The sequence below is a fragment of the Enhydra lutris genome, unplaced genomic scaffold (genome assembly GCF_002288905.1).
Source record: "Enhydra lutris kenyoni isolate GAN:26980312 unplaced genomic scaffold, ASM228890v2 scaffoldscaffold45, whole genome shotgun sequence".
Taxonomy (NCBI): Eukaryota; Metazoa; Chordata; class Mammalia; order Carnivora; family Mustelidae; genus Enhydra; species Enhydra lutris.
The window spans coordinates 995,518-1,067,606 of NW_019154129.1; the positions used below are offsets into that span (position 1 = coordinate 995,518).

The window sequence follows — 72,089 nt, forward strand, 5'->3', positions numbered from 1 at the left end:
TGTACTATAGACATCAAACTTGTGACCATACTAATAAAATCATTAAAAGGAGCACTAAGGGAAAACTGTGTACCAAGCATCATGTCCTGAGACATAAGGAATTTAGGGAGGCTGCTCCCTGCAATCCAGGGACCAGTGGCAACAGCCCCCTGTGAGCCAAAGGAAATGGTAGGTAAGTCTTGATACCAGTGCAAGGATTGTTTATGGTATCCTGAAATAACTACAAACCACTAGGGGCAGGGTTATGCTCGTTGGGGCAACTCCAGGGCAGATGACAGTGGAACTATAAGGAACATCCAAGAACACCTAGGCTTATCCTCCTTTTAGAAATAAGAAAACCAAAACCTGTGGAAGGAAAAGGTCTTCAGAAATGACACACCTGGTGACATAGCACAGGCTGACCTCATAAAACTGAAATCTGTTTGCCAGGAACTTCAGTGTTTTAACATACATCATCCCGAATCCCAGAAAACCTTACAGAGGTATTATTCCCTTTTTATGAATGAGGAAACCAAGGCATTGAAAACTTAAAGTCACTTACCCAAGTTCTCAGAGTCCTTGGTGCAAAGGAGATTCAAATCCAAGCCAGTTTAACTCCAGGGCCCTTGCTCTTAACCATTTGCCCTGTCTGCCTTTATAATGTAGAGCCCTTAATTCCGAGCTCTGTGCTCTTTTCCACATAAGCTTCCTGGGGTCTCACTGTGAACTTAAGTAGCAATATCTAAAATGAAATTGAGTCAGGGCATCTGGGTGGCTCAGTTGGTTAAGCACCTGACTCTTAATTTCAGCCCAGGTTATAATCTCAGGGTGGGGAGGTGGAGCCCCGCATCAGGCTCCGTGCTGGACATGTAGCCTGCTTAAGATTCTCTCTCTCCCTCTGCCCCACCTGCTCGCACATGCATTCTCTCTCTTTAAAAAAAAAAAAGAAAGAAAATGGAATTTGAGTCTTCAGAAAGTTGGGAAGCCATCTGTCTCCTATAGCTGACCCTGCTCCCACCTTTCAGCCCCATCTACACCCTGGCCCACAGGCTCTCAACTTGGGCATGACGTCCCTCCTAAGCCCCAGTGGGTCACCAGCCTCCCACTTGAAGCCACCGGACCACCAGTCCACATGGCTTGATGGCAGACATGCAGGCTGAGTTTCGCTACAGTTGGCATTGGCAAGGGCATGATGGATGGGGCTTGGGACATTTGCCATCAACATTTACAAAGAAGTTTTCTTGAATCTAAAAATTAACAACAGGACAAAGATTTATTCAATGAACAGAACAAATACCTAAGCTGTGCGTACTTCCATACCACACCACGACTAGAACAGCAAGAGGAGGAGGGGAGCCCAAAGACCAAACGATTCTGCAGACTGAACCCCACGTTGGCAAGTGCACTGCACAGCAGACAAAGGATTCTCACCAGGGCAGTACAGAGTTAACACCCCTTCTGTTGTGGGAAGACCCCCTGAGAGCCAGGAGTTCTGTTGCTTGACCTTTGTCCCAAATCCATTTTGCCCTTGACCCAGGCCCAGTGAAGGATTGAGTTCCAGTGCTAAGATGTTGGGTCCTTGAAGAATGGAGAATTTGGATGAAGAAAGAAGGTGTTAGTACTTCTATTAGGCACTTGGAAGGCTTAATATAGGGATTAAAAATGGGATTTGAGATCAGGGAAAACTAAATCCGATTTTACAGTCAGCAATTTAATAGCTCTATGACCTTGGACAAGTTCCTTACTTGAGCTGTAAAATAGGGGCAGTATTTTTTTTTTTTTTTAAGAGTTTTCTTTATTTTTGAGAGACAGCACGAGGGGAGGGGAGGGACAGAGGGAAAAGCAAAAGCAGACTCCCTGCTGACTCGGGGCTCAATCCAGGAACCTGGGATCGTGACCTGAGCCGAAGGCAGACGCTTAAATTGAGCCACCCAGGCACCCAAAATAGGGGCAGTATTGGTACTGCCCTAGGGGTGGCTAATTAAATGACAAAGTGCATGTAAAAGGCATGTAAAATGTTATTAACATTTATGGACTCCCTGACATATACTAGACACTTTCAAATGCTTTCCATGTGTTTGCAACAACACTGTGAGGTTATACCATCATAATCCCACTCTATTTTTTAAAAAAAGACTTATTTGAGAGTGTGGGGGAGGGAGGGCATTGCACAGAGGGAGAGAGAGAATCTCCAGCCTTCTCTGTGCTGAGCACAGAGCCCGACACAGTGCTCAGTCTCACCACCCTACGATCATGACTTGAGCGGAAACCAAGAGTCCAATGCTTAACAGACTGTACCACCCAGGTGCCCCACAATCCCACTTTATAGTGAAGGACACCAAAGCACAGGGAAGTTAAATAACTTGCCTAAAGTCACACACCAGTAACAGCATAAGGATTTGGTCCAGGTGATGTAATTCCAGAGCTCATACCCTAAACCCCTGCCTATCCTTGTATCCAGCCCATAGCAAGGACTCACTAATGAGAAAAAACTTGATCATTCCCAACACCTATTATGGTGCCTGTCACATGGTAGATGCTCAATAAATGTTTGTTGAAGGACTGAATTATGGGATAGCCAACTAGAAACTTATCAAGAAAACTAGAGGTACAGACCTAGTTCAAGTGGGAGTTATAGATAAATGATTCAGGATTCAGCAGCATCAAGGGGTCATCCCAAGAAACTCAATACAGATGAAAATTGTCCCCTCTGCCATGGGACCATGACCTGAGCCAAAGGCAGACGCTTAACCAACTAAGCCACCCAGGCATCCCAAAGAAGACATTTTTTTTTTTTAAAGATTTTATTTATTTGGCAGAGAGAGACACCGCGAGAGAGGGAACACAAGCAGGGCGAGTGGGAGAAGGAGAAGCAGGCTTGCCTTAGAGCAGGGAGCCTGATGTGGGGCTCGATCCCAGAACCCTGGGATCAGAACCTGAGCCAAAGGCAGATGCTTAATGACTGAGCCACCCAGGTGCCCCAAGAAGACAGGACAGAGTCTTAAGCAGACTCCGTGCTGAGCACAGAACCCAGCACAGAGCTCAACCTCACGACCTCCAGATCATGACCTGAGCTAAAACCAAGAGGTGAACACCCAACCAACAGAGCCACCCAGGCGCCCCTCCCTAACGCAATATTCTAAGCTCCCTATTTGCAAGTTCAGGTGGCTTTTATGGTCAGGCATTTTGGGAAGAAGTACAGCACTCCCCCCTCATCCCTGGGTGGATGCCTTAAGTCCTGGATGGTACCGAACCTTATACATACTATGAGTTTTCCCAGCACACACACCTATGGTAAAGTTTACCTTAGAAATCAGACCCAGTAAGACAATAACAGTAACAATATACTGCAAAACAAGTTAGATGAATGTAATCTCTCTCCAAACATTGTCCCGTACTCACCCTTCTTCTTATGATTGAAGGAGATAAAATGCCTGTGTGAGGAGATGAAGCGAGGTGAGGGACGTAGGTGCTGTGACATAGCCTTAGGCTACTACTGACCTCCTGACGACTGGGCAGAAGGAGAATCATCTGCTTCCTGGCTGCAGACCATGGGTCTGTGGAGGCCGAGAAAAATCAAGGCCATCCCACCTCAGGTTTAGCCTTAGCATAGGTACAGCCATCTTAGCTCCGGCAGCCATCTCAGACCCCTGTGCCCAAGGGCTGAACTTTCCCCCACCCTGCTTTAGTAAGCCCCACCCTGCTTTGGTCCCAGGAATCCCCACCCTGCTTTAGTAACAGGAACCCATAAATACCCCTGCCTTAACTAAGCTTGGGGTCCAAGTCCCTACTCCGCTGTGTCGGGTATACTTGGGCGCAAGCTTAAGCTTGTCGAATAAACCCTCGTGTGATTGCATCGGTGTTGGCTCCTTGGTGGTCTCTCCGACGCAAAAACTGGGGCATAACAGGGTCATGGAAACTTGAAAAAGCGAAACCATGCAAAGGTATTCTAGATCCTGGCTCACTAGTTCTCAGCCCCGGTTTTCCACGGAAACCATTTGGGGACCCTTAAAGAAAAAGTACAGGCACCTGATTTGGTTGGTTTAGACTGGGGCCTGGGCCTGGCTGTTGGTGGTCAGCAGCTCCTGTGATTCTGAGTGCAGCCGGCACTGAGGACCCTGATGCCTAATGGGGCCCTGAGAGGACTGGGAGCATTGACCCCTGTTAGAAAGCTGAACTATATTGACCCAAAATTCATATGCTGGAAATCTGAACCCAATACCTCAAAATGTAATCATATTTGGATATATGGCCTTTAATTAGGTGACTAAGTTATATTAAAGCCATTAGGGTGGGACCTAATCCAGTGTGCCCATTGACCTTATAAGGAGAGGAAATTTGAAAACATAAAGGTACATGCAAAAAAAAAGCAAAAAGTAAAAGAATTACATGCAGAGGCCACCTGCAAGCCCAGGAGGCATCAGAAGGAAATGAAAACTGTGGACACTGACAGGACCATGACCTTGGACATCTCCACCTCCAGGAATGTGGAAAAATAAATTTGTTGTTTAAGCCAGCCCTTCTGTGGGATTTGGTTACAGCAGCCCTAGCAAGCCAATATAGTCCCTATCTCAAGCTTAAGGTTGTTCTTTTTTTAAATTTTTTTTAAAGATTTTATTTATTTATTTGACAGAGATCACAAGCAGGAAGGCAGAGAGAAAGGGAAGCAGGCTCCCCCTGAGCAGAGAGCCTGATGACTCGATCTCAAGACCCTGGGATCATAACCTGAGCCGAAGGCAGAGGCTTAACCCACTGAGCCACCGAGGTGCTCCCTTTTTAAAAATTTTTTTTAAATATGTTATTCATTTATTTGAGAGAGAAAGCATGAGAGGGAGGAAGAGCAGAGGGAGAGGGAGAGGCAGACTCCCTGCTGAGCAGGGAGCCCAACATGGTGCTCAATCCCAGGACCCTGGGATCCGGACCTGAGCTGAAGGCAGACACTTAACCAACTGAGCCACCCAGGCACCCCTCGAGTCCAAGTTTTAAAGTATCCTTGCATCCAAATGTTTGTGATACCTACAGACTAGATCTTTCTCCTTTCCTGATACTTCCAGGAGAAGTAGGAGTTGACACAAGCCATGGAAGCAAACAGAGCAGCATTCCAGATATAATCCCTTAGCATATGGTGAATAGGCAAAAATGCTACTTTCAGAGGGAGTTCTTATTTTAGTGGAGAAGCCAAAGCAGCACAAAGCAGCATTAAGATGACGCAGAGGGGGGGAAAAGTCACTTCAGACATCAATTCAGTGGGCTGCCTTCACTGACCTCACCAACAAGTTGTCTCCTGTAGTCCCCTGGGCTTCTCCTTCACAGCACCTATCACAATCACAACTACTTACTATTTATTAGTTAACTGTCTAAATTAATCTGCTAGGGATGCCTGGGTGGCTCAGTTGGTTGAGCGTCTGCCTTCAGCTCAGGTTAAGATCCCAGGGATTCTGTTTCTCTCTTTCCCTCTACCCCCCTCCCAACTCATGTTCTCTCTGCTCTCTCTCTCTCAAGTAAATAATCTTTTTAAAAAAGGAAATAGGGACGCCTGGGTGGCTCAGTTGGTTAAGCGGCTGCCTTCGGTTCAGGTCATGATCCCAGACTGGGATCGAGTCCCGAGTCGGGCTCCTTGCTCAGCGGGAGCCTGCTTCTCCGAGGCCTCTGCCTGCCACTCTGTCTGCCTGTGCTTACTCTCTCTCTCTCTCTCTCTCTCTCTCTCTCTCTCTCTCTGACAAATAAATAAAAACAAAAATCTTTAAAAAAAAATAAAAATAAAAATAAAAAAGGAAATAAATTAATCTGCTAGGCAATAAGCGCAGGAGGGCACCGACAGTGTCTTGAGTTGTTCACCATCTTGTTCACAACTACTTGGCACGTATTTGTTGAATGAATGAATGAGCACAGCTAGCAACCACTAGCAGGCGTATGACCCCCAAAATTAACCAGCTCATGAAAGGAGTTAACGAAGAAGTACGTGAACGAAACGTCAATCCATGACTGAGCATTGACTAGATGCTTGTGTTTCAAACGCATGTTAAATGTTTTCAAAATTCAGTGCCAGTTACATTTCATGGTGGTGATTACTCAAGAAGGGACTTCTCACCTGAATTATTTGGTGATTTCTACCTTTCTGCTGGATGCTTCAGTTCTAAGTACAGTCACACACCTTGTGAATCATTTAGCAAATATGCAAAAGAAACTATATGTTGGGGCACCTGGCTGGCTTAGTCGGAAGAGTGTGCCACTCTTGATTTCAGGGTCGTGAGTTCAAGGCCCATGCTGGGTGTAGAGATTACTTCAATAAATAAAAATTTATTATTTATTACTTAAATAAATAAAAATATTAAAAAGAATGCTATATACATATGTGTGTGTGTATATACACACACACGTACATATATATTCATTCCACACACACATATACATACATATGTTTCACATCACCACTGGTTTCATGTTTGATTCAACGTAAGACTTTGATGCTGACTCATGTGTCAACCTCACAGGGGTAGAGTCCCAATCCACACCCACACCAACCCCAAAGACTTGATATTCAATAAAGGTTTTAGATAAGATCTCTTGTTGTATTTCACCTTTGGGTAACATGGGGTGGGATATTTGTAGTTCAAAGTCATGAACAAATGTAGGTTCCCAAATTTAGAGGCCTCACATCCCTGATTGAGGATCCCATTTTTATTCAGGCTGGACTATTTGAGCACTGGTTTCCAAACCTTTGCCTGGGCTGGGAGGAGAGATTTCTAAGGACCAATAATTCATATACACATCTCTTAAGGACTGAATACATAATTCCCAGGTTCTCTCTTCCAGGTCTTTATGAACCAGTTTAAATGTTACAATAGTCTTTATTTTAAAAGTCCAAATATTTTATCTTGGAAAATCAGCAATCCAGGTATTAAAAAAAAAAAAACCCAGCAGGGATGGCCAAATTTGCATCAGTATATACAATGTGGCCAGTTTCCTGTCCTGGATAATGGCTTGAATTCCCCTCCTGAAGCTCAGAAAGGCCCGGGTGTCATGGAAGAAGTAGTTCCATCTTTGTCTTTTCATTTGATGCGTGTCTGACTGCCGCAACAAACATCACGCCTCTGGATTCTCTTCTTGAACTGATCGCCTTAATCGCAGGTCTATGGACAGAGAAAAGAGGAATGAGCACCGATGCACCACTGCCTTGTGTCTCCAAGGGAAAGACCAAATTCAAGATCCTCCTGCCTTCTTCTATTAAGTTTCTGCAATTCTCCCCTTGAACTCCCACCATTAGGTGCCATCAGTAAATGCTATCCCAAAAAAGATGGATGGGTTTGTTGTTTCCTCCCTAAAATTCATTCCCCTCTGGCCTCAACTCCTGACTTCCTTTGGGAAGTCAACCCTTCCCCATTCTCAGTCCCTAGGGTCTGTTTGGTTGTACCACCTCTACCTACAGATGTCTGATCTGGCCAATGAATCATCACATTATCATGGCCACAGCAATTGGCTCATGGATGCACACATCACCCAGTCAGATACAATGAAATACATTGAGAATTCTGGGTCTCTCCTTCTTTCCCACTAGACTTGAATCTGAGAAGGTATGAGAGGCTGATAAATTGTGAGCAAGAGCCTGTTGGAGAAAAGAGCTAACATGGAAAAAAACGGTATAGAAAGAAACCAGGTTCTGGTGACATATTCTGAGTCTCAGCTTCTGGCCATGCTTCAGGCAAGAATTATTCTTGGATTTTTGCTAAAGCCAGTTTGGGTCAGTTCTTTTAATTGAAAGGCTGATGCATGAGCAGCTCTGACCCTCTCTTATTTGGTTAAATTGGGTCTCCTTCAGGGCCAGTCTGGTTACTCACCACGAGGAGCAGCATCTTGTTCCCTGACATGCAAAGGGTCCGGTTGCTGAAAGGGAATGAAACAGGTGGCCTCATCACTGGAAGAGAATGCAGACTCGGGTCCTGTTGCATAGCTGATGGGATCTGGGAGCCCCCGCCATTTCAAAATTAAGATGTGGCAGATGGAAACCAGGGCTCAGTCACAGACAAAGCAAACATGTTTTGTTTGGTCTTTTAAGGGAAAGTGATTCTATTAATTTATTCATTCATCTCTTAGATATTTACTGAGCATCTACAATATGCCAGGTAATATATCAGTGCCCGGGGCTGTAAGGGTACAGACAGCATCTCTGCCTGCATAGGATTTAGAGTCAGGCCTCTAGAGGCTGTATCTACATCATGCTAATGGTATTAATTTGCACAGATAGTAAATGGCATGGCAGTCTCTTCCGACAAGATCCTAGCTTCCAAAAACCAGTGGCATTTGAATTAAAATGGATTTACTGTTTATCCATATCTTCTGGGACACCAAGGAAACTAACAAGGGTTTTGGACTTAGAGCAGGATTTCAAATACCTCTTAAACCCTCTTGGTAAGCATAAAATTGGTAAAATCTTCTTAAGAGTATGATATGGTAAAATCTATTAACATTATCACAGGCATGCCCTATGGCAAAAATACTCACGTAAAAATAGTTTAAAATGTTTCATTACACACTGTTTTTAGTATTAGAAACAAAAAACCTGGAAACAACCCAAATATCCAAGTATGCACAGACTGAAACGTTGTCAGAAATTTAGTATTAAGTGATGAGGGATGGAGTTATGATACCATGTGTACAGTATAGCCCCACTTTTCTAATAAATTAATAAATTTGTATATGTAGATGCATATACATGTATATTTAGAGATGCCTAGGGAAGAAGATCCAGAAGAGTATACACTGAACCATTATCACCATGGGATGAGATTTCAAGGTACTTTCCTTCTCAGTGGAAATACTTCTGGATGACTGGATTATACAAGGGATGCACCCAAGCCCCATAAGGGCCTTCATCATGGTAACCCCAGCACCAAGAACAAGGATCAGCTTGGATAGGGTTGAAAGGACATTATTTGTTAAATAAAAAATACAGAAATGTTTAAACATAGAAAGTGAAGTGCCCTTGTGTTATCCTAGTTTCCTGACGCACATTTTACAAGGAGGCAAGTCTGTGTCATGAGCGAGGACCCCAAGGCGAACTCCCGTCTTACCTCTACATCTCTCCTTTCCGGGATGAATGAGCTGGTGTTTGCTCTCTTCTCCACATCCTGCAGCTTGATCAACTTTTCTATCAGGAACATTTTATCTTTGCCCTCCTGCCAAGAAGGAAAACAAAAATAAGAACAAAAATATGGAGGATGGTGTGAGGTTAAGAAGAAAATGATGGAAAGAAGGGTGTTTTTTTTTTTTTGTTTGTTTGTTTGTTTTTTTTAGGCAGGTAGGGTCCCAGACACAGGATAGAGACTGTCACCATGTTTTCTCTCTCTCTCTCTCTCTCTCTTCTTTTTAAGATTCACTTATGTATTTGAAGGGAGGAGGGGGCGGGAGAGGGCAGAGGGAGAGAGTCTTTTTTTTTTTTTTAATATTTCATTTATTTATTTGACAGGCAGAGAGAGACAGTGAGGGAAGGAATACAAGCAGGGGGAGTGGGAGAGGGAGAAGCAGGCTTCCCGCTGAGCATGGAGCCTGATGCGGGGCTCGATCCCAAGACCCTGGGATCATGACCTGAGCGGAAGGCAGATGCTTAACATCTGAGCCACCCAGGCACCCCGCCCTTTTTTCTCATTAAACTTTCACCCACAAATTTGAGTATCTAACAAATAGTTATCATTATCATTTAGCATCCAACAGTTTTTGCTGTGGTATTTGCTTCATAATAATTTTCTTTTTTTTAAGGTTTTATTTATTTATTTGACACAGGGAGAGAGAGTACAAGCAGGGGAAGAGGGAGAAGCAGGCTCTCCACTGAGCAAGGAGCCCAGTGTAGGGCTCAATCCTAGGATCCCCAGATCACAACCTGAGATGAAGGCAGACGCCCAACTGACTGAGCCACCCAGGCACCCCTCATAATAATTTTCTATTTCCCTCATTCCTTCTACATTTATTCACTGGAATTCCACAAGGAAGAGCTGTCCTTGGGAATTGGCATTTTAAACAAGTCTGCTAGCTGTCTTGGATATAGCCAACTGGTTTGGAAAGTGCTGGTCTCTAACAGCCATTTCCATACTCTAGTGCCAATTAGAATTACCTGGAGAGCTTGCAAAAATGAAAACTCCTAGGATTTATCCAAATGATCTTAACTCAGGGAGGCAAAGCTGCATGGTAGTTAAGAGTATAAACTTTGGCCTTTCCCAATTCAAATCCCACCACTTACTAGCCCTGAGACTTTGGGCAGGTCATTTCACTATGTAAGCCTTAGTTTCCTTAATTTTAAAATAGGGATTAAAGATGTATGTGCCCCAGAGAGAGTAATAAAAATTAAATCAGATTTTTTGTTCATTAGCCCATGCCAGGCATCGTGTAAATGCTCAACAAATGTTATCTGTTGCCATTACTTGTTGGAGGAGATCAGGGTAATAGGAATTTGCATTTTTAATAAGCATTCAAGAATTTCAGTGAAGGTGATCATACTTTGAGAAGGATTGTTACTGAGCCTATTTCCAGCCTCTTAGTTTGGGTTCTTTTGGAGACAATGAGCCTATCTTTGTGGTCCACCCTCTGAGCCAGACTCCCAAGGATGCAGACCTATGGAGATGCTTCTGGTGCCTCCCTGAAATGATGCCATCTAAATTCCTCCCTAGTTTACTTGGCACTGCCCTTACAACAGAATGTTTTAAAATCAAATTCCTCCCCAGTTAAAATCTACTAAAGACCTGCCCAAAATATTCTACATGCTGCATCAGAAAAATACAGGTGATGTTTGTGGGGACAGGCAAGGGAAAGAACATAATTAATCCATGCCCTTTCTTTATACCATATAAAGGACCAATCCAAGTGATCTGAAACCCCAAAGATTCAAGTAGATAGTACCCTAGGGAATCCTGCTTCTTTCCCATGTTCTTAGATGTAAGTGTTCATGTCATAATTATGTTGGTATTTAGAAGAAAAGGGAACCAGCCCAACAGCCATGAGCAACCTTATTCCCAGACTGTGGTCTCCAAATACCATTTCACCAAGACTCCTTGAAAAAATTATTCATGTTCTGGGACACGTAATGAACAAGAAGAGCCTGGAACATCTTGTCCTTCCACAGAGCAAGTAACCTATCAGAGATTTCTAGGGTCATAATGGGCACCTGGGTGGCTCAGCTGGTAGTGGCTGCCTTTGGCTTGGGTCATGATCCTAAGGTCCTGGGATCGAGCCCTGCGTGGGGCTCCCTGCTTCTTCCTCTCCCTCTGCAGCTATCCATGCTTGTGCTCACTCTCTCTCTTTGTCAAGTAAACAAAATGTGTTAAAAAAAAAAACAAAAAAACAAAAAAAACCGACTTCTAGAGTCATGTCAAAAGAGCCTAGGAGCTAATTCAAAAGGATTTCCATTAGCAAAGGATGAGACTGTTTAAGCACAAATAAATTATTATAATTGAAAGATGCCCAAGTATACTTAAATCTATGAATCCATAAGGATAATTTTAAAATCCTCACTGGCCACATTGGGAGGTTGCTAGGTATAGCGGGTCGAACAGTATCTCCCTTCTGAAAAGATATGTCCAAGTTATCCTGACCCCAGTACCTGTGACTATGGCCTTGTTTGGAAATGAAGTCTTTGTAGACGTAATTAAAGAATCTGAGATGAGATCCTTCCGGATGAAGATGAACCCTAAATTCAATGACAAGTCCTTAGAAGAGAAGGAGAAACAGAAACACAGGGAAGAGGAACTTGCAAAGATGGAGGCAGAGAGAGCAGTTAGGAAGCCCTGAGCAAACGAACAGCAAGGTGAGCCAGTGGTCCCCAAAAGAAGCTACGAGAACCATGGAACAGATTCTCTCTCACAGCATTGGAAGGTACCAACCCTGCTGACACCTTGATTTTGGACTTCTGGCATCAAGAACTGTGAGAGAATAAACTTGTTATTTTAAGCCACCAAGTTTGTGGTTATTTGCTATGGCAGGTCCAAGAAACTAATACAGGAGGGTACCAACCCATCATTTCAAAAACTGGTAAATAAAAGGGAAAAAATGCATCTATGTTGCCTTTCCTTTATAAATTGCATTACAACATAATCAAATAGTTGGTGAGCAAAAATTCCTTTTTTCATAGAGGAATTCTAGCTAATTAATGCAGAAGAATTTCTAGGAGTAGAGTACCACTATTTTGTCATTTCTAACAAAATCAGTAGGTCTTCTAGGCAATATTAATCAAAGCTTGCAAAATCCATCAGGTGAAAGGCAGATGGGGAGCCTTACAATGGATGGGTCTGGCTAACTAAGCATGGACCCACTGATTGCTTTTAACATCACAAAAATAGACAACTGGACATTTTACATCTCAAGGTGACACCATAAGCAGCTCCTAGCATCATCTCTGAAGTATTCTGGCTAAAACACTGAATCTGAATTTAATCAGGTTTTCAAATCTCACCAGCAGGGTACAGGAAACATAAAGAAAAAAGAAACATGGTGAACACCACGACAAGGTTGCAAATCAGATATATCCAGAATGTAACAACTACCACAAGACAAATGATCTGGTTTCATCAACAATAAATGGCAAGAGAAGAAAGGAGGTGTGAACAATTATAGATAAAAAGAAACAAGGGGTGCCTGGATGGCTCAGTTGGTTAAGTGACTGCCTTTGGCTCAGGTCATGATCCCAAGATCCTGGGATCAAGCCCCACATTGGGCTCCCTGCTCAGTGGGGAGTCTACTTCTCCCTCTCCCTCTGCTGCTCTGCCTGCTTGTGTTCTCTCACTCTCTCTACCAAATAAATAAATAAAAACCTAAAAAAGGAAAGAAAGAAGCAAGAAACATATCAACAAATGCTACCTACGGCACTTTCTCAGATCCTGATTTGAACAACCCTAGTGTAAAAAGACACTTCATAGAGGTGCCTAGATGGCTCAGATGGTTAAACCTCTGCCTTTGGCTTAGGTCATGGTCTCTGGTTCTGGGATCAAGCCCCAAGTCAGGCTTCCAGCTCAATGGGGAGTCTGCTTCTCCCTCTCTCTCTGCCTCTCCCCCTGTTTATGCTTTCTGTATCTCTCTCTCTCTCAAGCAATCAATAAAATCTTTTAAAAAAAATTTAAAAAGAACACTTCAGAGGACAATCAGGAAAATCTGACCATTAATTGCAAATGAGATGACAGTAAAGAATTATTACCCTTTCTTTTAGGTGTGATGATGGTATTGTGGTTCTATTTTTTAAAAGCCTGTATCTCCATCGTGCTCCCTGCTCAGTGGGGAGCGTGTTTTCCCTCTCTTCCAGGCTTCTGCTCTCTCTCACTATCTCTGTCTCTCTCTCGTAGGTAAATAAATAAAATCTTAAAAAAAAAAAATCTGTTTCTCTAGGCACATATAAGTTTTTACAGATAAAATGATATAAGTCTAGATTTGCTTTAAAATAATCCAGAGAGGGTACCTGGGTGGCTCAGTGAGTTAAAGCCTCTGCCTTCAGCTCAGGTCATGATCCCAGGGTCCTGGGATCAAGTTCCGCATCCAGCTCTCTGCTCAGTGGGGAGCCTGCTTCCTCCTCTCTCTGCCTGCCTCTCTGCCTACTTGTGATCTCTGTCTCTCAAGTAAATAAATAAAATCTTTAATTAAAAAAAAAATATCCAGAGAGGGCACCTGGGTGGCTCAGTGGGTTAAGCCTCTGCCTTCGGCTCAGGTCATGATCTCAGGGTCCTGGGATCCAGCCCCGCATCAGGCTCTCTGCTCGGCAGGGATCCTGCGTCCCCCTCTCTCTCTGCCTGTCTCTCTGCCTACTTGTGATCTCTCTCTCCCTCTGTCGAATAAATAAATAAAATCTTTTAAAAAAAATAAATTAGGGGCGCCTGGGTGGCTCAGTGGGTTAAGCCACTGCCTTCGGCTCAGGTCATGATCTCAGGGTCCTGGGATCGAGTACCACATCGGGCTCTCTGCTCAGAGGGGAGCCTGCTTCCCTCTCTCTCTCTCTCTGCCTGCCTCTCTGCCTACTTGTGATCTCTCTCTGTCAAATAAATAAATAAAATCTTTAAGAAAAAAATAAATAAATAAAAATTAAAAAATAAATTAACTAAATAAAATAAAATAATCCATAGATGATGAGCACTGGGTGTTATATGTAACAACAATAAAATAAAATAATCCAGAGATTTATGTGAGGGTTAATAAAATAACAGTATCCAGGGGCGCCTGGGTGGCTCAGTGGGTTAAGCCGCTGCCTTCGGCTCGGGTCATGATCTCAGGGTCCTGGGATCGAGTCCCGCATCGGGCTCTCTGCTCAGCAGGGATCCTGCTTCCCTCTCTCTCTCTCTCTCTCTCTCTCTCTGCCTGCCTCTCTGTCTACTTGTGATCTCTCTCTGTCAAATAAATAAATATCTTTAAAAAAAAATTAAAAAAAAAAAACAGTATCCAAATGTTGACAGTAGTTCGTACTGAGTGGTGGGCAAATGTGGGTTCAATAAACTATTCTATTCAGAGTATGTCTGGAAATTCCCCTTATAAAAAGTAAAAAAAAAAAAAAGTGGGAGGAGGATAACAGAGGATAACAGAGGATAAAAAAAAAAGTGGGAGGAGGATATAACAGATAACAGTGAGGGAACTTACATTAATGATCTGTTCATGGAGCAGTCTGATCATTATCTTCCTTCCCTCTGTGATCTGCCAGTAAAGGTAGGTGATGATTCTAGAAGAGAAGAAAAGAAAGAATGACAGACACTTTTGCCAATGTTTTGCAGGCCCCAAATTCCAAAAGGATGCAAAGAAACAGAGATATGTACTTGCAAGTGGATTTTGGCCCTACAGTGTTCCTGAAAAGTTGTATCTGGGTGAGTTACACGTTAAATACATCAGAGCAATGGCTCTAGGGGTGCCTGGGTGGCTCAGTCAGTCAAGCATCTGCCTTCGGCTGGGGTTGGTCATGACCTCAGAGTCCTGGGATCAAGCCCCATGTTGGGCTCCCTCTCAACACAGAGTCTGCTTCCCCTTCTCCCTCTGAGCCTGCCCCCACCCTGCTTGTGCTCTCTGTCTCAAGTAAATTAAAAAAAAAAAAAAAAAAAAAAAGCAACAGTTCTCAACCTGGCTGCACACGGAATCATGAGAGATGGAAAAAAAATTCATTCCATGGCCTCTTTTCAGATCAATTAACTGAGCTTCTCTGGGCAGAGGGCCAGATGACAGTATTTTTAGAAATTACACATGATTCTCATGTGTAGCCAGTTTGTGAGTCTGGACACTGCTATTCCAACTTCAATGTGACGTAAATTTCCTGGGGAGCTTGTCAAAATGCAGATTCTGGGGTTCTGTAGATCTGGGGTAGGGCCCAAGATTCTGGATCTCTAATAAGCTACCCAGTGAATTAGAAGTAAGATGCAACAAGGCCCTAGGAAAGCTCAGCATTTTATAGAGGTCGGTGACAACCTAGTGTAGGGAAGGGAGGGCACGACCCGGAGCAAGGACACCCTGGTTCTAAGTCCTGTGTCACTCACAGACTGTGCAGCCCAGAACCTATCTCTGCAAGCCAGCCCATCTCTGTCTCATCACTTCTACCTATAAAACTGAGAGGCTGCTCTGTAAGCACCATCCACTGCTTCCACTAGCCTGTGCTTTTGAGTTTCGTCTCTCTCGAGGAGGGGTTGCAGTCTCCAACGCCACCAGGACTAGGCTTCTAGATAGGGACAGCTATTAGCCAACCAACTGTTCCCACAAGAAGATGACCCCAGCCTTGGCAGATCTATTTTTTCACAAGTCAGAAATCAATTGTTTTTATCTGCAAATGGAAGAACGCTATCCTACCTACTAACAACGCCCGACCCATTTCAATGTAATCAGAATCTCAGAAAGAATCACACACATAATTTTCCCAAGCAGTCTCAAATCCAAATTTTCATTTTGTGTTCATGTTATTTCTTTTTTTTTATTTTTTTTTTTATTTGACAGACAGAGATCACAAGTAGGCAGAGAGGCAGGCAGAGAGAGAGAGAGAGGAAGAAGCAGGCTCCCCGCGGAGCAGAGAGCCCGATGCGGGGCTCGATCCCAGGACCCTGGGATCATGACCTGAGCCGAAGGCAGAGGTTTTAACCCACTGAGCCACCCAGGCACCCCGTGTTCATGTTATTTCTTAAGAGGGGGCATCACAGGCATTGCTTCCTTCATAAAACAGGCAAAAAAAGAAAAAAAAAAAAAAAAGGAAAACCTAGGACAAGATAATAATAAGTAACTTTTTTAAAAATTCAAGGGCAAAGTCAGGAGCATTCAGAACACTGAGCTACACTGTAGCTCTTTGCTCTCCCAGCAAACTTCCCCCTGACTACCCAGGACAGAGTTAAGGGTATGTTTCCCCCTCCAGATTCCCCAGGTGCTCCACTTACAACACAATGAGAGTGAGGATGAAAAAGAAATGCACACTTCCGATGAGGTTCTGGTAGATCCAAACAACCCACAGGTAGCTGGGCCTTTTACTCAGGGTGTCGATCCAGCCGTAGATGGAGTTAATGAAGAACGGCAGACCTCGGAAGGGGCCACAGTCAGCGGAAGGTTTCAGTCTGGTAAAACAAGGAACAGAAAGACATCTCTAGCACCGCACTTGGGTATAGCTTTTTCTGGAATCAAACTGTCCTTTCTGGGCTCTGCCCCTGGAAGCAGCAATTCTTGCCTGCTGAACACAGACCCTCCTTCCAAACAAAACCCTCTCCCTTGAGGCCTCAGCTAGTATGTTTTATACATGTGACTTGTACTCCAAGGACCTACTCCCAGACAGGCTTCTCACCAGATCTACTTGTTGCCCATCCAAAGAGCAGACAGTGATATCCTGGCTTGAAGAACTGAACTGGGTGGTCAGATTCTTTTTCTGGGGAACTTGAACTAAGAAATATGAAGAGGGGACCCTGTGATTTGTGGAAGCTGAACCTGAACTGTAAATTGTGAATTATGAATTGTGAAGCTGGACCTGAATTGTGGCAACAACGGTGGCCACATGTAGTCAGTTGTTACAAACCAACAGAAACTAGAGGGAAACTAGGAACTGGTTAGAGAGAGAGAGAAAAGGGAGATGCAAAGACATCATTAAACTGAGGAGCCTGTCCTGAAGCCACTTGAGTTCCTTATGGTTCCAGTTCTGCTTACATCCTAAAAGTCAACTCCTCTGTTCTTTCATTCATTCATTCATTTACTCATTCATTCATTCAATAAAAGTTTACTGCACCTGTACCTGGCATAGTGCTAGATACTAACCCTTGGGGATTCCATAGTAAACAAGACAGATGTGGACTGTGCCCTCTTGGGTTTACACTTTAGTAAGAAAGATGGACCACTAGGGATGCCTGGGTGGCTCAGTCAGTTAAGCATCTGCCTTCAGCTCAGGTTATGATCCCAGGTTCCTGGGATGGAGTCCGCATCTGGCTGGCGGCTCAGTGGGGAGTCGGTTTCTCCCTCTCCCTCTGCCCCTCCCCCCATTTATGCACCCTCCCTCTCTCTTTCAAATAAAATCTTTTTTTAATTAAAAAATAAACTATGAAAAAAAAAAAGAAAAATGAACAACTAATGGGTAATGATTAAACAAAAGTTCAAATGAAGGCATTTCTGACCATGAATGATGGAATGAAGAAAGGAAACTGCCCTGAGAGAGAGAAGAGGTGGAACTGACATAGATAAGCAGGGTCAGGAGGGTCACCTCTTGAAGATGACTTCTGAGCCAAGAAACAGAGGGTGGACAGAAGGTCACCAAGAAAGGGGAGTGGGGAGAACACCTCAAACAGAGGACTCCACCCTGTGTCAGGAGAGGCTCACAGGGTCCCAGGCATGGAGCAAGAGCCACGAGGATGAAGGAAAGTGGAGCCAAAGTGGGTTGAGGTCAGAGAGCTAGGAGGGAACCAGCTCAAGCAGGGCATTTTGGTTCACTTGGCTGAAGTCCTGTCCCTGTTCTGGGAAGCAGCTGTACTTTGAGAAGCGAGGAAACTGTGCCAAGTCACCTGCTGGGTGGTGACCAAACCAAGATCTCCTCCTTCCCTTGGTTGTTGTGTCTGCTGATTTCCAAGGGAACTTGGGCTAAACAATGTATCAAGCTTATTAAGCATGTCTTCTCACTCTGATGTTTTGACATCCAGGGTCTTACTGACCCTGGAGAGACAGCCCTTGGTCCAGAGCCCTTATCCCACCCTCCATCTACTCTATCAGGCTCTCACACTCAGGGTCACTATCCCCATGCCCTGATTACCCCAGGCCCCAGGTACCAGACAACTCCAGTCAGCCCCTATACCTCAAAGCCCACTGAAATTTTTCCAACTAGCCAATCCTAAACCTGCCTACCCTGCTTCGACCTTTCCTTCCCATAGAAACCACCATAAAGGTTCTTGCTCACATTTTCTCCTCACTCCCTCTGCAACCTGACCAACCCTGGGGCTTCCACACGTGGCCCTCCGTGGTGTGGTATTCCCATCCCCCACCACCACTTCTACTGCGGTCTGAGAATAACAAATCACCTTTTCAACAGCATTCACCTTCTGATCTGCTGGCCTCACCATACCTTAATCATAATAAAGCCGATATGTTAAAACACTCACCCACCCCATCTCTAAGACCTCACCATAAGGCTCCTATCTCCTACCTCCAGATGGTGATGGCCAGGGTGCACAGGACCCCGGTGAAGGATGGGAAAAAGAGCAAGAAGATGAAGAACGTCATCATCTGTGAGGCTCGCCAGGCTTTGCTTGGAGGCTGGAAATTCATCAGGCTGATCTGGAGAGAGAGAAACAGCCAGCTCCCATCTGCGGCCAGAGAAGCAGGCCAGAGGGACCCCACCTGGGCACTGGCTTCCTGATACTCTTTTCAGCACCAACCCCTACCATCCCCAATGCAATTTCAACCACCACAGGGTCACATGGGACTGAGAGAGGCTAATTGATTCCAACTTCAGACTGACTCACATTTTTGACGTAAAACATGATGAAAAGAGTAATCATTTGGATAAAGGGCAGCAGAGGGCAGAAGAAGGTTCCAATCCTATGAGGGAAAAAGAGTGTCAGAGGTCAGGGGGAGACACACAGAGTGGGGAGTAGGGGGAGATACAGGGGTTTGAAGGGAAGGGAAAGAGGGGGTTACGGGTTGAACTGTGTTTCTCCAAAATGCATATGTTGGAGTCCTAACTCCCAGTACCTGGAATGTGTTATATTTGGAAATAGGGTCTTTAAAGAGGTAATTAAGGTAAAATGAGGTCACTAGGGTGGGCCCTAATGCAATCTGCCTAGTCCTTAAAAGAAGAGATTAGGACACAGATACACCCAGAGGAACCATGGGTCACTGCAAGAAGGTGCCATCTACAGACCAAGAACGGAGGTCTCAGAAGAAACCAACCCTATGAACACCTTGATCTTGGACCTCCAGCCTCTAGAATCGTGTTACTTAAGCCACCCCTCCTGTGGTACTTTGTCTATGGCATTCCTAACAAAAGGGGGAGACTGTTCTGTCACTGCAAACCAGGAACACCCCCACCTTACCCAGGATCCTCACTTGTTCTCTTCCCAGCTTTGGGAAAGAGATTTTGGCAGAAAACACCACCCACATACCACCAAATGGCCTTCAGCAAGCCCTAACCTAGGTGTCGCAAATGGGGGACATGTCCCTCTCCCTTCATGGCATTTAAGACAGTCTGAGGTCCTGCAGGGACAGTCATTAAATTGCACTGAATGGGGTGCCTGGGTGGCTCAGTTGGTTGAGCGATTGCCTTCGGCTCAGGTCATTATCCTGGAGTCCCAGGACTGAGTCCCACATCAGGCTCCCTGCTCAGCAGGGAGTATGCTTTTCCCTCTGACCTCTCCCCTCTCATGCTCCTTCTCTCTCATTCTCTCTCTCTCTCTCTCTCACATAAATAAATAAAATAAAGTAAAATAAAAAAATCTTTAAACTGCACTGAGTTACACATGAGAAGGGCATTCCCCCTCAATTTTCCCTAATGTTCCTAAGTGCCAAGAGAAGAAAATCATGCTCTGTTGGCCCTAACACATGCCCACATCCCTTTTTTTCCCTGAAAGAAAGGGGTGGGGCAGGAAGATTTAAACTAAGAGCCTTGGCAGATAGCAACACCTAGCTAGAATTTAATGACTGTGTTGGCTTGGTTTTATTTTATTTTTTTTAAAGTGACTGACAATTTTCTTTAAGTAATCTCTGCACCAGAAATGGGGCTCAAACTCACGACCCTGAGATCAAGAGTCGGATGCTCTACCAACTGAGCCAGACAGGTGCCCTGGTTTGATTTACTTTTCAAGTTACTTGAAGTTTCTCTCAAATGACACTAGTTTTCCATTTATGGTTGAAAAATAAAGATGTCTTTAACAATGTAAGTAGGGGCACCTGGGTGGCTCAGTCGGTTAAGCATTTGCCTTCAGCTCGGGTCATGATCCCAGAATCCTGGGATCGAGCCCCACAATGGCTCCCTGCTCAGTGGGCAGTCTGCTTCTCCATCTCCTGCTCCCCCTGCTTGTGCTCCCTCTCTCGCGGTCAAATAAACATACACCAAAAAATAGGCTGGTGTGCAAAAGCCTAAAGTTTGGGAATCACCTCACCTCACCTCACCTCTATCATCATCCCTAACATACACTCCCTTTCTGTTGTCTTCTTTTTTTAGAAAGAAAGAGAGTGAGAAAGGGAGGGGCAGAGAGAGAATGCCAAGCAGGCTCCACATCCAGCATGGAGCAGATGAGGGCTCGAACTCACAACCCTGAGATCATGACCTGAGCTGAAACCAAGAGCCGGATGGTCTACAGCTGAGCCACCCAGGCACCTTTCTGTTATCTTCTTTTATTTTAATTATCTAAATTCAATTAGCCAACATATAGTACATCATTAGTTTTTGTTGTAATGTTCAATGATTCATTAGTTGCGTATAACACCCAGCGCTCATCAGATCATATGCCTTCCTTAATGCCCATCACCCACTTACCCCTTCCCTCCACCCCTCTCCTTTCCACAACCCTCCATTTGTTTTCAGGAGTCTACAGTCTTTCATGGTTTGTCTCCTCTCTGATTTCTTCCCATTCCGTTTTCCCTCCCTTCCCTATAATCCTCCATGCTATTCCTTATATTCCACGTATGAGTGAAACCATATGATAATTATCTTTCTCTGACTGACTTATTTCACTAAGTGAAATAGTTTCATCTTTCAAAGCTCATCAGCAAAGGCAATATTCTCCTAAAATGCACAGAGGTTAAATCTATAACTGCCATGGAGAAAGGAAAAGATACATGTGTTTTCAATTGTGCTTATTTACAATTTATTAATGCAAACCGTAAAGGCCCAGAAGTAATGATGGTCACCTCTGACTGTAACTTTTCCCCCACCTCATGGCTACTGGAACCTCCTTCAAGTGGTCAGTAGTATGAGGTCTTGGTTTCTAGGATTCAAAAACCCAACCAGAGGCGCCTGGGTGGCTCAGTGGGTTAAAGCCTCTGCCTTCAGCTCGGGTCATGATCCCAGGGTCCTTGGATTGAGCCCCATGTTGAGCTCTCTGCTCCCCGGAAAGCCTGCTTCCTCCTCTCTCTCTCTCTCCCTGCCTGCCTCTCTGACTACTTGTGATCTCTGTCTGTCAAATAAATAAATAAATAAAATCTTAAAATAAAACAAACCAACCCAAAGTAAGCACTTGATAAATGGAAATATTTTGTTATTATCATATTAGCTGATTTATGAACATCCTTTATTAAAAAAATCTAAGAGTGACCCTATGTGTCATAAGGCCCAGCAATTCCACTTCTGGGTATATATCCAAAAGAACTGAAAGCAGGGTCTCAAAAAGACATTTGCATACCCATAATCATAGCAGCGTTATTCAGAGCAACCAAGAGGTAGAAGCAATCCAAAAGGCCATCCATGGATGGATGGATAAACGAAATGTGGTGTATCCACACAATGGGATATTATTCAGTCTTACAAAGGAAAGAAGTGCTCTGTCAGCTACTATATGTAGAACCCAAAGAACATTATGCCAAGTGAAACACGGGAGTCACAAAAAGATAAACTCTGCATGATTCCACTGACATAAAGTATCTAGAGCAGTCAGACTCATAGAGACAGAAAATAGAGTGCCGGCTGCAAGGGGCTGGGGAAGGGGGAGCTGGGGAGTTTTTGTTTCATGGGTAGGGAGTTTCAGCTTTGCAAGATGAAGAGAGTTCTGGAGATCTATTGTACAGCTATGCAAATAGACACGGCTCAAATGTACATTTAGAAATGGTTAAGATGCCATTACGTGATGCATTTTCCTAACATGGTTTTTAGAAAGTGCTCATAAGGGTAACAATAGCCAAAATATCCCCACTTACAAAATATTTCTGAGTTGGTCTGAAGATTTTCAAAACTTACCACACCAGAGTTTGTGCATAGATCAGTTCCAGGACATTCCTGGCAATGTCGAACTCTTGTAAGCCAGAACTTGTGATAAACTGCATCCCAATGAGTCTGTGAAAAAAACATCTGAGTTTAGTACCCAAATCATCAACTCTCTCCTTCAAAAGATTCCCAAAGCAGAGGCTCACCAGTTTGGAATAAAGTCGTAAGTACCCTTAAAAATGTTTGAAGGGGGGCGCCTGGGTGGCTCAGTGGGTTAAAGCCTCTGCCTTCGGCTTAGGTCATGATCCCGGGGTCCTGGGATGGAGCCCCGCCATCAGGCTCTCTGCTAGGCAGGGAGCCTGCCTCCCCCCCGCCTCTCTGCCTGCCTCTCTGCCTACTTGTGATTTCTGTCTGTCAAATAAATAAATAAAATCTTTTAAAAAAAATGTTTGAAAGGTTCCAAGTACAAGCATATTTTCAAAGAAATAATTGAAGGACTTGAGGGAAAATGGAATTAATACAATGCATTGGAATACAGATATTGCTGAAGTGGTTTAAAACAATTTTAGAGGGGTGCCTGGGTGGCTCAGGTTAAGCATCTGACTCTTTGATTTCAGCTCATGTAATAATCTCAGGGTTGGGGATTCCTGGTGGCTCAGTTGTTAAGTGTCTGCCTTTTGCTAAGGTCATGATCTCGGGATCCTGGGATAAAGCCGTGTATTAGGCTCCCTGTTCCTCTTTTTCCCACTCCCCCTGTTTGCCTTCCCTCTCACTGCGTCTCTGTCAAATAAATAAAATCATAAATATTAAGTAAATAAATAAAATTCCCACTGGGAAAAAAAAAAAAAAACTAGAACAAAACAAAAAAACCTCCTCACCTTTACATCCAGACTCTGGACCCAAGCTATAATAAAAGTGAGGTTGGGCAGACTGAGTGAGGAGACTGGGCATGTAAGCTACCCACTGAGGAAAGAATCTTTACGTCATGCCATCTTATCATGAGGGCAGCTCACAGAAACTTGTACGCGTCTATAAGGAATGAGATGCTCAGCATATTATTAACAAATAAATGAATAAATCAATGAAAGAGGACTACACATGGGTCAATGAGAACACTGCCTCAATTCTGTATACCTGGTTTCTAAAATAACAATGAGCACATTAATCAAATCCAACTAAATGACTCATGACATAAGTCTAGATGTACTATCAGGGAGAGATGCCACAGCAGAGTCTTAAGATTAATTAGAGCAAATACCACAATGATTTGCAGTGTGACCCTATTTCTGTCTTTGAAATTATATAGTATGTACACACACACACACACACACACACACACACAGCAGTATGCGCATAGAAAAATCTGGAACGATATACACTAGAATGAAAATTATCTACAGTGGAAAGTTCTCAAATGACTTTCAGTTTCTGTGTTTTGATTCTAGCCTTTATTTTTTTTTCCAAGAGAAGGTTGTAAAGGGCTAGCTGAACCAAATGAACCTGAAAAACAGGGCTGTCAGGTAAAACTGAAATATCGGTTTATTCAGAAGAAAGCAGTATCCCAAAGAACTAAAGGCAGACTTATAACAGTACACAATAAAAAGTACACAAGGGACACCTATGTACTAGTATATAAGCATAAAAGATAACCGTCCTTCCTGCTCAGCCAAGACAACAGCTTTGGTTCCAACATCAGGTATTAATTACTCAAGGCTGACAAATATTTACCTCCTCAAGAACTCGCCCAGGAAGGAATCAGCTAAAGAGAACACAAAATCCATCAGAAGGAGTCGGTAGATTTCCTGGCCAATGAGGGTTTCCCAACACTGAAAGGCAAACAAGAGTCAGGAAATGGGAAGGGGCTGTTGCTTCCTGCTCAACTCCCATCTGTTCCTGGCAATCTGCACTCATTAGGACATGACATTCATTAGGACTAGGTCAGTTTGACTGAGACCTTGCATACCCAGAAAAGCAGACCCACTCTGGGCACAGATGCAACATTAATTTGTTGAGTTTGTTTTCAAGGATGTTTATTCCCTGTCTGTGCCCCTTCTCCCCCCAGTAATTCTGGTCCCCCACATGTGCCCCAAACTTTCCCTTCTCACTATCTCTCCTCTTAAAACTTTTCATCCCTGTCCTATGCTCTCTGGATCCCATTTTTCAGCCAGGGAGAGCAGAAGGCATCAATGGCAATAAGGCCTTCACCCTTTTTATTAACCTTAAGAAAATCCATTAATATCTGCTTGACTAAGAAAGCGGCCTAGGGGTTTAGCAGGCTAGCACAAATTGGAAGGCTGACTTATTCAGTTCATGGAACTGGTGGTCAATTATTTCTGCAGGAAGTCAGTTCTATGAGCTGATGGACTGGGACCTTTTGGATTTGGCCAAACAAGAAGAGGGTGGTTTTCAGTGTACAGCCCAAGGATGGATGGATAGATGGATGGGTAAATGGGCAGATGAATGGAAGGATAATATGATATGTACTCTAAGATCAAGAATAGAAATTCTGAGAAACCAGAGAAACTCACTTCCTCCCTGGGGGTCAAAGGGTTAAGAAACCAAACTCAAGGCAGAACAGTGTAGAAATCTCACCTCTTCACCAGCCTGGGCCACAATGTTGAGCCAATAGTAGCAAAGAATTCCAATGATTGATATTTTCAGAAAGATGTTTCTAAATAACAGAAGAGAAAACAACTACCATTACCTTCCATGACAGTCATTGGAACTGTTTGCTGATATTTCCCTTTGGTCCCATGGTAGGACTGAAATTTCTGCTCCCCTCTGGTTTGAGTGGGGCCATAGGGCTAGTTCTGGCAAATGAGTTGTGAGCAGAAGTGATGTGTGTCCCTTTGTGTCACTTCAAGACTGGAGCATTTAAATGCCAGTGAGATTCTAGAGCTCACTGACTTCCCTCTGGAATGGCCATCAGCAATATTTGAGATGCTTCCTGCTCTCAGTCTGGATCCCTGCATGAATGACATGACCAAAACCCCCTCTCATCTACAAGGGACAATATAGTATGAGCAAGAAATAAATCTTTGTGTTCTAAGCCACTGAGACTGAGTAAAGAGGGTATGTTTGTTACTGCAGCATAACCTAATTCATATCAACTGATCTAACCTTTTTTGGTGCATCTCCAAACTATCTGACTTCACTTCTCACTGATTGTATTAACAGTAAATGTACATACTATTCACTGGGTGCTGACACTGTGTTAAGAACTTTACTGAACCACCTTAATCTTTACAACTTAATACTTACAACTTTGTAACTCTTTTTTTTTTTAAAGATTTTATTTATTTATTTGACAGAGAGAGATCACAAGCAGGCAGAGAGGCAGACAGAGAGAGAAGAGGAAGCAGGCTCCCTGCTGAGCAGAGAGCCCGATGCAGGGCTCGATCCCAGGACTCTGAGATCATGACCTGAGCCGAAGGCAGCAGCTTAACCCACTGAGCCACCCAGGCGCCCCACAACTTTACAACTCTTAATCCTTACAATCATATCATCATGCAGATAGTATTTTATGTCTATCTTACTGATGAAGAAACTGAAGCTTTGAGGTGAAACAATTTGTCCAAGGTCACACAGTTTGCAAGGGGTTGAAACTGAGGACCATCTGCTCTAACAGCCTGAGCTCTTAAACCCAGTCATTTTGCCTTACGTCAACACCTGCTGGTTTTATAGGGCTTCAGCACTGGTGTGCCAAGAACTGTGTGCCACTAGACCAGTGGTTCTCAAAGTGTGTCCTCCAACCCCGTAGTATCAGCCTCATCTGCAAACTTGCTAGAAAGGCAAATTTTCAGGCCCTACCCCAGAGCTACAGAATCAGAAACTCTGGGGATGGGGCCAAGCAATCCCTTCAGGTAATTCTAGTGTGTGCTGAAGGTTGAGAACCACAGTGTTAGACAGTAAGTTCCATGAAGGAAGGGAACTGGATCTGTCTTTTTCAATGCAAGATCCCTGATTTCTTGCCCATACCTCACTTGCAGCAGATGCTCCGTATATCTGGATTAATGCATTAGTGTACCTTTATTGCAGGGTAGCTCCATATTAAAGTTGAAAACACACTCGTCTAAGCTGAGAAAAGCTCATCTTAGATCGAAAAGAATTGTCTATTTCTGAGCTTTCCCATTCTCTCTTCATGTAGAGAAGATTTTGAATATTTTGAGTATTTAGTGAAGTGGTACAAATGGCTGATGTCTATGAAAAGACAATTAACCTCTTTAGGGATCAGGAAAAACACAAATAGCAAAGTGATTGGTTCAAAATGGCCTGCTGAGGGGCGCCTGGGCGGCTCGGTGGGTTAAAGCCTCTGCCTTCGGATCAGGTCATGATCCCAAGAGTCCTGGGATCAAGCCCCGCACAGGCTCTCTGCTCAGCAGGGAGCCTGCCTCCCCCTCTCTCTCTGCCTGCCTCTCTGCCTACCTGTGATCTCCATCTGTCAAATAAATAAATATAATCTTTAAAAAACAACAAAAACAAAATAAAACAAAAACAAAATGGCCCGCTGAGCACACAGGTCTACCCCCCTCCCTCCAAATTCTCCAAGTGAGGTTGGCGAGCTGATCAGGAGTCAGATCTCAGATGCTGTGGAAGGCAAGGGCTCTCGAATTGATAAGTAAAGAAATTCAATTTGCCTTGTATAGACCTATTATTATAAATACCCATAACCAGGAACTGGTCAGGGAACTAGCCAGAAGAAGGAATAAGGACAAAACCTAGGGAATTTTATGCTATGCTTATTGAAACTCCAGGGTCACCTCTAGTACAAAAAGGCACACCCTCCCAGCCAATGATTTGCCAAAAGCACCCCCTCCACCTCCATATGGGTGTGTGAATTACAAAAATGCCCCTTTTCCTCCCAGCCAAGGCAATGGCTACCAAGGCTCACAGCTTGACTAATGGGAACACTGGATAAATTTCAGTCCCCACACAACTCCTCAGCCAGGAACCTTTTTTGCAGTCGACAACATACACATCTGTACATCTCATAACTGAGACCTATGTTAATCCTCAGGCTGATCGCAATTGGGGGAAAGATAAGCCCTTACTTTGAGCAAAAGGCAGATGGACTTCACTGTATTTTCTGAGTGCTTTTTTGATTTTCTGGCTACGAAACACTTTATTCTTGGACTTCTTTCTGACAACAGCACTTTGGTCCTTGAGCCTAACCCTACCTGCCCTCCATGGTACTGGAGGCTGGTTTTGGACAAGGCGGGCACACCTACCGGATCAGGAGGGCATAGACTTCATGCCGTGGCACCTCATACCGCTCCACCAGCCTGAACAGGGAGTAGAGACGTGGCACAGCCAGATTGATGCAAGACACAAGGAAAGGCAGTAACAGCACTGCCCCGGGGTTCCTGTGGTTCTTCAGGAACTGCAGAGGACGGAAAGAAAGAACTGAGATGCCAAGTGTGCACTGAACTCCTGTCGGCCTCCCACAGAAGGCTGTCCACAATGGGGAAAACCCGGGAGTAGCTTCTCTGGGATTAGCTATCAGGGTACCCGTTCTTGAGCACTTACCCTGAGTCAAGCATCACACACATGACTGCATTAATCCTCAGGACAGCCAATCAGGTGGATATGAATAGACTTATCTGATGGGCAAAGTGAGGTCAGAGTGGCAAAAATGCTTGCCCAGGGTCACTCACTACCAAGTGGAAGATTTGAACCAGGTCGATGTGCCTTAGAGGCCTGAATGCAAATGGCCATTCTATGATTTTACAATCCTTGGCAAGAGGTCTGGGGCGACAAGAAGGTGTGCCCTGGCCATTGGAGCAAAACTTTAGATCTGGTGAAGCTACAGCACATGGGTATCGATCACTGTAGAATTTTTCCTCCCCTCTCCTGTGCAGCCCTGTTCTTTTTCACCAGGCTTCGCTGTCATTGGGTGCTGAATTAGGAGAAAGGGTGGGCCTCTGCCAGACCATGCCATACCTTTGTATGAGGTCAAGAGAGGCACCCCTCCCTTCATGTGGATACGACACTCTGGTATTTGGCTCAGGGTGGGGTCTCGGGTGCCCCTCAGCCAGTATCCTTGGAGTAAGGGATTCCTGTGGGTTTTTCTTCTGTCTCCCACTACCCCCTTCCCCACCCCTGCCTCCCTTTACCTCTGGATGGTTTTGAAAGCCCCACCTCCCCTTTTGGCGATATTTTTGTAACCAGGGTAAGATAGATCAAATGTTGCCCCCTCCCCATGCTTATGAGCTTCAAGACCTGAGGCCAGATGCATAGCTTCTCTGAGGCCCTTTTCCCTGTCTGTATAATGAAGAGATTATCATGTAACCCATAGAGTCATTTCAAGAATTAAGTAAGACCAGGGGCACCAGGGTGGCTCACTCAGTGAAGTGTCTGACTCTTAATATTGGTTCAGGTCATGATCCCAGGGGCCTGGGATCAAGCCTTACATCGGGTTCCATGCTCAGTGGGGAGTCTGCTTAAGATTCTCTCCCTCTGCCCTTGCCCCACCACCCTCTCTCTGCCTCTCAAATAAATAAATAAATAAATAAATAAATAAATAAATAAATAGAATTAAATGAGACCAAATAGGGCAAGGTCTGGCTCCTAAATAACACAGGTAGGACATCATTCACTCATTCACAGGAAACTATAGTTGCCAATGAATGTGACCCCTGCCTGGCACAGAGCAGACAGAGTTGTTCAAACAACTCCACTTCTGCCTCCTCACCCCGTTACCTGCCCTCCTTCACTTCAGGTGGGTGTAGAGAAAGCTACCAGGTGAAGAAGAAACTAAATAGTCTTCTTTATGCCTACAGCTACCTGGTCACATCCTAAGTAGGGCATTGCTAAGGCCTTAAGCACTGAGACTTAATTTCCCCTCTTTCAGGGCACACCTCAGCATGGTTGATGGCAAACCCTTAGATTTATATAATCCCACATCCATTTTCTCGCTGGTTTCTCCTTTACTTATTCACCCACTCGGCTGAGCGTCTACTATGTACAAGGTATTGGGCCTAGAGCCCCACTACCATCTTTTGAAGACAGATGTATCAACAGGTTTTTTCAATACTACACATGAGAAGGGCACAGGGATAGGAATACCCAACTCAGTCTAGTGAGGGTGGTGGTGGTGAGGAAATGACTGTGCTGAGGTCTAGAGGAGGAGGAGTTTGCCAGATAAGGGAATAAGGGGAGATGGGGTGGAGAATGAACTGCATGTGTCCCATCTCGAGATAAGGAAAGGCATGGTGTGTTCAGGGAATGTGTTCAGTTCAGCACTGAGTGCTGGTGTGTAGGATATGGGTAGTTGTGGGGTGTTGAGACTGGAGATATGGGCAGGGTCAGATCATATAAGATCTGGCAATTGTGCCATGGAGGATGGATTTTATATTGAGGGCAACAGGAAGCCATTAAAGAAAGTGACATAATCAGACCCACCTGTACCACAATTCTAAAAGTCAGCAAACTGGCTACAATGAGCCCCTTTTCCAGGGGATCTGAAAGTCAAAACCTACAAAAAACAGTACTTTGCCCAGATCTCCCAGCTAATTAGTCTCCAAGTTCATATCATTAGGAAATAAAGAAAAAGGCAAACATCTTTCATCACCCACAGTACTGGACACTAAGTAGACTCTTCACCTAACTCTCCTCTGGTCCTGACCACACACCCACAAAACCATGTACCATCATTCCTGTTTTTGCAAGTGAGGAATACAGGGCTTAGAAAGGTTAACTCATTCACAAAAGTCCATCAGATCACAATACTTCCTGAGTATCTACTCAGTGCCAGGGGCAGTGGGAGGCATTATTATTTTTTTTTTTTTTAAGATTTTATTTATTTATTTGTCAGAGAGAGAGAGAGGGAGAGAGAGCAAGCACAGGCAGACAGAATGGCAGGCAGAGGCAGAGGGAGAAGCAGGCTCCCTGCTGAGCAAGGAGCCCGATGTGGGACTCGATCCCAGGACGCTGGGATCATGACCTGAGCCGAAGGCAGCTGCTTAACCAACTGAGCCACCCAGGCGTCCCGGGAGGCATTATTTTTATTAGAAACCCCAAATACGGGACGCCTAATAAATAAATAAATAAAATCTTTAAAAAAAAAAAAAAAAAAAGAAAGAAACCCCAGATACCAGGTCTGTGGTCCAAGTGCCTATCTCTCCACTAGCCCAGAGCTTCTAGCTCTGAGGTGTGCACACACATCACCTGGGGACATGGTAAAGATGGATTCCGAGTCTACGTACCAAGGAGGGACCCAAGATTCTGCAATTTTTCACAAGCTTCCAGCTGACATCAATGCTGCTGGCCACGGAGTCTGGTGTGAGCAGCAGCTCTCTCCTGCTCTCCCCTCCAGCATCCCATCCCTTCACCTGGTTCTGTGCTCTGGACTTTGGGGCTTCTGCCCCTGTGGTTACCTCTGAGTTGTTCTCAGCCAGGTAGTAAACAGCGACACAGCAGGCAACCGCAACTCCAGTAGACACAAGCCAGGCCGCCAGGTGAGCAGAGAAGCGGATCAGCTGCTGATTGAGCGTTAACTTGACATTCTCCTGACGGATTTCTGACAGGTTTTCCTACAAGCACAATGAAGTCAAGCGGGCCCACGGACCCTCTCCACTGTTAGCAAAGACTCTCCGGGTCAGTCTTTGGCACTCTGAGACACAAACCCACCCCGGATCCACAGAAGAAAGGGGAAAGTTCATGTTGGACATGGATTATGAGAGACCCATGGGAAAATCTCAAAAGGACCAAGAATCCCCATCAGGGTGTCAAACACCTTTCAGGAACAGAAGGGACCAACAGATTAGGACCGTGCTCTTGAGCAAAGTTCTTTCAAGTTATGAAACTCTTTTTTGAAAAATAAGGCTGGGTATTTATACCAAGGAAGTTAGCATTTTCAAACCTCTTATCAAAGCCCTTGCTTATAAATTCTGCTTGCTCTTTTTTTTTTCCTATTTCACCCATTTCCACCACCAAGCCGCCGCCCCCGCCCCCCCCCCCACCGCCCTGGCAACCACCAGTTTGTTCTCTGTATTTAAGAGTCCTGGGATCAAGCCTTGCATCAGGCTCCCTGCTCAGCAGGGAGCCTGCTTCTCCCTCTCCCACTCCCCCTGCTTGTGTTCCCTCTCTCTATCTCTGTCAAATAAATAAATAAATAAATCTTTAAAAAAAAAAAAAGAAGTCCGTGTTTGGGTTTTTTGTTTGTTTATGGGTTTTCTCCCCCTCTTTCTTTTTAATAAATGTTTTTCTACAGACCAGAATTTCTCAACCTCAGCATCAGTGAAATTCTCAGCTGTTATTCTATGTTGTGACAACTCTCCTGTATATTGCAGGATGTTTAGCAACATCCTGGCCTCCACCCATAGACACCAGTAGCACCCTCCCCCTCACTGTGACAATCAAAAAAGTCTCCAGATATTGTCACATGTCCCCGAGGGGCAAAACTGTCCAGAGTTGAAAACCACTGGAAAAAAATGTTAAACTTGGAACTGTGAGGTCAAGAAGCATTTACATTTAACATTTTGGTATAAATCCCTCAGCTGCCCCCTAGGAAGCTCATACCAACTACAGAGCTACTATAGCATGTGAAAAGTTCATCCCTAAACCATTACCAGCACTGGGCATTATGAATTTTTTTTAAAGATTTTATTTATTTATTTGACAGAGAGAGAGAAGCAAGAGAGGGAATGCAAGCATGGAGAGTGGGAGAGTGAGAAGCAGGCTCCCTGCTGAGCAAGGAGCCCAATGTGGGGCTCAACCCCAGGACCCCGGGATCATGACCTGAGCTGAAGGCAGACAGACGCTCAACCACTGAACCACCCAGGCACCCCAGCATTATGAATATTTTTAGGTGTTTTTGGTTTTGTTTGTTTCTTTTTCTTTTCTTTTCTTTCTTTTTTTTTTTTTTTTTTTTTTTTTTTGCCACGCTCAGGGACCACCAAAAAAAAAAAAAAAATCATTATTACTTTAAGAAAAGTTACAGACATACTGAAGGAAGTTGCCATGGGAAGGTGCTGTGTAAAGCAAGCTTGCCTTACCCTGAGTTCAGTGCTAAGATTCTTCTGTTTCAGCTTGACAGCTCTTTCGTGAGTGACGGTGAAGTCCCAGCAGAAAATCAGTTTAGCTATCCCTCTGGAGTAAATGTGGGGGTTGATGAAGTTGTTCCGGAAATACCTGGCCATGCTGGGGAAGGCAGAAACGAAAATATTCAAAGTTATTGAAGCAGACACTGGGGATGCAGGAATTAAACAAAGGAAAGTCTGATCATTAACAGCAAAAGGCAACATGGAAGAGCTAGCAGCAGGTTCTACTGGGACAATAAGATCGCAGACATAATGGTTAAGAGCACTGGTTTTAAGATCTGACAAGTCAGCCTGGCTGACTATCCTGGACGGCGACTTGGGGGATCTTTGTTCTTTCAACTGCTATGAGCCTCAGTTTCCACATCTATATAATGGGAATAATAATAGGACCCATTCACAGAGCTTTGTATGAGTTTCTGCTTGCCGCTGCACCGAAGTGCCCCAAACTTAGTGGCTTAAAACAACACACATGTATTCTCTTATTAGAAGTCAAAAGTCAGGGAGCCTGGGTGGCTCAGTGGGTTAAGCCGCTGCCTTCGGCTCAGGTCATGATCTCAGGGTCCTGGGATCGAGTCCCGCATCGGGCTCTCTGCTCAGCAGGGAGCCTGCTTCCCTCTCTCTCTCTCTCTGCCTGCCTCTCTGTCTACTTGTGATCTCTCTCTGTCAAATAAATAAATAAAATTAAAAAAAAAAAAAGAAGTCAAAGTCAGAAGATGGTTCTAAACTCAAGGTGTCAGCAGAGCTGTGTTCTTTATGGATGCTTTGGGGGAAAATCTGTTCCTCTGACTTTTCCAGCTTCTAGAGGCTGCCTGCATTCCTTGGCTTATGGTCCCTCTCAACTTCAAAGCCAAGAGAGCAGTATCTTTCAGCCTCTCTGACCTTGACCCTCCTGCCTCCCATTTATAAGACCCTTATGATTAAGTGGCCCATCTTAACATCCTTAATTTAGTCACATCTGCAAAGACCCCTTTGCCAGGTAAGGTAACATATTCACAGCTTCTGGGGACTAGGACCTGACCTCTTTGGGAGGCAGAAGGGCACTGTTCAGCCCACCATGAGCAGCAACGCAGTGTTTAGAACAGTGAGCTCTTTATAAAAGCAGATGCTATTATCACAGTGACGACGGCAGGACTCAGTGACATCAGCCCAGGAAGCACTTAGCACTGAGCCTGACACGTAAAAAATGCTGAGAAAAATGACACTGCCTCTCCAAAATTTGCCACTGACTTAACAGCAGCTTAAGAAACATTTCCTAGTTTGAATAAAATAGAACAAAATGAAATCTCATTTTTTGAGTTAGAGTGCTGGCAGTGAGGTTGTTATGGGCTGAACTGTTTAACCTAAAAGTTCATATGTTGAAGTCTTAACCCCCAGTAACAACGGTATTTGGAAATCAGGTCTTTACAGAGGTAATTTTATTAAAATGAGGTCATCACGGTGGACCCTCGTCCAATATGAATGGTGTCCTTACAGGAAGAGGAGATTAAGACTTAGACATTCACTGAGGAAAGACTGTGTGAAATCACAGTGTGAAGGCAGCTGTCCATATGCCAAGGACGGAGGCCTCAGAAGAAACCAACATGCCAACACCTTGACCTTAGACTTCTAGCCTCCAGACCTTGAGAAACACATTTGTGTTTAAGCCACCCGCCTGTGCATGATGGTTATGGAAGACAGAGGCTGAACATCTGTACCTTCTAACAGTTGTCAAAGGGACAATTGTCCCTCCATACCCTTCTTGCCATATAACTAGTTGGGTCACTGCATCCTAATTTTCAGACTGAACAATTTCTTTGAAAGCAAACAAAAACCTCCCTCCTTTACCTAAATTTATAGTCTATGTTTTAAAACAGGAACAATCAGGGGTGCCTTGGTGGCTCAGTCAGTTAAGCCTCTGCCTTTGGCTTAGGTCATGATCTCAGGGTCCTGGGATCAAGCCCTACATCGGGTTCTCTGCTTGGCGGGGAGCCTGCTTCCCCCTCTCTCTCTGCCTGCCTCTCTGCCTACTTGTGCTCTCTCTGTCAAAAAAATAAATAAAATCTTTTAAAACAAATAAAACAAGAATGATCAGACAGCAACAGGAAGTCAAAATTGCAGAGAAACTGTTTCCTTTGAGTCTCTTGAATTTTACCTAAATCTAAACCAAGCTTAGAATCAAGAAACACAGACGCTCTTATACCTGAATAGCAAACTGAAAAAACAGATGATCAAACATGCTCCGATTGTGAAGAGATAGGCCAGCTGCATGTTGTAGGATGCCCCACCGTTCCCGTGCCGGATCGTAGAATTGGTGTAAAAGCCATAGTACATCACTGTGTTTCTAAAATAACCCTGGAAGGGATAATAAACCCCAGGTCAGGTGGGTCAACCGAAAAAACAATGACTATGGTCAGTCAGCACGGTGCATCTCTCCCATCTGCAAGAAACTTGCATCAGTCAGTTTAGACATTTTGTTTGTAGGGAAAGGGCACCCAAGGCTTCTGAGAATGCAGACATTTCATCACAAGGCTCTTTGAGCTGGAAAGGACTCTCAAGCCCTCCTTACAATGGAGGGACCCAGCTGTCACCACTTGAAACAGTGATCAAGCAAAGCATGACGAAAACCAGGAAAGCCAGCCATTAGTGGCCTCTGTCATCTGTTAAGTATTATGGTCAAATATGTTCAATAGGAAAGGAATCAAGCCATTAGGTCTAAATTTCAATTTACAGGAAATAAGGGACCAGAGGAACAAAGCAGGGAGTCCATAGGAAACAAGTCTGCATGACAACTGGCCCGGTTTCTTCAACAAGTCAATGTAACCAAGTCCATGTAAACTTGCTCGCTCTCCCTCTGCTCCTCCCCCCACTTCTCTCTCTCTCAAGAAAAAAGGGGGCTGTGCCTGGAGAGATCATTCTAGATTAATTGAGAATTCAGAGAGAACGGCAAGCGAACGCAAAGTATAGACCTTAACTAGATCCTGGTCTGAAAGACCAGGCTAGGAAAGATGTTTTGGGCACAGCTGGGAAAAATCTGAATATAGTTTGGATTTTAGATAATAACGACTTTTAATTTTGCTAGGGGTAAGGACTGCAGAAAGTATCTTTATTTTTCAGAGATGCATGTTGAAGAAAATTGAAGTAAAATGTCTTGGCGTCTGTAATTTACTGTAAAGTACTTCTAAAACCTAGTAAGATAAAACAATATGAAAAAATATTAACAATTTTAAAACCTAGGTAGTGAGTACATGAATGTTTACTTACTACTCTTTATTTTCCTTTAGGTTTGAAATTTTTCATAATAAAATGTTTCATACATACAAATGTAAAAAATATACATTGGGGCATCTGGGTGACTCAGTCGGTTAAGTGTCTGACTCTGAGCTCAACAGAGGTCTTGAGTCTCAGGGTTGTGAATTTGCCCCCTGTGTTGAACTCCATGTCCATATATACACATGTGCACATCATAATGAGGAGGAAAATGAAAATGAAATGTATACAATAATTCCACTTTAATGAATTTATCCCAAGGAAAAAAAAATTTTTTTTAAGATTTTATTTATTTATTTGACAGACAGAGATCACAAGCAGGCAGAGAGGCAGGCAGAGAGAGAGGAGGGAGCAGGCTCCCTGCTGAGCAGAGAGCCGATGTTGGGCTCGATCCCAGGACTCTGAGATCATGACCTGAGCCGAAGGCAGAGGCTTTAACCCACTGAGCCACCCAGGCACCCCCCAAGGAAAAATTTTTAACAGAAAAATAAATTAAAAAGATAAATGGAAGAAATTTTAAAAGTAAACTTACAACATCCTACTTCAAGAGTCAGAAAATTTTTTCTGTAAAGAGCTAGAGAGTAGGGGCGCCTGGGTGGCTCAGAGGGTTAAGCCTCTGCCTTTGGCTCAGGTCATGATCTCAGGGTACTGGGATCGAGCCCCACATCGGGCTCTCTGCTCAGCAGGGAACCTGCTTCCCTCTCTCTCTGTGCCTGCCTCTCTGCCTCCTTGTGATCCCTCTCTCTGTCAAATAAATAAATAAAATCTTAAAAAAAAAAAAAGAGCTAGAGAGTAAACCTCTTTGGCTTGGCAGCTACAGTAATAACTCCACTTGGCCACCATAGTAGGAAGGCATTGCTGACACATAAAGAAAGGGATGTGGCCATGTTCTAGAGGAACTTTATTTATGGGCACAAATTTGAATTTCACGTATAATTTTCATGTTTCACAAAGTGTTATCCTTGTTTTGATTTTTTTTCAACCATTTAAAAATGTAGAAACAGGTGGCAGGCCAGATTGGCCCCCAGCTACAATTTGTTGATCCCTGGTCTATAGAACACCAATGGGAGAAATGTCTTCTAGAAGGTAGACTCACAAGGCAGGGGCCATACGTCTCTCAGTAGAGAGCTGGGTAAATAAATCATGGCTGCTGTTGAAAACGATACCATTGACCTATATCAATGCTCAAGATACACAGTGAAGCAAAAAATGTTGCAAAGTAAGACCTTAGTATCCTGTTTTTTAAAAAAATTTTTAAAGATTTTGGGGCACCTGGGTGGCTCAGTGGGTTGGAGCCTCTGCCTTCGGCTCGGGTCGTAGCCTCAGGGTCCTGGGATTGAGCCCCGCATCGCGCTCTCTGCTCAGCAGGGAGCCTGCTTCCCCACCACTCTCTCTCTCTGCCTGCCTCTCTGCCTACTTGTGATCTCTGCCTCTCAAATAAATAAATAAAATCTTTTTAAAAAAAAAGTTTTAATTTATTTATTTGAGGGAGAGAGAGAGCACAAACAGGGGACGGGACAGAGGGAGAAGAAAACTCCCTGCTGAGCAGGGAGCCCGACGCGGGTCTCTATCCCAGGACCCTAAGATCGTGACCTGAGCCAAAGGCAGCTGCTTAACCAACTGAGCCACCCAGGCGCCCCATTTTTTTTTTAAATGTTTACCTATCTACCTACATATTGACCTAAGTATCTAACTGCATATGTTTGTATGTACATATCTATGTCTGTTTAGAAAGAAAATGGTGGACAAAGATATGCTCTGAGCTGAGGCATTAAACAAGGGAAAAAGGCTAACATGGACTTTCACTTAGTTTGCTCCCTTCTACAGTAGGTATCTTTCAAAAGGAGCACAGTATTTTGTAGAAAGAAAAATAAGAAAGAAAAGGTAACTCTATGAACACCAATAAGAGATGTCCACCATAGAGTGGGTGAAAGAAAGCAAGTCATAGGTGGTATATATGAATAATTCACCTTTTGTTAAAAAACAAAGGGATGCAAATGTGTATATGCGTGTGTCTGTATGTGGATGTCCATATGTGCACAGAAAGGAAATCGTGAACAACACAAACTATTATATGGTTACCTTTAAAGACAGAAAGTTGGGACGCCTGGGTGGCTCAGTCATTAAGTGTCTGATTGACAATGTTGTGATTCCTAGAATAGGGCTTTAGCATTATTAATGAACCGTGAGAGGAAGCTCAAGGCTGTGCTCCTCAACCATAACTTCAGAGAAGTCAGTTGAAGGAAAGGACTGAAGAAAAGGCTGGCCGATGTTTAAGAAAATCACTATAACCATCAGTTACTTGTTTCAGTTGACAACATATAATGGTTTACTGTTGTCATTGTCCATGCCTACAGATAATTTATTTTGTATTTTTTAATAAAAAGACATTTGTAGGGCTCCTGGGTGGCTCAGTGGGTTAAGCCTCTGCCTTCGGCTCAGGTCATGATCCCATCGAGCCCCGCATCAGGCTCTCTGCTCAGCGGGGAGCCTGCTTCCTCCTCTCTCTCTGCCTGCCTCTCTGCCTACTTGTGATCTGCCTGTCAAATAAATAAATAAAATCTTTATTTTAAAAAAAGACATTTGTACATTCCTGATAACTGAGTGCAAGAACCATGTACCAATGTACTGCTTTCAACTTAAATCACTGAGGCATTTTTACTACTATTCTGTTAAAATCAGGATTTTAGTGTTTGCCATCACCAGATGAAAAGTTAAGAAGCAGCCTTTCTGTGGAGAGTAAGAATAATTGTGTACAAAGTAGAGAAATATCCAGTTATGTGACAACCTTTGTGTAATAAAAATTTGTTTAAAGTTTAAAAAAAAAAAAGCGTCTGCCTTCGGCTCAGGTCATGATCCTTGGGTCCTAGGATCAAGCCCTGCATTAGACTCCCTTCTCAGCAGGAAGCCTGCTTCTCCCTCTCCCACACCCCCTGCTTGTGTTCCCTCTCTCCCTGTCTCTCTCTCTCTCTGTCAAATAAATAAATAAAATCTTAAAAAAAAAAAAAAAGACAAAGTCTATTGTGTTGTGTATATGTTACTTTGGGGAAAAAAGATCTTAAAGCCTCACTTTCAGGGTACCTGGGTAGCTCTGTTGGATAAGTGTCTTGTCCCTGATTTCAGCTCAGGTCATGATCTGGGGGTCCTGGGATCGAGCTCCGTGTTGGGTTTCGAGCTCAGCGGGGAGTCTGTTTGAGATTCTCTTGCTCCCTCTCCCTCTGCTCCTCCCCCCACTTCTCTCTCTCAAATAAATAAATATTTAAAACAAACAAACAAACAAACAAAACAGGGATGCCTGGGTGGCTCAGTGGGTTAAAGCCTCTGCCTGTGGCTCAGGTCATGATCCCAGGGTCCTGGGATCGAGCCCTGCATCGGGCTCTCTGCTCAGTGGGGAGCATGCTTCCCCCTCTCTCTCTGCCTCTCTGCCTACTTGTGATCTCTGTCTGTCAAATAAATAAATACAATCTTAAAAAAAATAAAACAAACGAACAAATAACTAACTAAACCCCCACTTTCCCTATCATTTGACTCCCAGGAAAAGTGAGAGGTCTGGAAGGGGGACCAGCAAGGTATGTCCAGCGGATTCCCAGTGGGTGAACCCCGGGTGGGCAAAATGAAGGACTTACCGCCCCTGTGAAAAACTCCAGTCCGGTGAACTGGAGGGTGTTCTTCTCGGCCACAGTAAACTGAGGTATTATGATAAAGCTGAAGGTCACAATGAACGAGAAAATGTTGAACTTCAAAAGCCACCTCAGAAAGTTAAAATAGGAAAGGACGCTGGTTCCAAACTTGCCTCCGATGACCTTGAGCGTCTTCTGCCATAGGCTGATGGAATTGAGCAGCTCTGACAGGCTGTTCTTAGATCTCCGGTAAGCCTGGGGTAGGGACACCAAGCAGGAGGCTTGACATTCCCTCAACAAACACCTGAGTAGGTCCCACAAGAGCAAAGATGGCCTCCGTGTCTAGAGAATTATAACAAGCCAGGCATGCACTACGCATGCTTACAAAAATGATCTCATTGAATCTGTGGGACCACTCTTCAAGGTGAGTGCTATTATTACCTCCCGGGTTTGCTGTCAAAGGTGACACAGTAGCTCAGCTGTCCAAATAACTCAGCAACCTCTTAGACCTCTGCATCCCCACCTGGTTTCTCTGTACCTAGACCAACCCAATTTCTATGGCTTTCAATGAAAGAGCCCTGAATTTTGGTTTCTCTTCCCCTTAGATCCTTTCCATCCCCACTCTGCCACTTCCCTGTTTTTAACCTCTTGTGATGCCCATTTTATTGACTGTAATAGAGGCTTCTTACCCGTGAAATGGAGTTTAGACACTGGGCACAGCAATTGACCTCAAGCATACGACGGGACTGCTTACTTTTCTCCTTATCAACGATTTTCCTGTGGGGAGCAGCAGAAGAAAGGGAGAGACACCCTTGCTATGATGATTTTGTTTCCAAAATATTGACTGAGTGCCTATGATGTGGTAGGCACAACCCAGGTAGTGCGATAAAAGAGAATGATTTCCCTGGCTCATGGAACAGACATCTCTTCTAGTTGGAAGAGAAAGACAATAAACAATAAATAAAAAGTGTACTATGGAAAAGAAAAAAGAAAACAGAGCAGGTAAGGAAATTGGAAATCCTGGAATATGGACTGTGCTATAATTTGAAATAGCACAATATTCAAGCAAAGTCTTTTAGGCGGGGCGGGGTTAATGGCATGGATAAGGAATTGCTGTGTGCATAGGGAACAGCCAACCTGGGACCCCAAGGAGGCTGAGATGGCTAGAATGGAATGAGCATGGGGAAGAAAGAAGGGTTTGAGTGATAACCACTGCAGGGGGAGGGGCCCGATGAGTCAGTGGTCCTCAGCCTGGGGAGATTTTGACCCCCACTGGACATTTGGCAAAGTCTGGAGACATTTATGGTTGTCAAACTCTGGGGGAGAGAGGTTTGCTACCAACACCTGGTGGGTAGAAGCCAGGGATATGTTCAACCCCCTACAATGAGCTGGACAGAACCCCACAACAGAGAATGATCCAGTCCCCAAGGCTGGTCATACTGGGTTGAAAAATCCTGCTGTAAAGTCTCTGGGCCCCTCATAAGGCCCTTACCCTCTGACAGAGGCAGCCACGCAGAGTTTGAAATGGAAGAGTGTTTTCAAAAAGATCAGCCACAGTTGACTTCTTTACCCTTCCATGAATCCATTGCATGTACTTTGCTCTGGTGGTTTTCTGGTTTTCTTTGTCCACCCAAACGCCCACCCCCACATCACTGTACTCCAAGGCTGGGCTCCCATGCCCTCCCGCTTCACCCAAGCAGCCTGCATTACTCTAGCTAGTCCTGTCACCGCAGTCTCCTCTACCTTGATTTGGCCTGACTTCCTTTTTCTCATGTGTAAGTTACTTGTTGACAAATCCATCTCCCCTGACAGACTTTGTAAGTTATCTTAGCAGCCCCAGAACAATTGCATCATTGAATTATTTATTAGCAATTGTTGCATCCACTCCATTAGTTATTGCCAAGAGTACAAATTGCAAAAGAAAAAGGATGAGGAAGAATACATGTGAAGTCTGATGGCTAAAACAGCCCTCATTCTTTCACTTTTTTTTTTTTTTTAATTCCTGCCCTTAGAAAGCCTCTCTGGACTTTATTTTTTCCTTTTGTTCTTTCCAGTAAACTTTTAATTTTAGAGTATTTGAGATTTACAAAAATGTTGCAAAAACAGTATAGAAAATTCCTATACACTATTCACCATTTTCTCCTATTAACATCTTACATTTCTTTTTTTTTTTTTAAGAGAGGGAGGAGGAGTAGCAGAGGAAGAGGGAGAGAGAACATTAAGAAGGCTCCATGCTCAGTGAAGAGCCCAATGTGGGGCTCAATCTCACAACCCTGAGACCACGACCTGAGCTAAAATCAAGAGTTGGATGCCCAGGCCACTGAACCACCCAGGCACCCCAACATCGGACATTTCCATGGTAGTTGTCAAAACTAAAAAGCCAACATTAGCACATATACAAGTACATAAACTCTGTACTATTCTGATTTCACTCGTTCTTCAACCAATGCCATGTTCTATTCCAGGATTTCATCCCACATTACATTTAGTTATTATGTCTCTTTAGAATCCTCTAGTCTCTGACAATTTTTCTGACTTCCCTTATTTTTGATGTCCTTGACAATTTTGAGGAGTGCTGGTCAGGTATTTTGTAGAATGTCCCTCCACTGGGGTTTACCTGATCTTTTTCTCTGGTGATACTATGGTTTTGGTACCACAGAGGGCATGTGCTCTTCTAACCACGGATCTCTGGGGATGCTAACCTGATCACCTGGTCAGAGGAGTGTTGGCCAGACCACATCCCTAGAAAGTTACTCTCCCTCACTTCTCATGCCCCATCTTTGACAGCACATCATTAAGCACAGCCCACGGTCCAGGTGAGAGGAAAGAGGAATGTCTATATAATTTGGAATTCTTCTGTAGGAAGATTGTAGCTTCTTTTGCATTCATATATTTCTCGTTTTCTTTTTCTTTAAGATTTATTTATTTATTCGAAAGAGAAAGAGAAAGAGAGAGCCCGAGCGGGAGGAGCAGAGGGAGAGGGAGAAAATCTCAAGCAGACTCCTAGCTGATGCCTGATGCTCAAACTCACAATGCCCAGATCACAACCTGGGCCAAAACCAGGAGCTGGACACCCAACTGAATGCATTACCCATGAGCCCTTGTTTTTTATCTTTCTGAGATGGGACAAAAGTAGAAGACTAAAATTCACTTGAAATCTGGGAAAGAAGAAAAGCTTTGGATCCATACTTAAGGTTCCTTTTCTCTTCCATGGTTCTCGGCTGATTCCTGATGGCTTTAATTCTGTCTCTAGATGTCATTGGTATCAGAGATGCAATTAACTTTTGTCCTGTGGAGGAAAATAAATGGAATTTAATTTTGTTTCCTTTCACAGAATATCAACATGGCTCTGGGGCACCTGGGTGGCTGTCATTAAGCGTCTGCCTTGGGCTCAGGTCATGATCCCAGGGTCCTGGAATCGAGCCCAACACTGGACTCCCTGCTTGGTGGGAAGCCTGCTTCTCCTTCTCCCTCTGCTGCTCCCCTGCTGTGTTTCCTTTCTCACTGTGTCTGTCAAATAAATAAATAAATAAAATCTTTTAAAAAAATGGCACTGACCTTCAAGCTTTTTTAAAAATAGATTTTATTTATGTGAAAGAAAGAGACCAAGCACACAAGTTAGGGGAAGGGCAGAGAGAGAAGCAGACTCCCCACTTAACCAGGAGCAAGACTTGGGGCTTGATCAGGAGACTCCAGGATCATGACCGGGCTGAAGGCAGATGCTTAACTAAATGAGCCAGCCAAGTACCCCTGAGCATGTTTTTATAAGAGCACAGGAGAGAATAATTATATGGACTCAGTGATCCCCAAGCCACAAGTGAAAATAAGACAACGTGGTTTGCTTGGCTTTTTTTTAAGCTGGGCACAGAGCCCAATGCAGGGCTTCAACTCACAACCCCAAGATCAAGACCTGAGCTGAGATCAAGAGTCAGATGCTTAACCGACTAAGCCACTCAGGCATCCCAAGGTAGTGATTTTTTAACCTCAAAGCCAAAGCAAATGATAATGTTTGTACCCAATTCCAACTTGATATTTTTTGTTTTTTCTGACAAGAAGCATTCAGCGAAGGCACAAGCCCCTGCCTGTCTGATCAAGCTCACTCTCCTCCCCTAATTGAATGTCTAAACCACTTTCTCTTGACCCCCACACTCCAGGCCCAGGCACCTTCTTTGTATTTCTTGACTGTTGTCATATGCTCTTCCAACCCAGGAATGACTTCCCCATCTTCTCCCAATAACTCATCTACACATCTTCACTCAGCATGGCAGATACTATGGGTCACCTACCCCAGTAACTTCTCCTTTTTAATAGAATCCTGATTTTGTTTAGGAATCTATCCCCTCCTTCTCAAGGCCCTGAGCTTCTGCAGGGTGGGACCCATCTTCAGACACAGGGGTGAGCCCCATGAGTCTAAGCTGAACCTTGCAGGTGACTGATTTAAGCATGAGCAGGTGACAAGATGTCGGCCAATGTTCTGTGATGGGTGATCTGTTGAGGAGTTTCTTGGAAAAGGTTTCTTCTTTCTCAAAAATGAAAAACTGAAAAAGCCACACAAAAACTCCAAGAAAAAGACAGATCCTTCTTGCTCTGGATGTTGTTGTGGCCACATGTGAAGCCTGGAATGACGGCCACCATCTTGTAATGATGAGGAAGCTAGTTGGAGGGCTGACGGGGGCAACAACAGAGGGAGCAGGGTGGCTCCCTGGTTGAGTTATTGAGCTGACCTCTCCATTTGACCTCGTTGAGGTGAAAAGGAAATCCTCAAAAGAGGGCCACCAACTCACTCTGCTGAAGACAAGAAATTTGTGTCTTTCCTGAGAGGGAAGGGCAGCTAAACAGAGAGGAAGAAAGGACAAGGAGGAGGAGGAAGAACAGGGAGATGTGGGGAGTCAGTAGCATGAGAGGAGCCACCTCAATTTTCTTTTTTTTTTTTAAGATTTTATTTATTTATTTGACAGACAGAGATCACAAGCAGGCAGAGAGGCAGGCAGAGAGAGAGGAGGAAGCAGGCTCCCCGCTGAGCAGAGAGCCCGATGCGGGGCTCGATCCCAGGACCCTGGGACCATGACCTGAGCCGAAGGCAGAGGCTTTAACCCACTGAGCCACCCAGGCGCCCCCCCCAATTTTCAATAAATGGCCTAACCCCACAAAATGCTTTAGTGTGAATGGATTTTTTTTTCCTTCCTAGAAATCACTGAGAGAGGCTGGACTTTATCTCTGGAGTATGATGGGCTGGAACAGAAACAGCAGCCAAGAAACCAGTGTTTGGCCCCAGGAACAGGAAGGCAGGGAGGTAGTTTCAGTTAAGCCCTGGTTTCATGGCGGACTTGGCAATAAAGGCCATCCTATATTGCCATCCAGAATGAGGGTTGGAACTAGACCAAAGCAAGACAGTGGTTGAAGTGTCAGGCTTGGGAACCAGGCAGACCTGCATTTGAGCCCTGGTTCTGCCAGGTCATTTAACTTACTCATCAAACAAAGGGAAGTCACAAATGTGCCTACCTCTCAAAGTGTGGGGAATAAGTCAAACTGAATTCAAAGGATAACAAAGAGGACGTGTTTGCCTGAGTCCTGGGCACAGAGAGTAAACTTGATCCAGGTAAATTCCTTTCTAGGAGTTAGATGCTCCCAAAGTGACCCCTGCCTGAGTCTGTCGCATCCTTAGATCATCTACCAACTTCAACCTACTTGATGTCTTAAAACTAAATAATCCTGTAGACAATTTGGAAGCCTTCCTTGTTCTCTTCCTAACTCCTTTCTCCCAGGGTCTCGCTACCTTGGATGTTTTCATGTGAAGTACAAGGCGTGTCTATGCCCACACTTCCTGGGCTATGAAGTGTCTGAGAAAATGACTCATTCAAAGATGTTGAAAACCGCAACAACTGCTTGCTCTTTTTGTCATGTGGGCTGCTGAAACTCTGAGAGTCTGTCACATCAGTGTCAAAAATGGATGAGACCATGCCGAAGCTTGAGTTCACCAGCGTCTTTTCTGGAACAACCCCAGATGGAACATTCTCAACCTCGACGATGATTTCGTTCACTTGGTCATCAGATAGCATCTCTTGTCTCCTACCAGCCTTGTTCTCCACCGGAGTACCCTTCCAAAGACCTCATAGAGCAGTCACACTGGCATTGTTGGGAACCACCGGGAAAACTGATGACAATCACAGAGGGAGGCCCCATTCACATTTTTTAAAAGACCAGGATGAGATTGCCAAAACCAGCCCTATACAAATCACAACAGAACTCCCCACATCAGACACCAGAGGAGTCTCCTCATGAAGAGAAGTGTTTTTCTGCAGAGACCTCTGTCTTGGTAGCTAGGTAAGAAACTGGAAACAGAATCCTTCATTAAAGACAATAGGGTTCTAGAAACAGAAGGCAGAGATTCTTCTAAATGACTCATAATCAAAGGGCAAGATTTTCCTTTTAATTTGGTGCCTCTGGCCTAAAACTTATATTTATAATTTTACATGCGTATATAAACCCAGATAGGTTTATAGTAATATAATTATTATCTCCTGACTGCCTTGGGTAGCCTACCCTGCCACTTGTCTCTACCCCCATATCCACTCTTCATTTTTCTTATACCCCCAGAAGATTCCTTTCCTGTGTAGGCACTGGCCTCAGCTAAAATTCTCCTAGCTTCCTTTGTGGCTAAAGATGGACCTGTAACCCCACCATTCTGGTCAATGAGACACAGAGCTTCCAGGAATGCTTCCAGAATGACAGTCTGCCTGGTTCCCCTTTTTGCTGTTCACCATTTCTCCTTCTTCCTCACCAGAGGCTGCCATTTTGAAAACAAGAGGACACACATTCAGCTGCGAAGGATGGTGGAGAAAGAAGCTAAGAAGGAGCTCAGTCCTGATAGCATCTTGGGCAGAGCTGCCATACAAACACCATCACACTCCTTGTTACATGAGACAAATAAATCCCTTTATTGCAAAGCCATCCTTTTTCAGTGCCAGGCACCTGAACACAATTCCCACCCAACAGGCCTGATTTAGAAATCACCTCAGCCATGTCATTTATTTAATAGTTGGGGAAACTGAGGTACACAAAAATTATCTGACCTCGATTCTCATCACACTCTCACTAAATGGCAGGATTGGATGAGGGCGCTTCTCCTCCCCACCAGTGATAATTAACAGTAACAATATCTGCCATTACTACAGGCCAAGTACTTTAGAGTATATAACTTAATTTTCATAATCACCCTATGCAGTATGTACAACAATAAACCCCATTTTGCAGCGAAGAAAACTGAGGCCCAAAAAGGTTATTTGCCTAAAGTCATAAAACCAGCAAGTAGCAGAGCTGAGAGTCAAACCCAGGTCTGTCTGGACCCAAAGCAGGGTCTCTTAATCACTTCCCCCCGGCCCCTTCCTGTAACAAGATGTTGATGTATCACTTATTCATTCACAAATAAATGAATATTTATGAGTACCTGCCATGTACCAGGTGCTTCATAGGTATATAGCATAATCCATGCAAATCCATCCATTTTATCAGGAGGCTGTCCACCAGCTAATTGTATGTGGTTTGAGAATCCAAACCAAAGCAAAGCAAAATGGTGAAGAAAACCAGATTCATCTCTGGCTCCTATATTTCTTTAATCTTCTCTGCCTTCTGGGACTCTCATTTTACCAACCTCAGACTGTCTAGATAGAGCAGTCCAATGAAGTAAAAAGCCATTTCCTTTCCTCAATAGTTAAAACCATTTTCTGCTCTAGTGGGAACCAAAGAGAGAATGTGATCATTTATACCTCCCTGGTTTTCCCTCCTACGTAGGAATACCCAACCCTTGTAGAAGATATACCTCTCCTTGAGAAGGCTCTTAAAGAATGATGCTAGGGGCACCTGGGTGGTTGAGTCAGTTAAGCCTCCAACTCTTGATTTCAGCCCAGCTCATGATCTCAGGGTCCAGGGATAAAGGTCCGTGTCGGGCTCTGTGCTCAGTGCTGAGTCTGCTTGAGATTCTCTCTCTCTCACACTCCCCCTCCTCCTCCTCCTCCTCCTCTCTCTCTCTCTCTCAAATAAATAAATAAAACTTAAAAAAAAAAAAGAATGAGGCAAAAGGCTGTCATATCGGCTACAATTGCAGAAGGTGAGACATGGTTTTAGGTCATGAGGCCCCTCGTTTGCACTATTGTATAGAGGATCCCATCAGTGGGTTTAGTTCTTATTGTTCATAGATTTGCCTCCAAGTTTCAGCATTCCCTGGCCTCTCTCCTCTTTTGCTTCCTTTTTATCTCTCCGTCTCTACCTCTGATCAGACCTTCATCACCACACACAGTGATCCTTACAGAGCCTCCTAACTGGTTTCACAGAGTTCTTTCTCTGGTCCTACTGTTCCTAGATCCCAGCATCATAATAATTCTATGATTATTCAGAAAAATTCTGATTAATGCAGACTCAGAGGTCTTTGTTCCTGTAACTCTTTCACAAATTAATTCAACAAATATCTCTGAACACCTACTATGTCCCAAGCTCTGTACGAGGTCCTGCAAGGTAACTCTACCTTCAACTCTTTGCTTCCCCCTGTCCTTCCCACCACACAAGCCAGTACATTTCACCTTGGGCCCACGTGAGCTGGGTTTCTGTCACATGAAACCAGAAGAGTCTGATGAAGACACCTTGATATCCAGGAGAGAAAAAACTGTATATCTAAAAGACACCCCTGGTATGGTAAATTAAGCAAGTACTGCTTCAGTTACCACACTGGAGGTCAAAAGGAAATAGTGATGTCTGTATTGTCTTGAACACATTCCTCTCTAGAGCTGATTTTTTTTTTTAAGATTTTATTTATTTATTTGACAGAGAGAGATCACAAGCAGGCAGAGAGGCAGGTAGAGAGAGAGGAGGAAGCAGGCTCCCTGCTGAGCAGAGAGCCCGATGCGGGGCTCGATCCCAGGACCCTGAGATCATGATCTGAGCCAAAGGCAGCGGCTTAACCCACTGAGCCACCCAGGCGCCCCTGATTTTTTTTTTTAATACCATCTATTTAAGCCTTACCTTGGGGTGACTTGTGCCAGTCGCTTCCAAACAATGGTGGGTTTCCATAAACTGGGTGGGGGCTACTTTCACTCACATAAGCAGGGTTCACTGGAAATGAAGAGGCAGGAGACCTCACCAATTAATCCCACCGTACTAGACATTACTGCACACATAATGGTCAGTAAGACCTCACCCTTGACCTCAAGGTCCTAAGAGACTGATGACTGGGTGCCTGGGTGGAAAACAGGACATAAATATGGAAACAATGCAATTAAGTACAAATAGCTTCAATCAATGGTTTTCATTTTAGTATAAGCCATGGTTAAAAATAATTGTTACAAGGGAATACTACTCAGCCATAAAAAGAATGAAATCTTGCCATTTACAATGACATGGATGGAGCTAGAGGATATAAAGCTAAGTGAAATAAGTCAGTTAGAGAAAGATAAATACCATGTGATCTCACTCATATATGGAATTTAAGAAACAAAATAAATGAGCAAAGGAAAATAAGAGAGAGAGAGACAAACTAAGAAACAGACCCTTAACAATAGAGAACAACACTGATGGTTACCAGAGGGGAGATGGATGGTGGAATGGGTGAAACAGGTGATGGGAATTAAGAGTATATTTATCACAATGAGCACTGAGTAATGTATGGAATTGCTAAATCGCTGTATGGTACCCCTGAAACTAATATAACACTATAATTCCAGAGTATTAACTATACTGGAATTAATATTTAAAACTTGATAAAAATTTAAAAATTACTACACTAAGATCCAGAATATACCTACACATATATAACTGAAAAAACAAGTTTCACTAACAATACTTTGCTTGACTACATAAAAGGATCTCTGATATATTCTTATTCTATTCCATTCCTTTTTTTTTTTTAAAGTACACTCCATGCCCAGCAGCACAATGTGGGACTTGAACTCAAAACCCTGAGACCAAGATCTGAGCTAAAATCAAGAATCGGTCGCTTAACCGACTGAGCCACCCAGGCGCCCCCATTCCATTCTTTTCGATCTCATTTTTCAGAATTAATTTCACAACTTGTTAACGAGCTACAACTCGAATTTGGAAAATACTTATCTAGGGGGTTGAGCAGAGAACGTTTAGGGCACTGAAACTATTCTGTATGATAGCATAAGGGTGATACATATTATTACACATTTGTTTGAACTCACAGAATTTATAGCACCAAGAGTGAGCTCTGATGTCACAAGACTCAAGATGAAATGATGTGTCCATGTAGGTCCATCAATTGTACAACCTGTGTCATTCTGGTGGCAGATGTTGATAATGGGAAAGTCTCTGCTGTGTGAGGAAGGGAGTTGTGTAGGAAATCTCTGTACCTTCCTCTCCCTCAATTTTACTGTGAACCTAAAACCGTTCAAAAAAAAATTAAAACAAAAAAAATGAAGCAAAGGAAAAACTTGTCTAGATGATCACAGAAGTTCCTTCTATTTCCAACATGTTATGGTAATGCATGAATAAATTTGAAAGATGGCATGATTTTCCTAGGGACAGAGTCTATTCTTAGCATCTACCCAACAGTGTTATATTTCAGTATATTTTTATTCCACCCACAGTAAACATTAAAAGCTAAACTCCGCAGCTGAGAAAATGGAACGCAGTTTGATGTGAACCATGCACAAAATTACATTGCAAGAAGTTCTGAACATCTTGCTGGGGATCAGTTCCTAACTTTGTTACTGGCTGATGCCCTCTGGCATGTTACCTAATCTCTCTGAGCTAGGATACTGTAGTCTCTAAAACAGGAGAAATGATGAGAACTTCACGTAGCATTGTAGAGGGAATCTCATCAGTTAACACAGGCAAAGTGCTTAAAGTAATCCTGGAACACAGTAACCTATGGATATATACTAACTATTGTGGTAGATCAATTATTATTCAGCATACGTCATACCACCATTTCCTGAAACCTCACCTGAAGTCGGGCTTGGTCATGTGACTTTTATCAATGGAACATGGCATAAGTGACAATATGCCAGGTCCATGTCAAAACCTTAGACACGGGATGCCTGGGTGGCTCAGTTGGTTGGACGACTGCCTTCAGCTCAGGTCATGATCCTGCAGTCCCGGGACGAGTCCCGCATCGGGCTCCCAGCTCCATGGGGAGTCTGCTTCTCTCTCTGACCTTCTCCTCACTCATGCTCTCTCTCACCGTCTCTCTCTCAAATAAATAAATAAAATCTTAAAAAAAAAAAAAAAACCTTAGACACATGGTGTGTTTTTACTTGTCACTTTGAGTACTTTGGGCTTATACCATGGAACAACAATGCCACCAAGTGGCTCCCTTGTGGTTCAAGAAGGACACTAGGCTCTAGACACTGGACCCATGACCTGGGGTCAAGAACAGCCACATCCAGCCTAGTTCCATCAAACTCCCAAGCAAACCTGCACATGTGTGAGTGAGAAATAAATCCTTCTTTATTGTACAACACTGAGTTCTTGCATCTGTTTGTTATGCAGCATTACTGTGGCAATAGCTAACTGATACATCCTTACCAATGTTGTGGCTATTAATTCATTAAGCACTACTCAAGCACCTGCTGTGGCCAGGTACTGTGACACTAGGAAAATTACCTAGAGCTTTAAAGAATACATGGATGAAGATGGGCTCTTAAGGAGAACACTGTCTATAATGATGGCATAGTACTGGACAAGTGATTGCCAAGGGCTACAACCCCAGTCCTACAAAGGAGTCCAGAAAAGGAAGTCATACTCAACTACATTTTTTTTTTTAGCATAAGTAGTCAGGGGCACCCGGGTGGCTCAGTTGGTTAAGCATTTGCCTTTGGCTCAGGTTGTGATCCCAGGGCCCTGGGATGGAGCCCCACTGTCAGGCTCCTTGCTCAGTGGGGAGTCTACTTCTCCCTCTCCTTCTCCCTTCCCCCAACTCATGTTCTCTCCTGCACACTCTGCTCTCTCTCTCTCATATAAATAAATTTAAAAATCTTCTAAAAAATAAATAAAGTGTAAGTGGTCAGGAATCTTTTGCCCTGATCCTACCCAGCAATAATACAGGATAAGTAAGAGCCAGGCTTTGGGTCAGAGAGACTGGAGCCTTCAATTTACAACAGTGAGGTGATCTTGGACACTGTGCCTCTGAGCCTCAGTTTTCCCATCTATAAACAGGGAAATTAGTAGCGGCTGTATGAAAGGTGGTTGTTCAGATTTGAACAAGACAATAAAAGTAAAGTGCTTGGCTGAATCTCCAGGGGATAGGAAACACTCAGAATCTGCTGGGCATTATTAGCTCCACTTGCACTGGGGTAAGGCTATGTTTCTCAATCTTTTTTTCATTACTGGCCCCCTAAGAAGTCTTTTTAGATATTTCTTCCCCATTACCTTCTCCTATGAAATTTTAATACTACAGATATACTGTGTGTCTGCTTATATATGTGTGTTGGTGCTTTACATATTAAAAGAGGAAGACTGGGGCGCCTGGGTGGCTCAGTGGGTTAAGCCTCTGCCTTCGGCTCAGGTCATGATCTCAGGGTCCTGAGATTGAGCCCCCGCATCACTCAGCAGGGAGCCTGCATCCCCCGCCCCCCTCTCTGCCTGCCTCTTTGCCTACTTGTGATCTCTCTCTCTCTGTCAAATAAATAAAATCTTTAAAAAAAAAAAAAAGAGGGGGACGCCTGGGTGGCTCAGTTGGTTAAGCAGCTGCCTTCAGCTCAGGTCATGATCCCAGTGTCCTGGGATCAAGTCCCACATCGGGCTCCTGGCTTGGCGGGGAGCCTGCTTCTCCCTCTGCCTCTGCCTGCCATTCTGTCTGCCTGTGCTCGCTCTCTCTCCCTCTCTCTCTGTGACAAATAAATAAATAAAATCTTAAAAAAAAAAAAAAAGAGGAAGAATTTTCTGGTCTTTCAAGAAAAAATTTTACCAGGGCACCTGGGTTGAGTGGCTCAGTTGGTTGAGTGTCCAACTCTTGGTTTGGACTCAAGTCATGATCTCAGGATCTGAGGATCAAGCTCTGTGTCAAGCTCTGTGCTCACGTAGACTCCCTTCTGAGCACACTCAAGTGTGCACTCTCTCTCTCAAATAAATAAATAAATCTTTAAAAAAAAAAAGAGTAAATTTTACACCCTTGTGATTTATATTGCCCCCCATTGAGAATGCATGACGTAAAGTTTTGGAGGAGCCCAAATGAACATTTTCTATGCAAATGTGTACTAGTCAGTGTTTTCCACCAGTGTATGACAATGCATCCCATCCCCTCCTCTCCATCTGCTTCAAACTCCTCCCCATCCACCCTCTCAGGCATAAGGAATCCTCCATTTACACCAACCAGAACTTGGGTCCCTTTCCGTTCTTGGTTGAACACTCCTCTTCCCTGGACCCACTGGCTCTATATTTCTATACTATTGATTCTCGTATAATGAAATGGCTCCCTTTACTCAAAAGCAAGTCCCTATTCCCTGCTGGAGGATAAGAACTTTAGCATGTCTTTTGCCTCACAGAGCAGAACTTCTACACACAGCAGATTCTGAGGACAACATGTTTGTTCACATATGAAGAGTCTGCTTGCTATTTTTCTTTTTTCAGTCTTGACATGCTGGTGTCACCCACCCTTATGCTTTAAGTAACATGAGGACAGAGCTCCCTCTTACTCACTTTGTCCCCCAGTAGCTTCTGAATACTCACATGCTGACTGTCTGAACAGCACAGCCTGAATCCAGCCCACAAGTGATTTTGTTTGCCTAGTTCAGTGTTTTAATTTTTTTTCTTTATTTTTGAGCATGTAAAAATCAGGAGGTTTTAGAAAAATCTGAGGATTTGGCCATACTGAGCCCACATTCCCCCATAACCCCAATGGGCCGAATCTGAACATCAGTCACCTCACGTGGGCATAGCATATGCACACTCATTTTTTTCATAATCCCTAGCCAGGCCACTTTGACAAGTGATGATACTGCTGTCTTTCTAGTCCCTCAATGTTCAAACTCTGTACAGTGGACATTTGAATGGGAAGGGATAAACCAATTCTCTTCCTAGAACTTTTAAATAACCGCTCCCCTAAAAGCCCACCGATATGACTTCCTTCCCAGGAAATGATCTTCATCTTAACAAATGCTTACCATAACCATCGCCAGGAGCCCTTGGCACAGAGCTGTCGTATGGATTTGCCATCCCCATGGATTTCATTGCAATGCTTTCAGGGTAATCCTCATTCTCTCTCCCAAGGATGCCCAAGGGGCCATCACCCCTCTGACGAAATGAGGGCTGGATTGAAGATGTTCTGCTGAGCACCCTGAAATCCCAAAATGATGGATTAAGATTCACCCAGGAGCATAGTAAGGACAGTCATCCATTCATCTTTCATCCATCCATGGATCCATTCATTCCTTCCACATACGCTGACTGAATGCCAACTATGTGTTAGGCAAGGTCTAGGGGGTGAGAACACAAAGATAAAAACACCAGGTCTCTACCCTCAAGAAACTCTCAGTCCAGTCTGGCAGAGCTTCTGAGACACATTTAAGCAATTATAATAAAGCAGTAACTGGTGAGTACCTAAAGACAGGCCCAGGGAGTTCAGAAAAAAGAGAAAAGAATTCTGGCAAGCAGTTTGGAGGGAAATCTACATGGAAAAGAAACATCACAGATGGGATTTGAAGGATAAATTCTTATATAAAGATTTAGGAGGAAAGCATTCCAAGGATAAAGAACAGCATAAATGAAGGTGTGAGCCCATAAAAAGAAGTGATGAATATATAAAGGGAATACTTCAAAAATCAATTAACCTGGAGCAATGGTCTCAATTTTAGGTACATGCCAATTCCCAGTCCCTGCCCCCAGACAATGGCATCAGAAGCTTTGAGAGTTGGGTCCAGGCAGCTATATTATTTTTAAAGTTTCCCAGGTAATCAGGTGATTCTAAGGCTCAGTCCGGGTCAAGAACCACTGTATTAGAGGTAGGGAGGGGATATGGGTAGTAAGGAGATGGGAGGAAGTCAGTCAGGTAGGACTTTGGAAGCACTTTACATTAGACCAGTGCATTCTCTTTCTCAAACATTTTCATGAGGCTCCTGGGTGGCTCAGTGGGTTAAGCCTCTGCCTTTGGTTCAGGTCATGATCTCAGGGTCCTGGGATTGAACCCCATATTGGGCTCTCTGCTCAGCAGAGAGTCTGCTTCCCCCTCTCTCTGCCTGCCTCTCTGTCTACTTGTGATCTCTGTCAAATAAATAAATAAAATCTTTTATTAAAAATTTAAAAAAATAACATTTTCATAAGCAAAGCAGTGTGGCCTTTTTTCCAAAGGTTATGGAGAACCATGGAAGATCAGAAACAAAGGAGTGAGAGAATCAAAGATATATCTTGAAATGATGAATCAGGCAGTGGGGGATAAGACCAAGGAGGCCACTTTGATCTGGTTCTGTTAATCCTCCTACTTAGATTCTGAAGACATTTGACCCTACTGCAAACCCAAATCTCACATCCTTCCTTATTCCTCAAGATAAATACAAGCCAGTACCTTTTGTTGAATTTATAAATATCACTAGTAGAACAGGTACATGCCAAATGAGATTCATATTGGTTAAATTTTCATAGGGTATAATTTTTTATAGATTAAAAATAACCTGACTAAAGAATCACATCTTACTGGCAACAGGAACATCAAAAACTTAACCCAGAAAAAAATCAGATTTGGTAGAACTACATCATCCAAACTAACACTGTCAATGTCCAGTACTGTCCTTAGTAAAATCTGTCAATGACCAAAGATTGCTGGAAGACTAAAAAGATCTTTGACAAAATTTAGATCTATAAAATTTGAACTACGAAACATTGGACTTAGTTTTTTAGAATGAACTTAAAGGAATACCAACAATGTGGGAAACTATGACTCATAAAATTTGATGAATATAACAACAAGGTAGAAGATTATTAAACTAATTCTGCCATAAACATGAAAAGTGATCAATTCAGATGACAACAATTACAGTAAAATTAAAATGAAAGTGGAAAAAATCGGGGCACCTGGGTGGCTGAGTGGGTTAAAGCCTCTGCCTTCGGCTCAGGTCATGATCCCAGGGTCCTGGGATCGAGTCCCGCATCGGGCTCTCTGCTCAGCAGGGAGCCTGCTTCCCTTCCTCTCTCTCTGCCTGCCTCTCTGCCTACTTGTGATCTCTGTCAAATAAATAAGTAAAATCTTTTTTTTAAAAAAAAGTGGAAAAAATCAGGACTGTTACAAACACCTTGAATTTAAAAAAAAAATTGAGGCATTAAATTGAGTTCATGGACTTAGACCTTCAAAGGAGTTTCTTGGTTAAAAATGAATTCCTGTGGATATAATTCTGGTTATAATTCTGGTTTGGGTTCATAACTATCAAGTATTAACCCTAACTTTATTGGCAAAGTATCAGGGTCAAAACAGTGGGAATCTAAATGTCTTGTATGGATTATAGGAATAGGCGGAAGACTGCAGAGGTTGCTATCCAAGCAAGAGATGATGAAAGATTCTGTTCAGGTAAGAGCTTGAAAGCTCAGGCTGAAAGTTCATGGCCCAGGTAAGGTCTACAGATAGGTATGAAAGTTTCCTACAACTTCAGGTCACAGAAACCATCTTACATGTCCCTAACCCCAACAACACCAATCAGGTTCCACTGGCTTGATGATTTAGCATTCAGCCCCCACCCCAATGGAGGGAGATGTTTGCACTTACTCTCTGGTTATTTCTGAAGTCTCAGGAGAGCCATAACCATGATCATCCTCAGCAACTGGGTAATCAGGCTTCCCCCAAAAGTCTGGAGTGTTCTGATAGTCCTCAGCATTGGGATAGTCTGGTTCCCCGAAAAAGTTTGGAGGGTTAAGTTGATTCTCGGCTCCTGGATAGTCAGGCTCTCCCAGAGTGTCTATGTATGGATTGATTCTGGAGCCAGCATATTCTGGATTCCTTCTGGAACTGAGATGGTTGGAATTTTCTCTGAAGCCAGAACGGTTAGAGTTTCCCTGAGCTCCAGGGTAGTCTGGTTCTCCGAAAGAGTCAAGATAATCAGGATTTGTTCTGGAGCCTGCATAGTTTCCACTCCTTCTGGAACCTGCAAAGTCAGAATTCTGCTGGGATTCAGAGTAGTCTGGCTCTCTGGATGAGCCTGGATTGTATGGTTTTCTCCAAGATCCAATATAATCTGGCTCTGACAAAGATGTGTGATAATCTGAACTTCTTGAGCCAGCAGAGAATGGATTGCTTCTGGTGCCAGACTGGTCTGGATTACTCTGAGATCCTGGATAATCTGGTTCTGCTAGAGACTCGGGATAGTCTGGACTTGTTCTGTAGTCTGTAGAGTATGGTTTGCTTCTGGCGCTAGGGTACCCTGAGTTGTTTGGAGAATATGAAGAATCTGGATAATCCTGAGTTTTCAAATGTCCCCATGTACGGTTCCGAGATCGTGAATAGTCAGGGTAATCTGGATCTTCCTCATACCCTTTATTACTGTAGTAGGCAGACATATTGGCACAGATTCCTCACCCTGGAGTGTTAAAATGTTCTTGCATTTGAGTTACTCGGGGATCTTTTTCTTTTTTTAATCTGAAAAGCAAAAGGAAGTAAAAGTTCAGATTTTTTTTTCTTCCCTGCCAAGATCACTGGTTATCTTCCACTATCTATTCTCCTTTCTTTCACAGTCAAGTACACAGCTGCCCAGAATCAGGACTATGTTTCCTAGTCTCTTATGCACCAAGATGTGACCAGAAGAGTGGACAATGGGACGTGAGCAGAAGCAATAAATATAACTACCAGGTTTGTGCTGTTTATGACAAGGGGCAATTCTCCTTTTCTCAGTCTTCTTATTTACCTCCTGTGGGCTAGAATGTGGAAATGATAGTGTGGCATCTTGGGTCACGGATACAAAAGCGGTACCCACCGTAGGGATCATAGCACAACAGATGGAAGAAGCCTGGTTGCTGATGACATCACAGATCAGTGCCAGCATATCAGCTTGGGCTTTATGTTAAAAAAAAAAAAAAAAAAAAAAAAAAAAGGAAAGAAAAGAAAAAGAAAAAGAAACTTTATCTTACATAAACTACTGTTTTGAGGGGTCTCTGATACATGTAGCCAAACTTAGATCTTAGAATCACTATATTCCTTTGGTTGTAGGGGGAGCAAAACAATAAACCAAAAGACTGGAAGAAACAAGGACTTTTTAAGCACTTTGAATGCACTTGTGGTTGTAGGACTGATTAAAGCATAAATATGAATGCACAAAGGAAGAACAGCTACTGGTAACTGGGTAACTGGTAACTGAGGAATTGGGTAAGAAGACAATTGCTACCACCCCTTCCAGTTTGTAAATATGATTTTGTGAGTTCTTTGAGCTCTACTCTATAGATATTGTATACTTTCCAAATCAGAAATAGTTGGATTTAAATTTTGAAGTGCACTAGATATATGTTGCTTTTACTAGTTTATTACTCATTTTCCCTTCTTTTGGCTTCAATGCCTTGATTTTCTTGGGGGCATCTGCCCCCCCATTCCTCACTTCAAGAACAGTCACATGATGCAGGCCTAGTCAATCACTGTCCACCATGCCCCTGGCCACAGGGTTTGGTTCAGGAATGGGCACATAACCCAGACTGGTCCTCCAGGGCCTTGACTGGATTAACTGGGAAAGAAGCACTTGCTTGTCACTAGGTTGCCATGGTGATGGAAGGTGAGCCTGGAAATGCTGGTATAGTATCCATAGAAACAGAGAAGAAAAAAAGAAGGGGAGAAAATGTAAAGGAAAAACCAACAGGATTTGTGGACTGACTGGATATGGGAAGGTTGAAAGGTAAGGGAATCAAAAGACAAAAATATCTCCACAGTTTCAAGCCAGTGTGATTAGATAAAGTGTTGATGTCACTGAAAGCAGGAAGTAGACCATTTTTAAAGTTCAGCCAATGTTGACAAGTTTATCTCTATGCAAACCAAAAGGGTTAGACTCTTTGTTGAGTAATCAGAGCTGAAGAATTAACCTTCTACCATTAACTGTAGTCTTAGAATGTTCCTTTGCCAACTCAATTCCAGATTCCTCAACACAGTGGAAGTTGATTGCTTATTATTTGTCCCTGCCCAGCATCCATTTCTCTCTTTTATAACAACACTTTCCCTTGAGTAATACCTCTTCCCCCTCTCAATCCACATGGGTCACATTTGGACAGACGTATGACTCAAGTAAAATTCTCTTCTTTCTAGCCACAGTGATTGGGTCAGGGTACAGAACCCAGTCAGAACCAGTGAGATTCAATTACAGAGTTTTGTCAGAAATGTTGGGAAGAGAGACGCTCTCTTTTGGGGCTGGACTTTGGGTTAGGAAGTTATAAGACTGAAGCTGTCAGCAGTCACCAGTGGAAGACTGTCTGAGAGTGAAGTCAATGGGGAAGAGGTAAGAGCCACGAGATAAACCAAAAGATCAAATACTGACAACAGTGTTCAAGGACCTGAATCCAGCCATGCCTGAAGACAGCTGACCCCTGGACACCTGAATCATTACATTCCCTTTCGAAGTAAGTTAGTTTTAAGTTGGGTTTCTGTCATTTGATAATGAAAGAGAAGAATTCTGATGGATATATCCAGTTTTGCAAACAGAAACATCTACACACATGCACATGTACGCACATACACACACATGCACACGCACAGAAATATCTACACAAACTGTGAGTGTCACAAAGACTAAATGTTATGTGATAATGCAAATTATTTGCTTATATTTAAGACCACAAATTAACATATATATGATCTAGGATTTCCGTGGCCTACCAAAACCCTAGCTATCACATCTAAAAAGCTAACTGATGCCTTCTAAATTCAAGAAAGTGAAATCTGGTACAACAATACCAACCTAAGAGAAATGAGTATGTCCACCAAGAGGCAAGAACAGCATTCACAGCAGCTTTTTTTCCATAGATGCCAGAAACTGGAAACAACCTAATGTCCTTCAACAGTAGAAGTCAATAAACAGTAGCATATTCATACAATGAAATACTACACAGATGTAACAAAGACTGACCATCTGCTACATGCAATGACATGGATACAGATCATGCCTGTAACAATGACCCCAAGAGCCAGATACAGAAGTGTACAGACTCAATAACATTTACCTGAAGTTCAGAACAGGCAAACGAGCAAATGGTGCTAGAAGTCAGAATAGTGATTACCTTGGGGAAGGGAGGAGATGGGAAATGACATGAGGGGGCGTCTGGGTGCTGGAATGTTCCGTATTTTGATCTGGGTGACAGTTACATGGGTATCTGTGTGCGTGCGTGCGTGTGTGTGTGTGTGTGTGTGGTGTATGTGTGTGAAAATTCATCAAATACACTTGAAAGTTGCATACATCTCTATAAATACATTTGTCTTTAATTTTTAAAAGAAAAATGAAAGGAAAAAAGACCTAAGCTAGAAGCCATAACATAAAACACTCTATTTCCCCCAAGGGGCTATGAAAAAAAAAAAAAAAAGAATGGTTCCAGCTCATAAACATTCCCAATTTTCTTATATGTATATCATAGAAAATCTGAATTAATGAAAGCAAAGCTAGGTAAGGACAGGACACATTACCTGAATCTAATCATCTGTGTGGTGCTATTAAATGAAGGTGGTTAGGAGCCCAGCCCTTGACATCAGGTGTAATTGGATTTAGTTTCCATCTGCTGGCTGTAGGGACCTGGGCAAGCCACTTAACCTCTCTGAATCTGTGTCCTGGCCTATCCAATCCTGACAATAATATCTCATAAGGCTGTTGTAAAGAATTAACGAGATAAGGCACATAAAGCAGTTGGCACCAGGAAGCATTCACTGAAAAGAAGTTATTATTTACCATTATTTGTATTTATGTGTAATATAAACCCTGGCAAGTTCCAAAGGAGAGGGAAGTTGGGGTGGATAATAAAAGTCATACACTCAACCAGGACATGATTAAAAAATAGACAATGTTTCTGGATACCTGTATGGCTCAGTCAGTTAAGCAGCTATCTTTGGATCGGGTCATGATCCCAGGGTCCTGGGATCAAGTCCCACATTGGGCTCCTTGCTCACTGGGGAGCCTGTTTCTTCCTCTGCCTGCCTCTCTCATTCCCTCCTTCTCTCTCTCTCCTTCTGACAAATAAGTAAAATCTTTTAAAAAAATAAAAATAAAAAATAGACAATGTTTTATAATGAAGTAGAGGGAGGAGCAACTCTGCGTAATTCCTAGATCAACATAGTGAGTCTGAGTTTTAATTTTGCTGTGAGCTTCTTATTAGTCTGGACTGAAAGGGAATCATGAAAGTCTTTCTGATACTCACTACTTCTGGAAAAGAGGAAGTATACCAATTCTTCAAAAGGGCCACACTTCTTCTCAGGATGATTTTCTTAAAAGAATATATCATAAGAATGTTTCCAAAGGGATGGGATAACCACACAATAAAGCCAGCGTTCAGGGTCACCAGCAAAAAGCTCAGAAGCTCTAGCAAATCCAGACTCAGCTACAGGGGTAGAGGGGGGAGACACTGGGGCCACCTCCAGGTCACTGTGAGATCAGAAAGGTAGCGGGATATGACTATTTCTGGCCAATGGCTTGTGAGCCTAAGTGACAATGTCACTTCCAAGCCAAAGCATTTAAGAGCCAAGATACAACCTTCTAGCTACATTATTCTTCCTGCGACGGCAGCGAGTGTCATTTCAGATGGGGACCCATTCATGAGCCTGGGTTCCTGCCTGACTATATAAAACACAGTCCATATCTACCAATGCATGATAGCTTCTCATGAGCAAGAAATAAATTTTATGGGGTGCCTGGGTGACTCAGTGGGTTAAGACTCTGCCTTGGGCTCGGGTCATGATCCCAGGGTCCTGGGATTGAGCCCCACATCAGGCTCTCTGCTCGGCGGGAAGCCTGCTTCTCCCTCTCTCTCTGCCTGTCTCTCTGCCTACTTGTGATCTCTGTCAAATAAATATTTTTTTTAAAAAGATTAATTTTTTAAAAAAGAAATAAATTTTATGAGTTAAACAATATATTATATACTCATATAAGAGAGAGAGAGAAAGATTTTATATGCGATCAGCCAACAATTAGTTCCAAGTTTGTTGGTACAGTTCTCTGTTCCACTGATAACATCTGCCAGGAGCTTACATATTCTACTTCTTTATCACAGCCCAGAGAAAAATGGTGCTCTAACCACCACCACACACACTGGGACAAATTCCTAAACAAACAAAGAGCTAAGCCCACAGAAAAGGATTGGAAAAAAGGAGGGAGGAGGAAATAACCACAAGAAAATAGTCTTGTATTGATTGTCAAATGCAGTAGGAGTGACCTTCCAAGAACCCTACTCATAGCTTCCTATTAACTCTTAGGGAAACAAATATCTTGCCCTTTCAAAAGAGTACTTCTGCTTTGTGCCTTGGAAAAGCACAAAGAGGATATTATATCTATCTATATCTATATCATCTATATCTACATCTATATCTATATCTATATCTATATATTCCCCCCCCCCCACCTCCAAACTGTATTGCTCTACTACCTTCCCCGTAAGGGCTATTGAGCTATCTATTCTGAGTACTCCTTTTGACATCCCATTGACATCCATCTCATCCTTGAATCCCACTTAGGGTTTCCCACTTCACAGTTTCAGTGGTTTTCAATCACACTCCCAAGCAATTACATGCCTTCTAAATCTGCTCATTTTAGACTCCTTGTTTGATCTTGCAAGGCTCCTGGTTTGAATGGGTGATCCTAACAATCGTGCATTTGTCATTCAGCTAGCCCAGGAGTGTTCAGGGGATTAATTACATCCTACAGTCTTGATGAGGTCTCATTCTGGCTACTTATCTGAATGTCACCTACCTCTTAGCCTTCCCAGACTTAAGACAACATAAGCCAAGGCATGCCACCTATGAGCTCTGTTCTGCATCACCAAAGCGACCTCACAAATCATAAGGACATGGAGGCATTAGGGTTGTCGGGCCAGGTTTTGTGTATGATGACAGAAAACTGGAAACAATCCAGAAACCATGAACAGGGGATGGGCCAAAGCAGTGCGGCACATCTGCACAGTGGAATATCATGGAGCTGTCAAAAAGAATGCTTGAGATCTTCCCATAGCAGCAGAAGATAGCTGGCTATGCATGGCCCCTCTCTCTAATCTCCTTCGTCCATCTCCTGCCCCAGAGCCAGGCTAGAATCGTGACCATGCAGATGTGAACCAAGTGCAGCTAATCAATTAACTGAGGCCAGTTATTACCTGAAAGAAAAGGAAAGAGCAGCCAATGGCCTTGAAAACAGCACCAAACGCAGAACCTCACCTCATACCATTACCACCACAAATTCTAATTTCAGCTGCACATTTTATCTTTTAAAGAGGTGAATTTTGGAGGCACCTGGGTGGCTCAGTCGGTTAAGTGTCTGCCTTTGGCTAGAGTCATGATCCTGGGGACCTGGGATCGAGCCCCTCCGTTGGCTTCCTGCTTGGTAGGGAGTCTGCTTCTCCCTCTGCCCCTCCCCCACCTCCAGCTCATGCTTGGGCACATTCTCTCTCTCAAATAACTAAAATCCTTAAAAATATATATAAAGAGGTGAAGTCTGTCATGCCAACAAGTGACAGGGTAAACCACTCAACCTAAGTGAAATCAATGTTGCCTATGCTAGCTACATTCCAATAACGTAAATGATGTAAGATACAGGCATATTAAGACTGATGGGCACAGTCACTGAAGTAATCCTGTAGAAATTCATAACTAGTTCCAAAGAGCCACCATCTGTTTGGCTTCAGTGTTTTCAGTGTCACTGGAGATGGTCCCAAAGTAGCTGCACTAATTTCCAATAGCCTTTTCACTGGCACATTGTCATTTCAGAAGCACGACCAGGAATACTCCCCCAAACTGCTCTTTCTTCCTTTTCATTGGATTACTCCCAGGCATTCCTATATGCAGCTTGCAAAAAGTCAGGTACAAGATGCTAATATAGAAAAACAAGAACGGCAGGATTAGCCTCCATTAAACTAGGTTCTCTCAATCTCAGCACTGTTCCCATTTGCGATCAGAGAATTCTTTGTTGTTGGGAAGCTGTGCATGATTGGAGGTCCAGCAGCCCCCCTGGCCTCTACCTACGAGATGCCAGTAGCTCCTCCCTCAAGGTGTGACAACCAGAAATGTCCCAGACATTGCCCAATGCCTGCTGGGGACAAAATCACTATCCCACCACCCCACCCCTGTGTTTCAGAATAGCCGAGTTAAACTGTTATTAATGTAGGAAGATCTAGGGGCTCTTGCGGGGCTCAATAGGTTAAGCATCTGTCTTCAGCTCAGGTCATGATCCCAGGGTCCTGGGATGGAGCCCTGAGTCAGGCTCCCTGCTTAGTAGGGCGTCTGCTTCTCCCTCTCCCCACCCCCCACTCACCCTCTCTCTTGCTCTCTCTCTCAAATAAATAAGTAAAATATTTTTTTTTTAAAAAAGGATGCAGAGCAAAAAGGAGACTTTGTCATAAAAGAGATAGAAGAGGACATTTTGGGTGAAAGGGAAAGCTAAATGAAGAAGTGAAGTGGACAAAGTAAGAAAATGTGTACTTCTGAGATGTAATAATTTCTACTATTATTCTGAGCCAGGAAGTGAGCAGAATGATGTACACGCACACTCTTGCTTTGTTTTCACTTGATTCAGCACAGAGACTCTCCATGCTCCCAACTTACAGATGACAAATTGAGGCTCAGAAACACCTGGTAACTTCTGTGTGTTCTCACAGATAGTAAGTGGGGACAAGGATATGAATATAAGTTTCTTAACTACTACACTGAACCATCTCCTACAACATATGGATTTTTCACTTTTTAATTTACTTATTTAATTACATATTTAGAAAAATTAATGAAGATTGCTCAAGCAGAAAGGGAAACAGGATCACATTCCCCCCCCCCCATTAAAGACAGAAAATAAAAACAACACAACTCTGCTTCAGGTGAAAAGAAGCCTTCTTTGCCAAAAGGAAAAGAGTAAAAAAAGCTGAATAAAAGGAGGCAAGAACTGGCATAAAGACAGATACATAAGGGCTCTTGTGTGGCTCAGTTGGTTGAGTGTCTGACTCTTGATTTTGTCTCAAGTCATGATCTCAAGGTCGTGGGATCAGGCCCCATATCAGGCTCTGTGCTCAGCATGCAATCTGCTTAAGATTCTCTCTCCCTTGCCCTCTGCCCCTTCCCCCTGCTAACTAAATAAATAATTATTTTAAAGACAGAAACATCGACCATTGGAATAGAATGGAAAGCCCAGAAATAAACCATTGCATATAAGATCAAATGGTATCTGCCAAGGGTACCAAAATCATTCAATGAGGAAAGGACAGTCTTTTCAATAAATGGTGTTTGAGAAACTGGAGAGTCACATGCAAAAGAATGAAATTGGACTCTTACCTTATACCATACAAAAATTGGCTCAAAATGGATCATGACCTAAAAATAGGACCTAAGACTATAAGACTCTTAGAAGAAAACACAGCAGAAAAGCTTCACACCATTGGACTTGGGTATGACATTAAAACCCAGGCAACAAAAATAAAAATAGATCAACTGGCCTACATCAAAATGAAAACCTTCTGTACATGAAAAGACACAATCCAAACAGTCAAAAGGCATCCATGGAATGGGAGAAAATATTTTACAAATCATATATCTGATAAGGGTTAATATCCAGACTATATAAAGAGCTACCACAATTCAACAATAATAAAAAAAAATCCAACAAAACAAAGAATCAGATTTTTTAAAAAGACAACGAACTTGAATAGACATTTCTCCAAAAAAGATTTACAAATAGCCAAAAAGCACATGAAAAAAATGCTCAACATCATGAGTCATAGGAGAAATGAAAATCAAAACCACAATGGGATGCCACAGCTTTTCCATTAGGATGGCCACTATCAGGAAAAACAGAAAACAAGTGTTGATGAGGATGTGGAGAAATTGGAATCCCTGGGCTTTGCTAGTGGGAAAGTAAAATGATACAGCCATTATAGAAGACAGATGGCAGTTTCTTAAAAAATTAAATACATGGGTACCTGGATGGCTCAGCTGGTTAAGCGACTGGCTCTTGGTTTTAGTTCAGGTATCAATGTCGTGAGATCAAGCCCTGCACTGGGCTCTGGGCTTAGCTCTGAGTCTACGTGGAACTCTTTCTCCCTCTCCTTCTGCCTCTTCCCACTACTTGCTTGATCTCTCTCTTTCTCTCTCTTTTTCTCTCTCTTTTCTCTCTCCCTCTAAAATAAATAAATCTTTTTTTAAAAATTAAACATTAAAAATAGAATTACCATCTGATCCAGCAATTTCACTACTCGACATACATCAAGAAGAATTAAAAACAGCATCTCAAAAAATATGTATATACACACACGTTTTTATAGCAGCATTATTCACAAAAGTGAAAAGGTGAAGTAACTTGTGTCCATCAATGGATGAAGGGATAAAAAAAATTTTATCCACGCACTGAAATATTATTCAGCCTTAAAAGCAAGGAAATTTTGATACCTGTTATAACATAGATGGACTCTGAGGACATTATGGTAAGTAAAACAAGCCAGGCACAAAAACACAAACACGTATGACTCTAGTTATATGAGTTACCTAGAGTAGTCAAATTCACAGAAATGGAAATAAGCGGCAGAATAATGGTTGCCAGGGTCTGGGAGGAGAAGGAAATGGGGAATTGTTATTTGTTGTTTGATGGGTACATAGTTTCAGTTTGGCAAGATGAGAAAGTTCTAGAGATGGCTTGCATAACAATGTGAATGTATGTAACAGTACTGAATTGTATACTTAAAAATGATTAAGAAGATAAATTTAATATCATATGTATTTTCTCACAATATAAGAGAAAGGAAGCAAGAATTTTCCGAAATCACAGTCATTTCAAAGCGAAAACCCATTTTCTAAAAAAAGCAAAACACTAAAGCACTGTGTCTGTGGGGGAAATGGAAGAGGAAATGCTAGAATAAGCTGAGCACGTGAAGGCTCTTTTCCTCAGTTCCCAAATAAACTACAGAAGCTTTCAAATAAATCAAAATTAGCTACAATCAAAGCATATTGTTTTTGAACTGTGTCATTTACTTAAAGCCTCAAAATAAACACAATAAAACTCTCATTGAAACGCTGAGCATAGCATTCATCCCGCCAATGAAAGTAAATTGAAAAACCAATAGCCCTGAACACATTTCCAGCCCCACCTGCACTTGACAAAAACAACTGACAAATGGGACACTTGCAGCCTACCTCCCCTACCAGGATGGCAAAGAACAAAGGAGAAGCAAAACTCAGGGTTACAAGGGCGCCTGGGTGGCTCAGTGGGTTAAAGCCTCTGCCTTCGGCTCAGGTCATGATCCCAGGGTCCTGGGATCAAGCCCCGCATCGCATCGGGCTCTCTGCTCAGCAGGGGGCCTGCTTACTCCTCTCTCTCTGCCTGCCTCTCTGCCTACTTGTTGTGATCTCTGTCTGTCAAATAAATAAATAAAATCTTAAAAAAAAAAAAAAGTTAAAAAAAAAAAAAAACTCGGGGGTACAGATACGAGCCGAAGAGGATTCTCTTATCCAGAGGAATGTGTCTCCTGGGGGCTCTGAAAAAGCCAGACCATATGCCAAAGTTAAAAAACAGAGAGAGAGAGAGAGACTCAGTAACTCCCCCACCTACATCCCAACCCTGCTCAATGGCTTTCCACAGAATCAAGAATAACATCTAAACTCCTTACTGTGGGGTGCCTGGCTGGCTCAGTTGGAAGAACATGCAACCCTTCATCTCAGGGTCATGAGTTCAAGCCTCACATTGGGAGCAGAGATTTCTTAAATAAATAAAACCTTAACAATAACAACAAAAAGTAATAACGGTAATAGTAATAATAATAATAATAATAAATAGGGGCACCTGGGTGGCTCGTTGGTTTGAGTGTCTAACTCTTGGTTTTGTCTCAGGTCAGGATCTCAGGGTTGGCCGGCAGAGGACTCCACAATGGGTGTGGAACCTGCTTGAGACTCTCTCCCTCTCCTTCTCCCTCTCCTTTCCCTCTGTCACTCCCCCTGCTTTTTAGAGAAAGACATTAGGAGCAGGAGGAGTGGCAGAGGGAGAGGGAGTAGCAGGTTCCCTGATGATCAAGGATCCTGATGCAGGACTCGATCCCAGGACCCTGGTGTCACAACCTGAGCCAGAGGCTGATGCTTAACTGACTGAGCCACACAGGCACACCCTCAAAAAACAGTTAAATAAATAAAAATAAATAAAAAATAAACAAACACCTTACTATGGTGTGAAAAGTATCCACGAGCTGGCTCCTCCTACCTCTCCCCTTGTTCTTCATCCTCTAAGTCAGGGGTTAACACACTTTTTCGGTAAAGAATCAGACAGGAACTATTTTAAGCTTTGTGGAACAATATGAATTTTGTAGCAATGACTCACACAATGGCTAGCACAAAAGCAGTCCTAGGCAATATATAGTCGAAGAGGTCTGTCTGTGTTCCAATTTATGGACACCAAGATTTGAATGCCATATCATTTTTCTATGCCATGAACTATTGTTTTGATTTTTGCCAATAATTTTAAAATATAAAAACCATTCTTAGTTCACAGGCCACATCTGAACCCAGGGACGTAGTTCGCTATACCCCGCACTAGAGACACTGGCCTGTTTTCCTGGGTCATGGCCTTTGAATGTGCTATTCCTTCTGCGTAGAATACTTGTCCCTTCACTCTTGGCCAGGCTAACCCTTCATCCTTAAGGTATCACCTTAAATGCTGCTTTACAGAGCGGTCTCCTTTATTCCTGGACATGCAAATAGTTCCCCTTGAGCCTCTATCATAGCATCCTGTCCTTTTGCCCATGGGACTTAACAGTTTGTAATTATATATTACTTTCTGTGCTTGTATTGTTCAATACTTGTCCTCCAATAGACTGAAAGCTCTGCGATGGCAGGAGTTACACTATTTTGCTCCTCATATGCCCAGCATCTAGCACCATGCCTGGCATGCAAGAGCTCTCAATTAATATTTGTTGCATGAACAAATGAAGGTTGTCCTACAAAGTTCTCATTCATCTCATCCATCACCTGGGGTCCATCATGATGAGGACATCTCAACCAATGAAAGGCAAAACAAACCTACACTGGGATCAACTGGACTACTCTGGGTAAGGGGGCTGGTGGGAGGGTTCACACAGATAGCATTTCTCATGCCTGGGTCCAATTTTTGGCACAAACATATCCCATTTATAAACTGAGGGTTTGGGGGGCGCCTGGGTGGCTCAGAGGGTTAAGCCTCTGCCTTCGGCTCGGGTCATGATCTCAGGGTTCTGGGATCGAGCCCCGCCTGGGGCTCTCTACTCAGCAGGGAACCTGCTTCCCCCCTCTCTCTGCCTGCCTCTCTACCTACTTGGGATTTGTCTCTCTGTCAAATAAATAACTAAAATATTTAAAAATAAAAAATAAATTAAAAATAAAATAAATCTGTTAGGTAAAAAAAAAAAGATAAATATTAGTACGCATGGTAAGAAAAGGGGCAAAAATCATGAAGGTGGAACACAGAAGACTAAATCCTGGGATACAACAGACATTACACAATAATATAATTGCATCTCATCCCCTTCCCCCAACATATGCACACAAAATACCAGTCTATAATTCTAAGAATGCCTGAAAGGGAAGAGAAAAGAATTTTAAAAGAAGAAATGGTCCATTCCCAGGCTTCTCATTTCAAGCAAGTTTTCATAATCGCAGTTCTGGAAGCCTTCATTTCTTTCTCAGGCACCTGACCTTGCAAAGACAATTCCAACACAAGGAGTGAGGCCACCGCCCATCCCTGAGCAGTTACCGGGCAGGAAGCTATCCTAAACAAACCCACATTTCAGCAGAAACCTACATTTTGTTTATGTTCTTTGTTACCATGTTAGCTTAATAATTACTTTGGCTGTCACCACCCACACCACTACAAACAAATGCTTTAGAATCTTTTATCTGCTGTGTGTAATGTTTAGAACAAGGAAATAAAGGCAATTTAAATAGTATCTTAAAAAGTGTGAGGGCAAAACCTTCAATCACCCATTTCATAAAACCCTCCGGTAACTAAGCATTAGTTCATGCCCCACGGGACTTCTCAGAGACTGTATCCACCTTTGACCCAGGTATAGTCATAACCATACATTTGGGGGGAAAAAAAACAAACAGCAATCCCTATCAAAATCCCACCTATTTTTTTTTTCAAAGAAATGGAACAAATAATCCTAAAATTTATACGGAACCAGAAAAGACCTCAAATAGCCAAAGGAATATTGAAAAAGAAAGCAAATTTGGTGGCATCACAATTCCGGACTTAAAGCTCTATTACAAAGCTGTCATCATCAAGACAGTATGGTACCGACAAACCATAAGTGACTCTTAATCTCACAAAACAAAGTGAGGGTTGCTGGGGGGCGGGGTGGGGAGGGAGAGGGAGGTGGGGTTATGGACATTGGGGAGGGTATGTGCTGTGGTGAGTGCTGTGAAGTGCGTGAACCTGGCGATTCACAGACCTGTACCCCTGGGGATAAAAATACATTATATGTTTATAAAAAATTTTTTAAATTAAATAAAAAAGCAAACAAACAAACAAAAAGCAGCTATACGTTTGGATCCTTCAGAAAACAAGGTCTATGTTTGCAAAAGACCAATATCAAAACTATGAATAGGAGGGAAAAATATAAATAGAGCTAAACGGATATATATTCCTGTTCTTTATTTATATTTCCCCTTCATAAAAGAATTTACTTAATTTTTAAGACATTTGCTTAATTTCCAAAGGAAGGTAATTATATTTTATGAATGCAAGTAGAAGGACACTTGGGTGGCTCAGTTAGTTATGCGCCAGACTCTTGGTTTCAGCTCAGGTCATAATCTTGGAGTCGTGGGACTGGGGCCCCCCATGCCAGGCTCCACAGTGGGCATAAGTCTGCTCAAGATTCTCTCTTCTTCCTCTGCCTCTTCCCCTTCCCTGCCTCTAAAATGAATTAAAATATATATATATATACATATATATTTTTTTTAATTTTTAATTTAAAATATATATATATATTTTTTAGGGGCGCCTGGGTGGCTCAGTCCTTAAGCATCTGTCTTTGGCTCAGGTCATGATCCCAGGGTCCTGGGATCGAGCCCCACATCAGGCTCCCTGCTCAGTGGGAAGTCTGCTTCTCCTTTTCCCACTCCCCCTGCTTGTTTTCCCTCTTTCCCTATGTCACTGTCTTTGTCAAATAAATAAATAAAATCTTTAAAATATATATATATATATATATTAAAAGAATGTAAGATTTTTAGCTTGCTGAACATGTGAGATAGAGTCAGAGGCTGGAAAATGAACATGAACTTTAAACTCATGAGGGGCATCACCTAGACATGGCAAAAATCCACGCAGAGAATGGTCTAATGTACTGCGGTTACTGTGAAGGTCACAAGTGCTTTCTATAATCAAATTAAGATGACTCTAATATTGTTTTTAAATAATTTGGGATACTTGGGATGATAGAACTGACAAATGTCACCAATTAAACTTCAGAGGAAAATTCAAGTAAAAGCTAGGATGGGATCACTCTTTTATTGATATAGATGCTTTGAAGGCTCTCAAATCTCATTACCCTAGCTAAGATACCTCTTTTTCTACTACAATCCATTCTTGGTGAGAAGTCTCTGGACTTTCCCAGGACTCCCCAGATTCCTTCCAGCAGTCTCACACTTTACTGAAACCAAAAGCCCTCTCCATCCAAATGACATTGTAAAAAAATTAAGTTTTTATTTAAAAATATTTAATTTTAAGAATACTTTAATTAATTTAAAAATCTTAAAATATATAAAACTTTAAATATTTTATTTAAAATAATATTTGAGGGGCGCCTGGGTGGCTCAGTGGGTTAAAGCCTCTGCCTTCGGCTCAGGTCATGATCTCAGGGTCCTGGGATCGAGCCCCGCATCGGGCTCTCTGCTTAGCAGGGAGCCTGCTTCCTCCTCTCTCTGCCTGCCTCTCTGCCTACTTGTGATCTCTCTCTGTCAAATAAATAAATAAAATCTTTAAAAAAAAAATAAAAATAAAAATAAATAAAATAATATTTGAGGAACCTCTACACCCAATGTGGGGCTCAAACTCAGGACCCCGAGATCAAGAGTTGCACGCTCTTCCATTCCAGCCAAGTGGAATGGAAATGACATTTTGTAACAAGACTTTCTTGTATATAAGACTGTCCCCAAAGTAAGTGAGGCCCACAGGCCTTCAATGTAAAGCAGACCGATGCAAGGGAATTGCAGGATGACATCTGCATTCAGGTACCAATGCTCTTCTCTGAAGTGCAGGGTGTGTGGCTGGCTTTCCTTCTTTCAGAAAGAGATTGGTAGAAGCCATGTGTCTTGGGCATTGATTCTTTTTTTTTTTTTTTTTTTGAAAAAAAAATTTTTTTTTTAATTTATTTGACAGAGATTACAAGTAGGCAGAGAGACAGACAGAGAGAGAGGGGGAAGCAGGCTCCCCGCTGAGCAGAGAGCCCGATGCGGGGCCCGATCCCAGGACCCTGGGATCATGACCTGAGCCGAAGGCAGAGGCCCTAACCCACTGAGCCACCCAGGTGCCCCTTGGGCATTGATTCTTAATCAGTGCAATTTTGCCTTCAGATACCACATTTCACAACCTCTGGAAGCCTTTCTTGTTGTCACAACTTGGGGTGAGGTGTGTGATATTGGCATCTAATAGGTGGAGGAAGCCGGGGATATGCTAAACATCTTACAATGTACAGAACAGTCCCCAAAATAAAATTATCTGACCCAAAATGTTGATAGTGGTGAGGTTGAAAAAGCCCATTCTAGAGATCATCTAAGGCAACGCTGACAGAACTTTTTACCATGAT

At 43.2% G+C, this 72,089-nt stretch overlaps 2 protein-coding genes across 4 annotated transcripts in view; one reads left to right on the forward strand and one right to left on the reverse strand.

Annotated features, from left to right (window-relative positions):
- Positions 1-112, forward strand: part of LOC111156120 (glycerophosphodiester phosphodiesterase 1) — a 20,883-nt gene extending 20,771 nt beyond the window's left edge. For 2 of the 3 annotated variants that reach the window (XM_022516753.1, XM_022516754.1), the window contains one exon: positions 1-59. This exon is cut by the window's left edge and continues 579 nt beyond it. The gene's annotated coding sequence lies outside the window, so the exon portion shown is untranslated. The other variant, XM_022516752.1, reaches the window with a different exon arrangement.
- A 6,953-nt stretch (positions 113-7,065) lies between these two features.
- On the reverse strand, positions 7,066-56,687 carry LOC111156177 (transmembrane channel like 5). The gene is made up of 20 exons (XM_022516892.1): positions 55,900-56,687; positions 53,312-53,484; positions 48,213-48,302; positions 42,387-42,486; positions 39,887-39,974; positions 39,204-39,452; positions 34,511-34,662; positions 32,287-32,431; positions 30,667-30,822; positions 27,520-27,671; positions 24,884-24,962; positions 24,020-24,117; positions 22,325-22,420; positions 18,889-18,972; positions 18,578-18,703; positions 16,344-16,517; positions 14,581-14,659; positions 9,051-9,155; positions 7,821-7,863; positions 7,066-7,112 (listed from the first exon to the last, which is right to left on the reverse strand). The coding sequence occupies exons 1-20, from the start codon at positions 56,685-56,687 to the stop codon at positions 7,066-7,068; spliced, it is 3,024 nt and encodes a 1,007-aa protein (XP_022372600.1).
- Between the last annotated feature and the right edge of the window lie 15,402 nt (positions 56,688-72,089).

Bases quoted from the DNA above. Each gene is read 5' to 3' on its own strand.
- LOC111156177 (XM_022516892.1), bottom strand. From the start codon at position 56,687: ATGTCTGCCTACTACAGTAATAAAGGGTATGAGGAAGATCCAGATTAC. The intron at 14,660-16,343 runs GTAAGTGGAGCA...CTTCTCTTCTAG, and splicing joins ATCCTCACTCTCATTGTGTT to AATCATCACCTACCTTTACT. The intron at 7,864-9,050 runs GTAAGACGGGAG...ATTCCCTTTCAG, and splicing joins CGGAAAGGAGAGATGTAGAG to CAACCGGACCCTTTGCATGT.